General features: G+C 38.3%; 7 protein-coding genes, 7 non-coding genes and 1 pseudogene across 16 annotated transcripts; 9 read left to right on the top strand and 6 right to left on the bottom strand.

Annotated features, from left to right (window-relative positions):
• Nucleotides 1-7,077: 7,077 nt before the first annotated feature.
• Nucleotides 7,078-8,239, bottom strand: LOC111799121 (protein LIGHT-DEPENDENT SHORT HYPOCOTYLS 1 pseudogene; annotated as a pseudogene).
• A 2,259-nt stretch (nt 8,240-10,498) lies between these two features.
• Nucleotides 10,499-15,291, bottom strand: LOC111799282 (low-specificity L-threonine aldolase 1). Its single transcript, XM_087125747.1, has 11 exons — nt 15,229-15,291; nt 15,070-15,105; nt 14,444-14,890; nt 14,198-14,309; nt 13,659-13,709; nt 12,907-12,978; nt 12,702-12,834; nt 12,537-12,595; nt 11,496-11,596; nt 11,229-11,295; nt 10,499-10,755 (listed from the first exon to the last, which is right to left on the bottom strand). The coding sequence occupies exons 3-11, from the start codon at nt 14,884-14,886 to the stop codon at nt 10,714-10,716; spliced, it is 1,080 nt and encodes a 359-aa protein (XP_086981873.1). The 5' UTR covers nt 14,887-14,890; nt 15,070-15,105; nt 15,229-15,291; the 3' UTR covers nt 10,499-10,713.
• A 65-nt stretch (nt 15,292-15,356) lies between these two features.
• Nucleotides 15,357-15,429, bottom strand: TRNAR-CCG (transfer RNA arginine (anticodon CCG)). Its single transcript has one exon. It is a non-coding gene; the product is annotated as a tRNA-Arg (tRNA).
• Nucleotides 15,430-15,803: 374 nt separating this feature from the next.
• Nucleotides 15,804-15,876, bottom strand: TRNAR-CCG (transfer RNA arginine (anticodon CCG)). Its single transcript has one exon. It is a non-coding gene; the product is annotated as a tRNA-Arg (tRNA).
• A 143-nt stretch (nt 15,877-16,019) lies between these two features.
• Nucleotides 16,020-16,092, bottom strand: TRNAR-CCG (transfer RNA arginine (anticodon CCG)). Its single transcript has one exon. It is a non-coding gene; the product is annotated as a tRNA-Arg (tRNA).
• Nucleotides 16,093-17,508: 1,416 nt separating this feature from the next.
• On the top strand, nt 17,509-17,581 carry TRNAR-CCG (transfer RNA arginine (anticodon CCG)). Its single transcript has one exon. It is a non-coding gene; the product is annotated as a tRNA-Arg (tRNA).
• A 257-nt stretch (nt 17,582-17,838) lies between these two features.
• On the top strand, nt 17,839-17,911 carry TRNAR-CCG (transfer RNA arginine (anticodon CCG)). The gene has a single exon. It is a non-coding gene; the product is annotated as a tRNA-Arg (tRNA).
• Nucleotides 17,912-18,168: 257 nt separating this feature from the next.
• On the top strand, nt 18,169-18,241 carry TRNAR-CCG (transfer RNA arginine (anticodon CCG)). Its single transcript has one exon. It is a non-coding gene; the product is annotated as a tRNA-Arg (tRNA).
• A 716-nt stretch (nt 18,242-18,957) lies between these two features.
• TRNAR-CCG (transfer RNA arginine (anticodon CCG)) lies at nt 18,958-19,030 on the top strand. The gene has a single exon. It is a non-coding gene; the product is annotated as a tRNA-Arg (tRNA).
• A 397-nt stretch (nt 19,031-19,427) lies between these two features.
• LOC111798812 (c-Myc-binding protein) lies at nt 19,428-22,483 on the top strand. Its single transcript, XM_023682146.2, has 5 exons — nt 19,428-19,619; nt 19,704-19,776; nt 19,864-19,912; nt 22,042-22,165; nt 22,245-22,483. The coding sequence occupies exons 1-5, from the start codon at nt 19,473-19,475 to the stop codon at nt 22,329-22,331; spliced, it is 480 nt and encodes a 159-aa protein (XP_023537914.1). The 5' UTR covers nt 19,428-19,472; the 3' UTR covers nt 22,332-22,483.
• Nucleotides 22,484-26,722: 4,239 nt separating this feature from the next.
• On the top strand, nt 26,723-32,349 carry LOC111798679 (AT-hook motif nuclear-localized protein 14). Its single transcript, XM_087125425.1, has 6 exons — nt 26,723-27,139; nt 27,516-27,568; nt 30,919-31,050; nt 31,306-31,458; nt 31,597-31,885; nt 31,967-32,349. The coding sequence occupies exons 1-6, from the start codon at nt 26,770-26,772 to the stop codon at nt 32,020-32,022; spliced, it is 1,053 nt and encodes a 350-aa protein (XP_086981551.1). The 5' UTR covers nt 26,723-26,769; the 3' UTR covers nt 32,023-32,349.
• Nucleotides 32,350-32,489: 140 nt separating this feature from the next.
• Nucleotides 32,490-36,460, top strand: LOC111798682 (putative prolyl 4-hydroxylase 3). Of its 2 annotated transcripts, XM_087125428.1 has the most exons (10): nt 32,490-33,242; nt 33,328-33,409; nt 33,506-33,603; nt 33,699-33,796; nt 34,660-34,786; nt 34,873-35,060; nt 35,204-35,278; nt 35,873-36,025; nt 36,164-36,267; nt 36,361-36,460. In XM_087125428.1, exons 1-7 carry the CDS (start codon nt 33,043-33,045, stop codon nt 35,269-35,271), a joined length of 861 nt encoding a protein of 286 aa, XP_086981554.1. In that variant the 5' UTR covers nt 32,490-33,042; the 3' UTR covers nt 35,272-35,278; nt 35,873-36,025; nt 36,164-36,267; nt 36,361-36,460. The 2 variants fall into 2 exon arrangements, with proteins under 2 accessions (XP_086981554.1, XP_086981553.1); XM_087125427.1 differs by having other exon boundaries at nt 36,164-36,460.
• A 5,636-nt stretch (nt 36,461-42,096) lies between these two features.
• Nucleotides 42,097-45,695, top strand: LOC111798681 (putative prolyl 4-hydroxylase 3). Its single transcript, XM_023681983.2, has 8 exons — nt 42,097-42,567; nt 42,653-42,734; nt 42,830-42,927; nt 43,023-43,120; nt 44,251-44,380; nt 44,460-44,647; nt 44,791-44,865; nt 45,403-45,695. Exons 1-7 carry the CDS (start codon nt 42,368-42,370, stop codon nt 44,856-44,858), a joined length of 864 nt encoding a protein of 287 aa, XP_023537751.1. The 5' UTR covers nt 42,097-42,367; the 3' UTR covers nt 44,859-44,865; nt 45,403-45,695.
• Nucleotides 45,696-48,115: 2,420 nt separating this feature from the next.
• On the top strand, nt 48,116-52,773 carry LOC111798680 (putative prolyl 4-hydroxylase 3). 2 transcript variants are annotated; one of them, XM_087125426.1, is made up of 8 exons: nt 48,116-48,578; nt 48,645-48,726; nt 48,823-48,920; nt 49,016-49,113; nt 50,339-50,468; nt 50,551-50,738; nt 50,837-50,911; nt 52,440-52,773. In XM_087125426.1, the coding sequence occupies exons 1-7, from the start codon at nt 48,379-48,381 to the stop codon at nt 50,902-50,904; spliced, it is 864 nt and encodes a 287-aa protein (XP_086981552.1). In that variant the 5' UTR covers nt 48,116-48,378; the 3' UTR covers nt 50,905-50,911; nt 52,440-52,773. The 2 variants fall into 2 exon arrangements, with proteins under 2 accessions (XP_086981552.1, XP_023537750.1); XM_023681982.2 differs by lacking the exon at nt 52,440-52,773 and adding an exon at nt 51,864-52,072 and having other exon boundaries at nt 48,117-48,578.
• A 4,176-nt stretch (nt 52,774-56,949) lies between these two features.
• LOC111799159 (AT-hook motif nuclear-localized protein 20-like) lies at nt 56,950-58,318 on the bottom strand. Its single transcript, XM_023682578.2, has 2 exons — nt 57,661-58,318; nt 56,950-57,571 (listed from the first exon to the last, which is right to left on the bottom strand). Exons 1-2 carry the CDS (start codon nt 58,022-58,024, stop codon nt 57,060-57,062), a joined length of 876 nt encoding a protein of 291 aa, XP_023538346.1. The 5' UTR covers nt 58,025-58,318; the 3' UTR covers nt 56,950-57,059.
• Between the last annotated feature and the right edge of the window lie 3,376 nt (nt 58,319-61,694).

The raw sequence follows: 61,694 nt of genomic DNA, 5'->3' as shown, positions 1-61,694 counted from the left end.
GTCAGTAAGGACATTGGACCCACAAAGAGGTAGATGTGAGATCTCACATCGGTTGGAGAGGAGAACGAAACATTCCTTACAAGGGTGTCGAAACCTCTCCCTAATAGACGCGTTTTATGGCGATACATAACGAGCTAAAGCAGACAATATCTACTAGCAGTGGGTTTAGACTGTTACAATCTCGATAACGTTACAAGATGCAAAATGAAGTAAGTTAGGGTATGCTTGTCCGAGCATGAGAGAGAACATAAAATATATTTATCAAAACCAATGCCTATGTTGGAGCCAAGGCAGCAGGGCTAATTATCTTACTTAATTGTACTATGAAAACCCTAAAACAAGAGAATTAACAATATTAATTAATGATAAAATGCCCATTGGTGACCAAATTTACATCAAGGAAGGATGATGATTAGTTTAATATTAGAGTAAAATAGTGGTGAATTTCTTGAAGACTGTCATTGATTGGAAATTGAAACTATTATTTTTGCATAAAATAATATAAATTAATTTCTCTTCATTATTTGAAATAATTAACTATACTTTATTATAAGTACATGTGACAAAATCAATGTATAGATTAAATCATTTACTTATTAATATAACATAAGATTATGAGTTTCTATGCAAAGAACTCTACTCCCAATAATTTCCTAAACCCTAAAAAAACGTTTTTTTCTTCTCCAAATTTACGAACAAGTTGGATTTCTTATGTATGTTTTTCTACAAAATTAAGGATCGAGCGTGTTGCCTTTTATCTGGTAGACAATGAGAGAGATAACAGGAGGGCAAATAGGCAACACGATCCTACTTTTAGCTGTCATCAGGGTTTTTCAATAAATTCAAGCAGAAATGACTAAACCTCGTAGTTTTTATGGTGGACGTACATGGGGTTGAGTTACTGAAACTACCAATGACATGCATGTTGTAACGATTTAATCTTATGTTGGACGTACGTAGAGTTGTTACAAATGATATCAAAGCAGAACCCTCCTTGTAGGGTGTGGTTCGAGAACGAACCAATGTGCAAATTGGTGGACGTGTGATGCCCGAGTGAAGGAGCGGTATATCTTCCTTTTCGGTGGCTCGTCATAGGAGTTCCAAAGTTGAGTATGCTCGACTTGGAGCAATTCTATGTTAGTCTGTGAGGAATAGTCTTCACTCTTTTCTTAGAGGAATTTGTTGAGGATTGTTCGAGTCTCATATTGGCTAATATCGATGAAGTGAGAGACGTTATCTTCACTGATATGAAACTTTTTGGAAAAACCCTAAAAAACTAAGTCGGGAGAGTGTTCGGCATCTCATTGTTCTCGTCTTTTCACCCACTCTCTCCTGTCGGGTTGAGTCAAACTACAACTCACAAATTTCGTTACATTTAAATTAAATAGACACGAAATTATCCAAGTCCAATAATTGTATAGACATGAACAAACCAAAAAATTTAATGAGAGAGCAAAGTAGGATATATTTTTTTTATTTTATCATTATACTTTTTGACTTATATTCATTAGTGTTCGTACTTTTAAAACGTCTATTTTGAACCTCATATTTTTTAAAAAAAAAATTATTTAAATTTTAGCTTTTCAAAATTCTAAACGAAGACGATACTACTTTAAAAAAATTATGAGTATAGTGTCGTGAGGTCCATAAACTCTCGGGAAGGTCATAATTTGGTCCATAAACTTTAGTTTATACGTACTTAAAATTTTGTAACGACTTAATCCCAGTGGTAAAAAAATCATCAAAATTAAATAGTTGTGTTTATTATCCAACGATTGAGACTTTGAAACTCTTGTAAACGTATCACCGCGAGCAGATATTGTTCGATTTGGTCCGTTACATATTTTCATCAGTCTCACAGTTTTAGAACGTGCCTACTAGGGAGAGGTTTCCACACCCTTACAAGAAATTTTTTGTTTCTCTCGACCCACACTTAGGGATATACAAGCATCATTCTTCAGATGGATCGATGTTCAATAGTAACCTGGGATAAGCAGGCACGAACTTCTGTATAGCGCCCTAGTTTGTTAATACAAGTAGCTAAGAGGGCTGGGAAGTACGACTTGCGTCAAACTTGTGAAAGAATACTTGCATCGCACCTACTGAACAAGGCTCCTTGAAAGTCTTTCGGGGATTACGAGTTAATAACGAACTTGTAAAATGAATCTGTTTATCATAAAGAGATTCGTTTATAAACTAAAACGAGAAAGGTGGGCAATTTTTGCAAAGTAGAAGGACTAAATAGCAAAAAAATAAAATTAGTAGTTGGGAAAAGTTTAGTTTTTATTTTATTTTTAATTTAAATTAGAGGAAATTAAATCCTAAAAATAGTAAACGATACAAAGACCAAAGATGGAAAAACATCGCCTTGTCGGAAGGAAACATGTTGAGCCGTACGATTGATGAGTTGGCATTGCCAACCAAATCCACGGCTCCTTTTCTACCTACGTGGCAGAGCCGACCGAGCCGAGTCGAATCGAGCTGAGACGAGAGTAAAGCCAGCGTCCCTCGGTTGCCGACAAGGAGTACATGGATCCACGTGGGATCACGAGGAGTGTGGGGACCACAAAGAAGCGCACGTGTCAACCACCGACGTCCCATCCAGTTGACCGTAGATTGCGGGATCTTTGTACGGCCTTTATTTTTTTGCTTGTGTGTCCCCAGGTGGGGGTGCGTGTCTGCTTCACGGTTGAAAATAAATTAAATTAAAAATTAAATTTATTTATTTTTATCCAACATTATCTCTAAGTTGATATTATCTGTTTTGACCCGTTACGTATTGATATGGACTAAGAGACATCAATCATACAATATACTTCAACGAATATGTGAAGAAAATGTTGTTGAAATTATCAAAAGATATTTCAATTCATGCTACGTTGAAGAAGAATGAAGTTTCATTGTTATAAATTTTAGGTGGATTACAATTTAAAGTTATTGTATTTCGTTAATATATTTGAGGACTTTTTATTTACTTTCGGTTACATAATGGTTAATTATGGTCATAAAGTATGAATGTTACAACTCTGAGAATGTCTTTAATAGTTTCATTTTGAGACTATATATTGTCGTGTATGTTGTATTTGTAGTAAAAGAAGCATTTGTGCTTTCTTAAGCTAATGACTAAGTTTCTTTGCAGTTCTATGTAGTTTAGGTTGCATGTAGAATCATTCAAGCTCGACACGATCAATCTTGCTTGTAAAGTGATTCGAGATATTTGACCAACAATAATCATTCAAGCTAGACATGATCGATCTTGCTTGTGGAGTGATTCAAATCTCAAACAAGTTTTCTTGCCTTGAGATATTCAATCAACAAGGTAATCTGAATCTTACTTCCGTTGTAGTGATTTCCGTATCTTTTGGGGTATCAGAGCTTTCTCTTGGGCTGATACCATATCACGTATCGTCGTCAACTTTACAATTTTAAAACGTGTCTATTATGAGAGATTTTCACACACTTATAAAAAAATAATTTGTTTCGTAAGACCTCGTAAAAATTAATAATTAAATTAATATTAACGAAACGAGAATAATTCAGTAACATCATTATAAACCCTAAACCCTAAAATGCATGTATGATGTATTAGCATTAGCATATTACATGCATTAGGCTTCTTACCTTATAAACCCTAAAACATGCATTAGCATATTTAAGACTTCATGAGAATTTTTAAATTTTTTCTTCAAAAAATATTTATTATCTAAAATCACATCTCATATTAAGGTTTAAAAAAATAAATTATTTAAGATCATTGTTAAATGCAAGAGAGATAAACTATATATATATATATATATATATATATATATATATATATATATATATATATATATATATATATATATATATATAATTAAACCTAAGTATAAACACGAAAAAATGTATGTCAAAAATATTCTTAAATTTTCAAAAAAAAAAAAAAAAAAGTTAATATTTTTATTTAAAAAATTTCTGTAAACTTTTAAAAGGTTTGATTAATATTTTAAACTTTTTTTTAAAAAAACTTTAAAAATATATATTTTTTTAAATATTCCTATTAAAAAGTTTGGAGATAATTTATGGTATTTTTAATTTTTTTTTTAATATAAGGTATTAATGATTTTTAGTATTTTTAAAACAATATTAAAAATTTTCTTAAAAGTTTTAAGAGTATTATTGAAAATTTTGAAAATTCAAGAATATTTCTTTTAGACAAAGTACAGAGTTTATGCCTATTTTTATTAATTTAGTCTATTATTTTTAATTTTTTCTAAATGTTTCCCGGAGTAAAAAAAACGAAATTAGACGAAGAGTTAAGTGTTTTGAATGTTTTTCTTTCAAAGTTAATCTGAGACGGTTTTCAAAGTTAATCCAACCAAACGTCGTAATCATTGTCACGTCGTTCTAGGTAAATATTGCAATTTTTTTTAAAATATAGTTATTTTTATAATTTAGCATTTTTGTAAGCACCAAAATCATAACAAAAGTAAAAAAAAAAAAGTTAGGAACTTTTGTATTGTAGATGCCCTACAAAATCATAACACATCAAAAAATTAAAATAATAATATATATGATTAATTTAATTACGAGATAATTAGATAATTACGAGACATTACGAGATTTTAATCTATTAATATGATTAACACGTACTCTAAAAATATTCAAAAGATCTAGTGATTCAAAAAACTTAAACACTTCGTTAGGAATCACGGATCTCCACAATGGTATGGATATTGTCCACTTTGAGCCTAAGCTCTCACAACTTTGCTTTAGGTTTCCCCAAAAAGTCTCGTACCAATGAAGATAGTATTCCTGGATTATAAACCAAGGATCATTTCCTCAATTAGCCGATGTGGAACTCTCATCCAACACCTCCGTTCGAACAAAGTATGTCTCCCCTTAATCGATGCTCGACTCATTTTTTTTCTTTTGGAGTCTTCGAACAAAGTACACCCTTTGTTCGATACTTTAGTCACTTTTTTACTATACCTTCGAAGCTCACAATACTTTGTTCGACATATGAGGATTTGTCCATCTATTGGCGTGACTAAGTTTAGAGCATGACTCTGATATCAGATATATTGAAAAAGATGGTGATACAGTGACCTTGTTCAATGATGATGATCTACATGACATGATGAAGCCTTCCCGGGAAGTCTAAAACAAAGCTACGAGAGTTTATGCTCAAAGTGAACAATATCATACCATTGCGTAGATCCGTGATTCCTAACACAATTCAATCTAATTTATACCGTTTGGGTTGAATTGAGTTTAAACGAATAAAAATTTATGAATTAAGTGAGTTTAATAGTTTTTCTAAAATTAATTTTTGTGAAATAAAATCAATCCAAATTTATCGTCAAATTTTTTTAAAATTGTTATATATATTATTTTTATTAAAAACAAAATTTTGAATAAATGACTCGAACAAATCAAACTGACTCAACCTAAATATATTGTGGTCGGATCTCACTGTGTACATTATTTAATAAGAGTTCTTTAGATTAGGTTGATAGCAGGGTTAAAGAAAAGGCGGGTATGAAACGGCATATCGCGTAACCGTCCCTGTAAGCAGCTTCATTCTTTCTTATTGTAAACAAATGGATTAACCCGACCCGACCTAACCATGGTTTATTTTGAATTTGAAACTATTGAATATGATATATATATATATATATATATATATATATATATATATATAATTTTTTTTTCCAAATATTTATGCACAAAATCAGGTAGGAAAGAATAAGATGTTATAATTTGCACTTTTAATGTTCTAAACAAATAAAATGAAAAAAAAAAAAAAAAAAAAAAAAAGAAAACTTTATAAACTGTCATATCATTTGAAAGGGGAATTAAAAAAAACACATCTCATATGTCTAGTCGGAAAGAATAAACACGAGCTTCTACCGATCTCTTATTTATATCACAAAAATAAATTAAATCTCGACGATAACATGATATTGTTCACTTCAAACATAACTCTCGTGACAATAGAGATAGTGTCTCTTACTTATATACTCATGATCTTCCTCTTAATTAGCTAACGTGAGACTCCAACCATCTTGTCAATCTTAAACTCGTTTAAATATTGTACGAAAGGCTGGAAGATCACCGCACGTCACATGGTATCCAGTGCACCCCTGGAGGTCCTTGAAAATCTAGAGAACGATCGAGTGTCTCCCACGCCCGGTTGTACTCATAACCGCATCAGGTCTCCAAGATGAACAATCTCATGAAAAGTCAGCACAATGGATTAGGTTAACATATATGAACGACGTTCTTTCAAACTTCATACAAGAGAACGTCCCATTTACTGCTACGTCGTTCTAGGTCATCGTTACATCAATTTTTCATCGATTAAAAGCAAATTAATAGGGGATTGTGTTTCTTTTCATCTTTTCCTCAATAATTACAAAAAGTTTCCTTCTAATCAATGTTATGTTCAAGAATGAATGCCATAGGGAAGAGTATCAATTATTTCAAGACATGGGGGATGTGGCTGTCTCTTTTTTTTTTTTTTCTTTCTTTCTGGGATTTTCATTTCAATTCAAAACATTATGAAAAAAAAAAAAACACAACAATATTAATTAGGGTTTTGTCTTGTTGCCTAATTGTTACAAATCTTTACCAAAAAGATTGTGTTTTTAAAGCCAAAACAAGAACAACAACAACAACCTTAATGAACAGTCTTGACTGTTTTGTTCTTCAAATAACTGTTGAATTTCCCACCACAAAAACCCAATCTTCTGTTTCTTTACCTGATGAACATGAAAAAAACAACCTGAAAAGCCCTAGCTTTGAACATGTTCATCTTTATAACCCAAAAAAAACCAGAAAAAAAAGGCTTTTTACACCAATTTTGTTCATGTTCTTCATTTGGGTCATCATTAAATCATCAAAATACTCAAATTTACTTCGAATTATACATATATAAGCTTATAAAGATCAAATCTTTGATACCCAAATCACTAAATGGACAAAACCCACCAAAATTTAGCAATAATTTCCCACTAATTTATGTCAAAAACACTATTTTCTTCCTCAAAAATCCACCAAACCCATCAATTTAGTATCAATTCAAAGTGATCTTGAAGATTAAAACAAAAAAAAAACATGATCATCCTTATAGAAAGCTAACACGAGCTATGCGTAGCTCATACAGGTCGAAGGTTCAAATCTACACTTCCACGCGATTACGAATTGGACATAAAAATAAGCGATAGGTTACAAATTCTCTTAGCACATAATTCATATAGAAAACTATATCAATGTTCTTGATTGTGTATTCATTCTTGTTCTTGTTCTCGTTCTCAAGTTGCACCGTCTTGATTTGAATTTGCAATCTTTTGCTTCGGCCTTTTTCTCTTCTTCTCATAGCTAACCCCTCTTGCTTTCGCCTGAAAATCACGAACTTCCCTTAAATAAAGCCTAACAGCTCTAGCTCCAAAAGGGTTAGATTCCGGCCGGCCGCCGTTCTCTTCATAGGCAGCACGGAGGCGACCAATGAGTGCATCAAGGCTGCCCCAAGCTTGCCGGAGCGGGCAGGGACAAGGGGCAGGTGGGTTAGGAAGGCCAAAAAACGGGCAGGTTTGGTTATGGACTTTGGTCTTCCCAAACTGATCCAAGTACCGGAGAAATTCCAGCACGTGAGCACCGCTGCACATCGGTAGAGACAACGGTGGACGATGGTTGCGAAGGTACTGACAAAACGTGTTCCAATCTCGCCGTTTTTGATTCTCATAGCGGCTAGGTGTGGCGGTGGCAGTGGCGGAAGAGGAGGAAGATGGTGAAGGACATGCTGTAACAACGGCGGCGGCGGCGGCGGCGGTGTTGGTTGTGTCGTAAGGAATGGGATTTGAGGATGATTCTGAGAACAAATCCATTAAAGATGAAAACCCAAATGAAAGACAAGAAGATTGAAGAAAAAACAAGAGAAATTTAGGGAAATGAGCAAAAAAAGATTGGATTTTTAGGGTTTTAGAGAGAGAAACAAGCTCAACGATTAGGTTTTTGATGGATTTAAGGCAAAAAAACAGAAACCCAGTTGAGAAAAATGGAAAAAAAGTGAACCCAAGAAGTTGGAATTGCATGAAATGATGAGGAATGCATTGATAAAGAGGAAATGAGGTGAGTTTTTGTTGGGTTTAGAAGAAGAAGATGAGAGGGGGGAAAGAGGAGTGAGAGATGAACAGTGTAGAAAGAAGGGAGAAATGAGTAATGATCAGTGGTGGTTCAGTGGGGGGAAGTGGGTTTGTTCAGTGTTAGATTAAGAGAGAGAAGAGGAGAGAGAAGATGAACAGTAAGAGCCATACAACATAACATGACAAGTTTTTAGCAGAGAAAAAGAGTTGATGGTGACCATTGGTAAAAGGACATTTGTGCTGTCACCCATTCACTCTCCGGCGCGTGCTTTACACGCTCCACTTCATCATTTTTTGTTCTTATTGTTTACGATGTTTGAAAATATAAGATGTTTTGTTCTTATTGTTTACGATGTTTGAAAATATAAGATGTTTGAGCATAAGATAAGATTTTAGTGAATCAGAGATAACTGTGTTTGATGTTGCATGAGAATGCTATCAGGTTTTTTAATAACAATGCTAAGTCGTTCGGAAGCGAGAATGTCGGCTTGAGTAACGCAAACATTGGTGAGAATCCAATGCACCGAAAACATAAGGGTTCCTCCGCAAGGTTCGTCTACGGAGGGTGAGTCAGGGCCTAAGATCAGGTCGAAAGCGTAGTCAATGGACAACAGGTGAATATTTCTGTACTACCCCTTGTTGGTCTCGAGGGACGGAGGAGGCTAGATTAGCCGAAAGATAGTTATCGGTTCAAGGACGCAAGGTGCCCCTGTTTTTTCAAGGTAAGAAGGGTAGAGAAAACGAAAATCACTTACGTGTAAACTATATTATGGTCAATTCAAACATAGTTTAATGAATAAATCACTGATTACCATACAAAAATCGATGTTTTAATCTTCTGTTAAACTTTTTTAAAAACTTGTCAATTTATTATTGTTGTTTAAGCTCGTATAATAATAAAGTGACTGACACTTAATTTCAATCTTTTTGTTTTGATTTCTAAATTTGTAGAAGTTTTGGATTTAATTGTAACTTTTAGTATAATTCAATTGTTAAAATATACTTGTTCTCGAGAGACGAGATTCAAAAACCTTAAAAAGAACAAAAAGTAAAATAATAATATTTATCGATCATAATTTTAAATATTCTCTTAACAACTCACTTTCGCTCCATTTCAACTCTATAACTCGATTCCAAAACAAAATTAGGGGTAACGAAAAAATTAGTGAAGAAAATGTGAAAATACGTTGATGTTTAACTTCACCCATCTCAAACAGGTCGAGACGGGTGCAGATACCCATTCTTCCTTTTTCACTTCATCCCAGTATAACACCGCTCAAACGATTAAAAGTTATGTAGAAAGCTCTCGAGAACTAAACCAGACGGGGTTAAAATAGTAATAAGTCGAGATTCAAATCTCCGACCTAGAAGAACCAAAGAAGTAGGTAAAGGATTTGAAAGGGGTATAGTCCAACATTAATCACAAAGTGGCTGCATTTGATATCTCTATTCACAGTCAACAGGTAACCTTCATATCATATCAGGCATTAATTACAAACTACAAGGCATGACATTCCAAAAGGACACAAAGAAAACTAAAAAAAGGGTTCCAAAAGCTTTTCCATGTTTGATCAAATGAAGAGGAAACAGGCTATTCTACACACACACCTGGGAATGTAAACCCTACATTCTAGGGCTGCCCTAAACATCAGAGGGATACCCTAAATGAATAGATCAGATTGGCATCTTCTATCACCAAAACTTTGCCATTAAAGAACCTGTTTAGGTTGGTAGGTTTGTTCAAATCAGGACAGCTAGACCTACCACATATATATATATATATACCTACATGCTCAAAAACTTATCAGCTCAAGCCCACCGCTAGTCGATATTGTCTTTTTTGGGCTATTTCTTTCGGGCTTCCCCTCAAGGTTTTAAAACGTGTGTGCTAAGAAGAGGTTTCCACACCCTTACAAGGAATGTCTCGTCCTCTCTCCAACCGATGTGGGATCTCACAATCCACTCCCCTTGGCCCAGCGTCCTCGCTAACACACTGTTCGGTGTCTGGTACTAATACCATTTATAACAGCCTAAGCCCACCGCTAGCAAATATTGTTCTCTTTGAGCTTTCCTTTCTAGGCTTCCCCTCAAGGTTTTAAAACGTGTGTGCTAAGAAGAGGTTTCCACACCCTTACAAGGAATGTCTCGTCCTCTCTCCAACCGATGTGGGATCTCATAATCCACTCCCCTTGGCCCAGCGTCCTCGCTAACACACTGTTCGGTTTCTGGCTCTAATACCATTTATAATAGCCTAAGCCCACCGCTAGCAAATATTGTTCTCTTTGAGCTTTCCCTTCTAGGCTTCCCCTCAAGGTTTTTAATAAGCGTTTACTAAGGAGATGTTTCCACACTCTTATAAAAAATGTCAATCGACGTGGGGTTTCACAGAATATCTCCGCATTATCCACAAATTCTATGAATATTTTCCAAGTATACTCTTAACAAATCCACAAAGAAATTACTGATTGTCATGATGTTTCAGAGATTGATATGTATTAGTGTTGCATAAACAGACTACTTACAGATCACAGAGAAGGTACATCTAAAGAGAAACGGAGAAAAGGCTCGAGTCGAGCACCTTGTTGTCTATTTACACGCCGGTTTCATCTGTAAATGTTCCAGCCATTGCTTGCTGTGACAATAGAATGAGAGGAATTATGTACATTGGCTTTAAAAAGAAGTTTAAATTCTATTTTAGTTCTCTTACTTCTAAACGTTCTCGCTTTAGTGTTTAACTTTGCATGGAAAGTCATTTTAACACCTACTAGTCAAATAAATGATTATCCTACTAAACGTAACTTTGAACTCTTGTTTCATGCAGATATCCGCCTATTAGATAAATGAATGAACGACGTGTTATATTTCGATATCATTAAATAGTTTAAGAAAGATAGCCATGAGAACCAAAATGTGAGATCCCACGTCGGTTGGAGAGGAGAACGAAGCATTCTTTATAAGGGTACAGAAACCTCTCCCTAGCAGACGCGAGAGGAAGTACGAACAAGATTTGATGGTGTGTTGTAATGGTAAAAATGAAATAAACATAGAACTTAAACAAAAAGAAAACACAAACAAGATTTGATGGTGTGTTGTAATGGTGATCACCTGGAAGCAGGATAAGGTGTATTGTACGTCAGATGTTGAAATTTGGTGGTGGAGCACAATTCTAATCCTGAACACAAACAAACACACACAGAGTTCAGACAAAGTGGTAAACCAAGAAATTTCTATCATGCAAAGGAGTTTGTCTTTGTGTTTCTTTGTGAGTGTTCATCATACGCTTCTAAAATGGACGTTTATGGATCTTAACAATCGTGAGAACAACGAGACGAGGCAGAAAAGTTACGGGACATCGAAAGACTGAAAACAAACCTCGATGAACTTTCTGGCAATACAAGTATGCCATGTTCTTCCAAGATCTTGCATAGTTTCTCCCCTGTAATTGTTGTGTTTTCTTTTATATCTACGAATATCTGGATTGAAAGCAATTATAATTTCAATGTCAATATAGATTGAAAAATCATGGACCAGAAAAGAAGGAAATCTGGAACATGGACAAGAAAACAAAACAGCTTCGGTTTAATTTTTCACTCTTTTGAGATCCCACATCAGTTGGGGAGGAGAATGAAGCATTCTTTTATAAGAGTGGAAACCTCTTCTTAGTAAACGCGTTTTAAAAACTTTGAGGGGAATCCCAAAAGAAAAAGCCCAAAGAGGACAATATCTACTAACAGTGGGTTTGGGGTCGTTACAAATGGTATCAGAGCTAGACACTGGGCGATGTGCTAGCAAGGAGACTGAGCCCCGAAGGAGGGTGGACACGAGGCAGTGTGCCAACAAGGATGCTGGGCCCCTAAGGGGGGTGGATTAGGGGGTCTCACATCGATTGGAGAAGGGAATGAGTGTCAGCGAGGACGCTGGACCCTGAAGGGGGGTGGATTGTGAGATTCCACATCGATTGGAGAAGGGAATGAGTGCCAGCGTCGCTGGGCCCCAAACGGGGGTGAATTGTGAGATCCCACATCGGTTGGGGAGGAGAACGAAGCATTCTTTTACAAAAGTGTGGAAACCTCTTTCTAGCAGACGCGTTTTAAAAACCTTGAGAGGAAGCCCAAAAGGGAAAGCTTAAAGAGGACAATATCTACTAGCGGTGGGATTGGGGCCGTTACACATCAAATCTTAGTCAAATTTCAAAAACCAAAGTACAGGCTGAAGAGAACTAGTAAATCAGCATCGTTTTCGAAAGCAGAAAATAAAAAACAAAATCAGTGTCGAACAAATTTGTAATGTTTCGTTAATGTTATCAAACGGGTCGGTAATTTTGAATCCTCTAATTCGAATTGATATCCAAGTTGTTGAGATATCAAAGCAATATTTCATATCTAATTATATAAACAATGAACAGAAGCATACTATGTTTGTTTCAACCAAATGGCTTTCCACATGCAATCCTTTGGTTCCATTTATTCCATCTGTATCATTCACAAATGCAATATCCATTAGCTTTCTCATTGCTGGGAAGAATCGAGAAATAAGAGAGCGAGAACGAAACCTAATTATGAACGGAGTAGGTTTTACCAGCCAAAATCTTAGCATTCTCATGGTCTCCCTCAAGCTTTACAATGTTCTCTTGAATTGCAACCAATGCTGCAGCACAAAGAACACCGACCTGTCTCATCCCGCCACCCAACGTTTTCCTCAACCGTCTCGCCTAGAATGAAAGCACGACAAGTTGTTAGAAAGTGTTGGCAGTCAAATTTAAGAGCGGAATGTGAATATATACCTTGGTAATGAAGGCTTTTGAACCAACAATAACCGAGCCAACCGGAGCTCCCAGACCCTTAGATAGGCATACCTGGTTCAAAAATTCAGTAAAACAATAGCTGAGCAAACGAATCTAAGGCATGTTCGACAAACAAAAGCATGTATTAGCAATGCTTCTTACTTCGGTCAGAGACGAGGAGTGATAATTTGAAGAATATCTTTAAAAGAATAAATGTACTGTAACGACCCAAGCCCACCGCTAGCAGACATTGTCCTCTCTGGGCTTTCCCTTTCAGGCTTACCCTCAAGGTTTTTAAAACGCATGGAGAGGTTTCTACACACTTATAAAAAATGTTTCGTTCTCCTCCCCAACCGATGTGGGATCTCACAATCCACCCTCCTTCGGGCCCAGCGTCCTCGCTGCCACTCATTCCCTTCTCCAATCGATGTGGGACCCCCATATCCACTCCCCTTCGAAGTCCAACGTCCTTGCTGGCACACCGCCTCGTGTCCACCCCCTTTGGGACTAAGTCTCCTCATTGGCACATCATCCCTGTGTCTAGCTCTAATACCAATTGTAACGACCCGAGATTAAGTAAAAAATTTAGGGTCATTACATGTACTCAAATTTCTCGGCTCAAACTTTTGGATTTAACGATAATTTAAAAGATAGCTTCCTTGAAACTTTCTAGACTGGACGAACAAAACAGGGGATAGAGTTTTTAAGAATGAAATTGATTAAGGATAACAAAGCTGGGTGAATAATTATACCGATACAGAATCAGCCGCTTGCACGAGCCTGTTAACAGGAACACCAAGTGCCTGGAAACACAAAAACAATGGATTGATGATTATTGTCAAACGAAACGCCTGCGAAAATAAAATATAGACGATCCAGTTCTCAAACACGTGAACTTCGAAGCCTAAAGATTCGCTAAATGATGACAAATGGAGGAAAAACGTACGAAGCAATACACAGATTTCACATCGAAAACCATTGCTAGAACAAGGACAAACAAAAAACTACATCAAATGGAGAGTTTTCAATGATAGCAGCTCAAAAACCTCTGTTTTTCTCAAGGATTCTGGTCAGTGATCAGTGATCACCTATGTTTAACACACACCATTCTAAACAGATGCAGAACAAATGTGTTCATCTTTAGCCAAAATGCACATCTCTACTATTTATCAATTCAAGAGCGACTCGAATTTAGGTTTCCAAGTTCGGACACAATTAAACAAAACAAGAAGATTAAGGTTCGAATACGATTGGCGTTATTACTATTAAGGAGTTCAGTCATTCTACATACAACTGAGGCGTTAAAAATACGAGCACCATCAATGTGAAGCTTCAAACCATGCTTCTTAGCTAATTCGCCGACCCCGTCTGTATATTCCGCAGTGAGACATCTACCTCCACAGCTGCATTTTAGAAAAGTACTATAATAATTAAGCCCTGCACTTTCAAAGCAGTTCAAAATCAAGTTATATTATAGATTTTGTCCTTTAAATTCTCCAATTTGTATCTAATAAGCCTCTAAAAGACAAATCCTTACTTAGCATGTGAGTTTTCCAAGCAAATAAGCCTTGTAGTTGGGAACACAAGCTCTCCTCGAGGGTCTCTAATGGCAGCTTCAATCAAATCCAAGTTCATAGTTCCATCTCCATTGTTCCTAACAGTCCTCGGATGAACCCCTCCAATGGTTGCAATACCTCCATTTTCATAAATATGGATATGAGAATTATCCCCAAGAATGACCTCAGAACCCCTAATTTCACAATGAACAAGAACACTTATGAGGTTCCCCATAGTGCCTGAAGGCACGAAAAGAGCCGCCTCCTTCCCCATGATCTTCGCCATTTCTGTTTCCAATCGGAACGCAGTTGGGTCGTTTTTCAATACATCATCATCAACCTCCGCGCTCGCCATTGCAGCCCTCATCGCCTCTGTTGGCTTCGTGACGGTGTCTGAACGAAGATCCACAGTTCTCGACACCATTTTACTAAATGAAACAAAGGGTAACAAGAAAAATCAGTTCAGACAAAAGGGGTTCCTCAGTTTCTATCGATTATTCAAGAAACCCATCTCTTGAAATGATATGCAGAAATTGGAAATCAAAATCAAAACCCCAAAAGAAATCAAAATTCTTCGGAGGAGGAAGAACAGGGGAAGAATTCTTACAGTTCTTGAGCAGCAGAGGAATGACGAGGAGTTCACCTACATACAGATTCCACGTGAAATTATGAGTAAAGGGTTTGTGAAGGAATCAAAAGGATCAAAACCCCATGAAAGAAGCTGACGAGATATGATCAAAAGTAGTGACGATTCAAAGAAACTGACCTGTCCCAACAAGAATTATTCAGTGTGCATATCATTATTACAACTTTTTTTCCCCTTTTTTTGTATAGTGTTCACATTTTCAAATAAGATTTAAATTTTTTCAATATTTGGTGTAATTTCTAAAAAATCGTTCACGATGGGACTCGAACCCATAATCTCTCGCTCCGGAGGCAAGCACCTTATCCATTAAGCCACGCGAACCCTCTATTTCTATATAATTTTGGTAAGAAAATGGCATATTAAAAAACCATAGAAAATTTAAAAAAAAAAAATTAAAAAGAATAGCAAAATTATAATATTAAAAAAATTAATATTAAGAAAACAAAACTCATAATATCAATAAAAAGAAAAAGAAAACACAAAACTCTTTTAATTTCTAAAAAATCGTTCACGATTGGATTCGAACCCACAATCTTTCGCTCCGGAGGTGAGCACCTTGTCCATTAGGACACGCGAACCCTTTGTTCATAGGAAAAAAACATTGTATTTGTTTAAATTTTTTTATAATAAACAATTGAAATTCTACTTTAAAAAAAATGTAAAACATCCTATTTCTTTATAAAAAAAAAAAAAATCGTTCACGATGGGACTCGAACCCACAATCTCCCGCTCCGGAGGCGAGCGCCTTATCCATTAGGCCACGCAAACCCTCTATTTTTGTAAAAAAATTAGCATATATTAAAAAACCATAGAAAAAAATTCAAATTAAAAATAATACCAAAATTATAATATTAACAAATAAAGAAAACAAAACTCATGATATCAACAAAAAAGAGAAAAAAAAAATTGATCGTTCACGATGGGATTCGAACCCACAATCTCCCGCTCCGGAGGCGAGCACCTTATCCATTAGGCCACGCGAACCCTCTATTTTTGTATAATTTTTGTAAAAAAATTACGTTATATTAAAAAACCATAAAAAAAAATTAATTCAAATTAAAAATAATACCAAAATTATAATATAAAAAAATTAAAATAAAGAAAACAAAACTCATGATATCAACAAAAAAGAAAAAAAAATGAAAAATTTGATCGTTCACAATGGGACTCGAACCCACAATCTCCCGCTCCGGAGGCGTGGCCTCTATTTTTGTAAAAAAATTACCTCATATTAAAAAACCATAAAAAAAAAAAAATTAATTCAAATTAAAAATAATACCAAAATAAAAATTAAAAAAAAAAAACAAAACTCATAATATCAACAAAAAGAAAAAAAAAAACGGGACTCAAACCCACCATCTCCCGCTCCGGAGGCGAGCGCCTTACCTATTAGGCCACGCGAACCCTCTACTTTTGTAAAAAAAAATTAGCTTATTTTAAAAAACCATAAAAAAAAAAAAAATCAAATTAAAAAGAATACCAAAATTATAATATAAAAAAAAAAAAAACAAAACAAAACTCACAATATCAACAAAAAGAAAAAAAAGATAAGGAAACGATTGGTCGTTCACGATGGGACTCGAACCCACAATCTCCCGCTCCCTTATCCATTAGGCCACGCAAACCAATTTAATGATTGGCTGCTAATATTATTAATAATTAATTAATTTCAAAACCATTTTGAATAATTTGTTTTTTAGGTTATCTACATGTTGTTTTCTTATATGAACTTTTTAATCAAAACTAACTTATAGATAATTTAAAATTTCAATGAGAACGTATATAACGGGAGGAGGGAAGGTTACCGTGTGCAGATAGAATTAAAAAAGATGTTGACAATGACAGACATGAAAACGGTTAAGGGAGGTTAGTGTTGTCATTGAACCATCTGAGAATGAAGTTTCTTACCGTGATGAAAGGGGTATTTATAATGTGACAACACGGTAGAGAATGGACTGAACTATGTAGATGCATTCAGTGTAAGATCGAATCTAGTAGAGAGCTCGATTTAGTTAAGGAAGTGGCTAATTATCATCCTAAAAGTTAATGATTTGATCATCACCACGAAAAAAAATATATAAATTTTTTAAAATCATATTTATAAAATTTCATAGCGGAAATTATTAAATTTATTACCAATTGAATTAATATCGTATAAGGTAGGTTTATTATCAGCCAAATTATATTGAGAACTTAATTACAAAAAAAACGTTAAAAATATAAAAATATTAAATCTCACTAGAGACTAAGACATATATTTAAGAAAATATTTTTGCTAATGATTTTATATATTAAAATAATGTATTTATTCAAATTTAATATGAAGATTGGAACATTTATCATTGGAAAAAAGATATTATATTTTAATAAATATAAATGTAAAGATTCGGCAAACAAAGAGTTCGCGTGGCCTAATGGATAAGGCGCTCGCCTCCGGAGCGGGAGATTGTGGGTTCGAGTCCCATCGTGAACGATTTTTTTTATTTTTTTTTAATTTTTTTAATTTTCACTTTGTTATATTTAATAATTTTAATTTTTACGGCCTAGTTTTCTTATCACCAAAGAGTTTGCGTGGCCTAATGGATAAGGCGCTCGCCTCCGGAGCGGGAGATTGTGGGTTCGAGTTCCATCGTGAATGATTTTTTTTATTTTTTTTTAATTTTTTTAATTTTCACTTTGTTATATTTAATAATTTTAATTTTTACGGCCTAGTTTTCTTATCACTAAAGAGTTTGCGTGGCCTAATGGATAAGGCGCTCGCCTCCGGAGCGGGAGATTGTGGGTTCGAATCCCATCGTGAACGATTTTTTTTATTTTTTTTTAATTTTTTTAATTTTCACTTTGTTATATTTAATAATTTTAATTTTTACGGCCTAGTTTTCTTATCACCAAAGAGTTTGCGTGGCCTAATGGATAAGGCGCTCGCCTCCGGAGCGGGAGATTGTGGGTTCGAGTTCCATCGTGAATGATTTTTTTTATTTTTTTTTAATTTTTTTAATTTTCACTTTGTTATATTTAATAATTTTAATTTTTACGGCCTAGTTTTCTTATCACTAAAGAGTTTGCGTGGCCTAATGGATAAGGCGCTCGCCTCCGGAGCGGGAGATTGTGGGTTCGAATCCCATCGTGAACGATTTTTTTTATTTTTTTTTTAATTTTTTTAATTTTCACTTTGTTATATTTAATAATTTTAATTTTTACGGCCTAGTTTTTTTATCACCAAAGAGTTTGCGTGGCCTAATGGATAAGGCACTCACCTCCGGAGCGGAAGATTGTGGGTTCGAGTCCCATCGTGAACGATTTTTTTAATTTTTTTTTAATTTTTTTAATTTTCACTTTGTTATATTTAATAATTTTAATTTTTACGGCCTAGTTTTCTTATTACCAAAGAGTTTGCGTGGCCTAATGGATAAGGCGCTCGCCTCCAGAGCGGGAGATTGTGGGTTCGAGTTCCATTGTGAACGATTTTTTTTATTTTTTTTTAATTTTTTAAATTTTCACTTTGTTATATTTAATAATTTTAATTTTACGGCCTAGTTTTCTTATCACCAAAAGAGTTTACGTGGCCTAATAGATAAGGCGCTCGCCTCTGGAGTGGGAGATTGTGGGTTCGAGTCCCATTGTGAATGTTTCTTTTTTTTCACTTTGTTATATTTAATAAGTCTAATTTTTAGGGCCTAGTTTTGGCCTAATGGATAAGGCGCTCGCCTTCGGAGCGGGAAATTGTGGGTTCGAGTCCCATCATGAACGATACTTTTAAAATATTACACTTTGATATATTTAAAAAATTATTACTTTGATATATTTAAAGTGTCTAATTTTAAGGCTTAGTTTTTCTATCACCAGTTGGTTCGTGTGGCCTAATGGATAAGGCACTTGCCTCCGGAGCAGGAGATTGTGGGTTCGAGTCCCATCATGAATGATCAATTTTTTCCTTTTTGTAAAACAATATTAAAACATTTGTAGATAATTTATGAGGTATCGATAAACAGACCGTTTTCATTCATGTATTGATGGTAATAATGACAATGAATCGGTAAATGGATCGAGAGAGGAAAGGTTCCTTTCAGACCGTTTTCATTCATGTATTGATGGTAATAATGACAATGAATCGGTAAATGGATCGAGAGAGGAAAGGTTCCTTTTTAGAGTACTTTGGGAACGGATCGAGTGAAGATAGCTCGACCTTGTAGCTCAGAGGATATGACTAGCAACTACTGTTTGAATTTTTCAACTACTGTTTGAATTTTTCTCGAAACATAAAAGAAAATTCTAGGCATTTCCATGCTTTGTATAATCCAGTCATGTTGGGCTATGGCGAAACTCACGATCATGGGCCACGGTAATCAAAGGCTCAAGTCGCTATGCGGGGCAAAAGCTCAGACACCTGCAGGCCCCTAAGCCAATATTCTTGCGAAAATGGGGACGGATTCCATCAAACAATCGCACACCCAACCTGCAAGCAACTGTGGAGGAGGAACCTCCATTTCTTCCCCATGGGACACATCCAGGTCAGATCTAGCGAAATCGACACACCCAATTTCTTGAATCGCTCTATCTTGTTCATAATTCGAACCCCTTTTTCTGCGATTTAGGAAAAAGAAGCGAAGAAGGAAGCATTTAGGAAGTATTTGGAGTCTAATGGCGTTGTTGATGCTCTCACCAAAGGTTGATTCTCACCATTTCTATGCTTCAGTCCGTATTTCGTTTGAATTTTGATACATTTTCTTTTCTGCGTTCTTTTGCTGGTTGAAGTTCTGGTTGCGTTGTTTGAGCAAAACGATAAGCCTTCCTCTGCTCTCGAGTAAGTTCTTGCTTTGAGCTTTTGTTAGGTGAAGTTAACCATTGTTCTGGCTATTAATTTCGCACCTAATATCTCGTTTGACTGTTAGACGAACACGACTCTCCACAATGGTATGATATTGTACACTTTGAGCATAAGCTCTCATGGCGTTGCTTTGGGCTTCCCCCAAAGGCCTCATACCAGTGGAGAGAGTATTCGTTGATTATAAACCCACGATCATTCCCTAAATTAGCCGATGTGTGACTTTCATCATCCAACACCTCCCCTCGCCTCCCCTCGCCTCCCCTTAATCGAGGCTCAACTCCTTTTTCTTTTGGAGTCTTAGTCATTTTTTGAATATGCCTTGGAGGAGGCTCGACTCCTTTTCTTTTGGAGTCCTTTGTTCGACATTTGAGAATTTACCAATCTATTGACACGACTAAGTTTAATGGCTCTGATAACATGTTAGACAAACACGACTCTCCACAATGGTATGATATTGTCCACTTTGAGCATAAGCTCTCATGGCTTTGCTTTGGGCTTCCCCAAAAGGCCTCATATCAATGGAGAGAGTATTCGTTGATTATAAACTCATGATCATTCACTAAATTAGCCGATGTGTGACTTTCATCATCGAACATTGACATTATCAAATCTCATAATGTTCTACTAATATTGTCCAATCAATAGTTGATCTTAGTTACAAGCTGTCTAAACAATGTTTTTATCTTATTTTGATTCCTAAACTTTCGTATCGGTACATTTTCGAACCCTTTAATCACTTTCTGATTGAAACTAATGGCATGATTCATTCGAATTCTGGTCTGTTTGAGCTTGAGGAGGCTGGATTAGTTTCGTTTTTCTGAATTATTTGAAAGTTGTGAGGAGAATCCAAATCTTTCTCCGTCTGAATCCTGTCAAGCATTCAACCAAAGCATGTTTTATGTTTAGAAAGTTAAACAATAAACTACAAGGTGTTTGCCTCTGTGAGATCCCACATCGGTTGAGGAGGAGAACGAAGCATTCTTTATAAGGGTGTGGAAACCTCTCCCTAGTAGACGTGTTTTAAAAACCTTGAGGGGAAGCCCAAAAAAGACAATATCTGTTAGCGGTGAGCTTGAGTTGGTATCAGAGCCAGACACTAGGCGATATGCAAGTGAGATCCCACATCGGTTAGGGAGGAGAATGAATCATTTTTTATAAAGGTGTGAAAACCTCTCCCTAGCAGACATATTTTAAAAATCTTGAGGGGGAGCCCAAAGAGGACAATATCTACTAGCGGTGGGCATGGGCTGGTATTAGAGCCAGACACCGGGTGATATGCTAGTGAGATCCCACATCGGTTGGGGAGGAGAACGAATCATTCTTTATAAGGGTGTGAAATCTTGAGGGGAAGCCCAAAGAGGACAATATCTACCAGCGGTGGGCTTGGGCTTGGGCTGCTATCAAAGCCTAACACCAGGCAATATGCTAGTGAGAAGGCTGAGCTCCGAAGGGAGGTGGTGGACACAAGGCGGTGTGCCAGCAAGGACGCTGGGCACCGAAGGGGGGTGAATTGGGGGGGGGGGGGGTCTCACATCGATTGGAGAAAGAAGCATTCTTTATAAGGGTTGTGAGATCCCACATCTATTGGGGAGGAGAACAAAGCATTCTTTATAAGAGTGTGAAAACTTCTCCATAGCAGACGCGTTTTAAAAACCTTGAGGGGAAACTCGAAAGGGAAAGCCCAAAGAGGACAATATCTGCTATGGTGGGCTTGGGTCATTACAGAATGAGTGTCAACGAGGACACTGGGTCTCGAAAAGGGTGGATTGTGAGATCCCACATCGGTTGGGGAGGAGAACGAAACATTCTTTATAAGGGTGTGGAAACCTCTCCCTAACAGACGCGTTTGAAAAACTTTGAGGGGAAGCTCGAAAGGAAAAGTCCAAAGAGGACTATCTGCTAGCGGTGAGCTTGGGCCGTGGGCTGTTACATATTCTCAACTAGATTTTTCTTGTGAAAGTTATCATTTACTGTTGCTTGTAATTTGAAATGCTCAAGAAGTGTAGTTTTCTTCTTCCTTTCTAAAAGTAAATGAATGATTTTATTGAAGAGAACATTTCGATAGGAAGCACTATTGATAGACTTTTTTTCTTTTACTCTCACAGATTTATTCAACAACGACTAGGCGGTCCATCTATAGCTGAATACGAGAAGTTACAATCCGAGATGGCGGATTTGCAAGTCAAGTATGACGAGCTTTTAGCTACCCACAAGGAAACCTGTAAAGAGGTAGCGTTGAAATTATCCGACTCGATACTATTGCACGTTGTTAAGAATATATGTAATGAATAAGTATATCGTGTTGCAGTTGGAAGGACTTAAAAGTTCGCATAACGTCACGGCAACGTCTACCAAGGATACCACTGATGACGAGGAGGAAAACGATAAGGTATGAAGGACTAATTGAGTTGCACATAGGAGGTTGATGGATTTTCTATATGATAGCCAAGAAAAAGAAAGTGATATCTATTTCCTTTTAAGGTATGTGAAGATCTTACGCTATGAACGTTAAAAAGTTGAATTGTAGGAGGATCATCTATCTTTTTAGCTTTGATTCTTTGACATTGTTTGCTTTTGATAACTCTCACTTTAGTTCTAGTTTTGGTGTGATGTTTTTAGTGTACATTCGAAAATGAAACCGAAAACGTACATGTGCCATGGAAATAACATAACTATAATCTCCTTTGTTGAAACCCCCGTATAATAGCTCAAGCCCACCGCTGGCAAATATTGTCCTCGTTGGGCTTTTCCTTTCTGGTTTCCTCTAAAGATTTTTAAAACGTGTCTATTAGGGAGATGTTTCCACACCCTTATAAAAAATGTTTCGTTCTCCTCCCCAACCGATGTGGGATCTCACAATCCACCCCCCTTCGGGGTCCAGCGTCTTTGTTGGCACTCGTTGTGTAATGACCCAAGCCCACCGTAGTAGATATTGTTCTCCTTGGGCTCTCTCTTTCGGGTTTTCCCTCAAGGTTTTTAAAACGCGTCTGCTATGGAGAAGTTTCCACATCTTTATAAATAATGTTTCGTTCTTTCCCCAACCGATATGGGATCTTACAATCCGCCCCCCTTTAGTGCCCAGCGTCCTCGTTGACACTTGTTCCCATCTCCAACCAATGTGAGATCTCACAATCCACCCCCCTTCGGGACCCAATGTCCTCGCTGACACTTGTTCCCCTCTCCAACCGTTGTGGGATCTCACAATCCACCTCCTTTGGGGCCCAGCGTCCTCACTGGCATGCCGCCTGGTGTTTGGCTCTGATACCATTTGTAACAGCTCAAGCCTATCGCTAGTAGATATTGTCTTCTTTGAGCTTTCCCTTCAAGATTTTTAAAACGCGTCTGGTAGGGAAAAGTTTCCACACTCTTATAAAGAATGTTTCGTTCTCCTCCTCAACCGTTATGGGATCTCACACCCCATGTGCCATCTTTTTCTGAAGTTGCCATATTCTTCGTAAGTTGACTTCAAATGCAAAAACCCCCCGAATCAATTTAATTTCATATCAAATAATTGCAACTCTGGAGAATTTGATCTAACAACCTTATTGAAGAATAATATCTTTAGATCTGAATATATCCAAGAACCTCAAAACGATAAGGAATTACCTTAAGGGAAAGTAAGATATGGATTACCTTGTTGACTGAATATCTCACGGTATGAACACTTGTTTAAGATTCGAATCACTCCCCAAACAAGATTGATCATATCAAGCTTGAATGATTCTAAACATGCAACCTAAACTATATAGAACTGAAAAGAACCTTAGCCCTTGACTAAAAGAAAGCACAAACGCTCTTATTACTACATTTTTCAAGTCTCCTTCACAGAGACAACATACATGTGACCTTCCCTGAGACATTTTAGAGTTGTAACCCTTTATACTTTATGTAACGGCCCAAGCCCACTGCTAGCAGATATTGTCCTCTTTGGGTTTTCCCTTTCGGGTTTCCCTTCAAGGTTTTTAAAACGCATCTGCTATGGAGAGGTTTCAGGTCTTTTTTCCGAGCTTCCCCTCAAGGTTTCTAAAACGCATCTGCTAGGGAGAGGTTTCTACACCCTTACAAAGAATGCTTCGTTCTCCTCCCCAACCAATGTGGGATCTTCCAAAGAACTATTCACTTGGCCAAGACTCACTACTAAAGCCTCGAGAACATAGCAAAAGACCTTTAGATAAAACCATTCTCGAACATATCCCGTTATTCTCAAAATCCTTCTCAAACTCATCGTTCGGGAGTGCTATCATCTTGTAAACTAACCATAGGTCTACTATCCCATTGAATTCATGTTCAGAAAAACGAAAAAAGTTCAATATTCCTCCTTTCATTTCGCACTTTTTGACCAAATTATTGCTAGATTTGCAGCTGGCCCCAGGGACAATGGTTCCAACCTAACCTTGAACTTTTTTTTGTTGGCTTTTGAAAAGGTGAAGCTTTTGACACAACCCTCCAAATTACACTTTATGGCTACTCACATTTGCATTCCTAGCTCCCCAAAAGTTTTAGATATCTAAAAGTTGGCAACTAAGTTCGGTTGGAGTTCAATCAAACCTCCACCGCTCCTGTAACCGCTAAAGTTCACAGTTAGTAGATATTGTTGGATGATGAAAGTCCCACATCGGCTAATTTAAGGAATGATCATGGGTTATAATCAAGGAATACTATCTTCATTGGTGTGAGGCCTTTTGGGGAAACCCAAAGCAAAGTCATGAGAGTTTATGTTCAAAGTGGACAATATCATACCATTGTGGAGAGTCGTGTTCGTCTAACATGGTATTAGAGCCATGCTCTAAACTTAGTCGTGCCAATAGATTGGTAAATCCTCAAATGTCGAACAAAGGACTCCAAAAGAAAAAGGAGTCGAGTCTCGATTAAGGGGAGGTGTACTTTGTTCGAGGGGAGGTGTTGGATGATGACAGTCCCACATAGGCTAATTTTGGGAATGATCATGGGTTATAATCAAGGAATACTATCTTCATTGGTGTGAGACCTTTGGGAGAAACCCAAAGCAAAGCCATGAGAGCTTATGCTCAAAGTGGACAATATCATACCATTGTGGAAAGTCGTGTTCGTCTAACAGATATTATCCATTTTGGTCCATTACTTATCGCTGTTAGCCTCACGGTTTTATAACTCTTCTAGGGAGAGGTTTCTACACCCTTATAAGGATTGTTTTGTTCCCTTCTCCAACCGATGTGGGGTCTCACAGCACAAATTATTGACCTAACTTTAAGCTAAAGCAATGGAGATTCAGTTTTGAATATCTTTTTCTTTGTAGGGGAAGGTTTTTGTATTGACAAACATTTACTTGTGATAAAATATCGACCGAAAAGGCAATGCGAGCAGTCTATGAGAGAGTTCTTAGGCAGGCGCTGATTGAGTCGTCTAAGAAGTTATATTTTGCTAGTTTCCTATGATTTTAAAATTATCATTTAAACATAACTTTTAACAGCTTGACGTGTGTGTATAACCGTGTAAAAAAAATCTTACCATAAGTTATTTAGTATCAATGTTTAAATGTTGATGTCGATGAAAATATCAAACTCTTGATAAAATGTCGTTGAAATCACGAGTTTTGTTTTTGTATCAGGAGATATATTCGAGATTGAGTTATATTTGGGTTGGAGATATCTTTTAGATCAACTCAAAATTTAGGGTTGGTTAGGTTGGTGACCCGAACAACTTGAAAAGAATTCACAACCCAACCCAACCTTCTATTTTTAAGTTGGGTTGTCGGGTTGTCATGCTTATTCACCTTACATGTTATGTTAATAACTAAAATCATGTAAGACTCAAATATCAAACATTTACAGGTTATGACGTATCACTAACATTGGTTACAAACGTCAAATATTCTTAATTTTCGCAATAACCTTAAAAGTAGGACAAAATTAGGTAGCGATGTGATGTAACTTCATTTTCGAGTCGGTCGGATTGACCCGGTGGGTTCCCTTAACCAAACCACCGCCTATGAGTCGCCGACTCATTCTTCAACAGGCACGCGGTCAGAGTCCTGGTCTCCTCCCACTGCTTGGAAGCTTACGGTTTCATGTTCTATTTCACTCTCCGATGGGGGTTCTTTTCACCCTTCCCTCATGGTACTACTTCACTATCGGTCACCCAGGAGTATTTAGCCTTGCAAGGTGGTCCTTGCTGATTCACACGGGATTCCACGTGCCCCATGCTACTCGGGTCAGAGCGTAAGCTACTGATGCTTTCGGCTACTGGACTCTCGCCATCTAGGGTGCAGCACTCCACCGTTTTGCCTAGCAGCACGACGCTTATATCGCTCTCCCACAACCTGGACAATAAAACATAAACAATATAACCCAATTAAACTTTTATAGTTTAAGTTAAGTAGTCCAAATTAGTCGAATTATCGGGTCATTTGAAAATTCCTAATGCTAAATTAACGTTGTAGGACTTAGAAAACGATTATTTGCATAAATTATATAATTTAATAAATATAATTCAGTAGATAAAATATATGTAACAAATCACACTTTTGATGGCCTGCAGCACGCAGCACTCACTTTCCAACAACGAGTGAGTTAAGCTAATTCGTTCTTGCAACGAGTGAGTTGAGCTAATTCGTTCTTGCATCGTCTACGATCAAACGACATATGCTCGAGCCTCTTGGCCCCATAAGTTTTAGAAATAAATAAATATATAAATAAATAAAAGGAATTATTTATTTATTTATTTATGAGAGAGAGAGAGGAATATTATGGATAAATGATAATATGTACACAAAAAATGGAAGAAAAAAAAGTCATATTTATTTAATTTATTTATTTTAATTTTCCAAAACATACGCTCTCTCTCTCATCTCAAAAATGGAACCCAATGACAACCAGCTCAGCTCCTACTTCCACCACCATCAACACCACCATCAAAGTCCCACCACATCGCCGACCAATGGCCTTCTACCCTCCACCCACCACCTCTCCTCCGCCGACGCCACCACCCATGTCCTTTACCCTCACTCGGTTCCCTCCGCCGCTATTTCCTCCTCTCCTCTCGAGCCCGGTCGCCGGAAGAGAGGTCGCCCGCGGAAGTACGGCACGCCGGAGGAGGCTTTAGCGGCTAAGAAAGCTGCTACGGCGTCGTCTCACTCTTCCTCCAAGGCCAAGAAGGACCTCGTTTCTTCCTCTTCTCTTAATGCCGTTTCCGCTTCTTCGAAGAAATCTCAGTTGGCTGCTCTTGGTGGGTTGTCGTGTTATTTCGTGTTTGTTTTGAAGGAATTTGTTGTTAATTTCTTTTCTCTTGTTGGGATTTCTAGGGATTTTTCTAGGGTTCTGGAATTCGTTGTGGTTTTGGGGATTTCTGGGTTTTAACCCCTAATCTCAAAAGCCCTTAATTCCCTTTTGGTCTTTTAGCAAAAGATTTAAAGAGATGCTTTACCCTAATTATTCAATTTTGTATGTATGCTTGTAATGGTTTCATGTTCTAAAATAACATGTTTCCAGTCTTGGCAATTGTTTCTTTCTTTTTTATTTTCATTTACTTTTCGTTTTTGTTTCACTTTTGACTATGTGCTCGAATACTTACTTGGAGTTTATTCTTCTCACTGGACATGTAGGTAATGCAGGCCAAGGTTTTGCGCCACAGGTTATTGATGTGGCAGCTGGTGAGGTAATGCATTCTCCATAGTTTTCCAAAGATTTGATTCCATTTATACTGATGTACTTGGAAGTGCATGTGATGACGTGCAGGCATTTGCATAAACGCATACAATGATATAGCTAGAAATTGTGGGTCATATACAATTAATGCATTTGAAATGCTAGCTTTAAAGAATTAGCAAACTAAGTCACCACTTCTCAATATGGGGCATTAACCTATGCTGTCCTGGTATTGATATATCATTTAGTATGATGGTGCTGCGATAGGACAGCAAGACCATTAAGGATCTCATAAAAATTTCTATGATCTTGAATGCCCTTTTCTGTTGAATTCTAGTTTGTATCTGGGTTCCGAGTTTTTAAAACGTATGGTTACAGTCGATAGCTTCTTAGTTTAATTTCTTGGGTCTTTTCCTTCAAAACAGTTTATGTTCCGGTAAACTACAGACCTTGTGAGATCCCACGTTGGTTGGGGAGGAGAATGAAGCATTCTTTATAAGGGTGTGGAAACCTCTCCCTAGTAGACGCGTTTTAGAAACCTTGAGGGAAAGCCCGAAAGGGAAAGCCCAAAGTGGACAATATCTGCTAGCGGTGGGCTTGGGCTATTACAAATGGTATAAGAGCCGGACACCGGGTGTTATCACAACGGGAGGTTGAGTCCGCCTCGAAGGGGAAGGACATGAAGCGGTGTGCTAGCAAGGATGTTGGGCCTCGAAGGGGGTGGATTGGAGGGTCCCACATCGATTGGAGAAGTGAACGAGTGCCAGCAAGGACGTTGGACCCTGAAGAGGGGTGAATTGTGAGATCCCACATTGGTTGGGGAGGAGTACGAAACATTCTTTATAAGGGTGTGGAAACCTCTCCCATGCAGACGCGTTTGAAAAACCATGAGGGAAAGCCTGAAAAGGAAAGTCCAAAGTGGACAATATCTACTAGTGGTGGACTTGGGCTATTATGGACCTATTGACTCTGCATATGATGTTTTTATGTTCTTTGAAGTATTAAATATTTAATGCGTTTAATTAAAAGGAACATGTCAGCCTGAAGCACTAGTTGGTTAAGTTTTCATACCGTGAATGGGGCATAGTGTCCACTTATAGAGGTTCTGCAGATGGTTTTCTGTTTTTTCTTTCTCTGTTTCTTTTTTCTCCTCTTTTTATTTTGTCTTTTTATTTACTACTTACGATCCAGTGGCGACGCACTTGAATTTAAATCCATGACAATCATTCTTGAGATTTCTTTCTCTTGATAAGGAACATAATATTTCATTGATAAGACGAAATTACAAAAAAAGTGAAATTCCTCTTCCGAATAAAGAGACAAAAATTGTTGAGACTTTGGTATCGAGAATCTTCGAGCTACCGCTTGGTCCCATGAATTTTCTCATCCTAATAATGAAATGGAACTAGTTCTAATTTTGGTTCTATTGTACATAAAATGATTGGGGTGTTTTAGAGTGCAGAAAAAGTAAGAAGAATAAGATAATACTCTTGGTGCAGGTTATTCTTTAACTTCTTGTCAGGGAGTAACATAAAACAAGATTATCTCTTGGCTTCTTAATAGACATGGTAATTTGGAATATTGGAGGGATTGAAAAAATAATTACTCAGGTACATTATTAAAAAAATATATTTCTTCTCTCGTTCCGTTTCTTTTATGCCAAGTCTCAATTAAAAGGTGTCTTGCAGATGAGGACGGTTTCTTAGTACCCCTCTCACATACTGGCACACATGTTCGTGTACTTATGCACACACGAAGGAAGTAATAGATTTATGTTCTTGAACATGTGTAAGGTATGTGTATCACATGGTTTTTGGTAGAATTCACATATATGAGTAAGAGAGTGCCAGGCTAATCTGCAACATCCACTGTGGTTATTTTCGTTTTCTGACAGAATAATATGCTGCATACAAACAGGGAAACTTGAAAGTCCGAATTGATATAAGGGATAAAAATCAAATTTTAAAAGATTATATTTACGATGTCGGTTCGTTTACAGTCTTCTCCTGAAAGGAAGGTCTTCGTATTTGTTTTGTGGTTATCTACTTTGGTCCTATTGTGGAGATTTTTTTCTGCGTATTGATGTGATGATCTCTATGTGATTATAGCTACTTTTTTTGTATCAACTACTCATTCTTTTGTTTCTCTGTGGATTTGTATTAATTTAGCTGGTTGAGAAGCCCGTTTTAAAAAAGCATCTCTTGTTTTCCCCCTCGTTCGTGTCGATAAGTTTTCTGTCCAGTAACAAGGAGAAGAGGGTTCAGGCAGGTTTCTGATTTGGTTTTAGGAAAGTGGAGCTGTGGTGGGCTGGCGGCTTAAGTTCATGGGAAACCTTAATGATAGAGAGATTGAAGGGTGTATGGCTATCTGGAGCAAGGTCAAGGTCCTTTACTCCGAGCGATTCTAGGACGTAGTTATACTTAAAGGTTGGAACATTTTTTTCGTCAAGTCATTGTTCAACAACCTGGCTGCTAATGATTTTATCATCTCCCAAAGTTCTTCTGCCAAACAATCTTGAATTTTGAAGGTCAGGAGAAGGTTTATTAGGTGTTGTGACTCTTTTTCTTGGAGGCATCAATAACGGATCTATTCCGAAAGAGGAATCATTATACTCTGTTTCGGGTTGCAATCCTAGTGCAAATTTGAGCAGAGATGCAAATCACTTGTTTCAGTATATCGCTTGTATTTGGTGAACAGTGTATTTCTATTGCTCGTAGGTAGAACCTCTTCAGTGAGTTTGGTAGGCGGGTTGTGAGATCCCACATCGGTTGGAGAGGGGAACCAAACATTCCTTATAAGAATGTGGAAACCTCTCCCTAATAGACGTGTTTTAAAACCTTGAGAGGAAGCTCAGAAGGGAAAGCCCAAAGAGGATAATATCTGCTAGCGGTGGGCTTGGGCTGTCACACGGGTGGTCCTTCCTAGAGATGCCCAAGACTTCATTCTCAACATGTCATGTAGCTATCCTTTTCGGGGCAAGGCGAGAGAAATATGAGAATCTCCAAGGAGATGATATGGGCTGTTTCTTGATCGACTATTTGTCATTGGTGTGTTCTTCATGAAGTTTTTGTTTTTGTTTTTGTGAGTAGCAAACCTTTTGTTGAGTAAGTGAAGGAATAGTAAGGATGATAAGAAACCCACCCAAATCAAAGGATATTACAGAAACCACATGCACAGGAATTTCTTAATTCTATCCCGACTTTCATAGCTGATTGTCACATTGTGTACAAAAATCACATGGTTGATTTCTGCTTCGTACTGGTTTACTTATGTATACACTATATTATATGCTTGATGAGCTATGGTTGTATCCCTTGTCCTCCTTACCCTCCTAATGCACACTCCGGTCATATTGAATAGGACGTGGGCCAGAAAATTATGCTGTTTATGCAACAATGTAAGCGGGAAATCTGTATCCTTTCCGCATCTGGTTCGATCTCCAATGCATCTCTCCGTCAGCCGGCCTCATCCGGTGGCAATGTTACATATGAGGTATTTTTGTTCTCCCTATTTGATATCGTAGCTCTTCCTCCTTGGTGTGTGGAAGAAACGATAACAAGAATGATGCTTTGTAGTAGCAATCGTGGATGATTTTATCGAGTTGTTGATATATTTTGTGGGCTGTTTCGGAAAATGGACAAAAGATAACTGGCTACTCATTTGGATGATGATTTCTGTTTTTTTCCTTCCAGAAGTTTGCTTATGAATGCATTAATATAACTATTTGCATTGTAATGTTACTATTAGGGCCGTTTCGAGATTGTTTCGTTATGTGGATCTTATGTACGAACTGACATTGGAGGAAAGACTGGTGGTCTTAGCGTATGTTTGTCGAGTGCTGATGGCCATATCATAGGAGGGGGAGTTGGTGGACCGTTGATGGCTGCTGGACCCGTGCAGGTACCGTAACCAACATATTGTTTTTCTCGTCTTTTCCCTAAGAAGTTCATTCAATGTTTGAATGTTTTATTGCATAAAGAGTTTTAGATGTATTATTCTTTTGCTTAGTTCATTCTTGTACGGATCTGTCCATTTCAGGTTATTGTTGGTACTTTCATAATCGACCCGACAAAGGAAGCTGGTGGTGGGATTAAAGGCGATACATCTGCCGGCAAGTTGTCCTCACCCACTGGTGGGACATCGATGTCAGGTCTACGCTATGGTTCGAACATCGACTTGGGAGGTAATCAAGTCAGGGGAAACAATGAGCACCAAGGTATCGGGGAGAGTCATTTCTTGCTTCAACCCCGGGGAGTGAACCTGACATCTCCTCGATCCAACTGGAGAACAGGTCTGGATGGCACCACCACTGCTTATGATTTTACAGGTACACAGGCACACTGAATCCGTTCATCGTTTCCTTTTTCCGAACTCGTGTTTTTATGAGGTTGGGAACTTCTTTGTGCAGGAAGAACAGACCATCATTCTCCCGAAAACAGAGATTACGATCAGATTCCTGAATGAGAGTTAACATACGAGACGAGACAAGATGTGACTGCAAAGTATGTTGTAGATAAATGTACAATATCAACCGCTGCAACGCCAGCAATCTTCGCTTCACTGTGTTAGCTAATTCTGTGGTTGTAGTATGCACCATACTGTAAAGGTGATAGCAAACTCTTCAGAAGTTTTTATCCTTCCATCCATCCACACCTTTCATGGTGTACTTGAATGTCTAATTCTAATTCTCCTGTTTTTCCCCTTTAGATGAACAAGTTTGGTGTAGTTGTTACAGTTTGCAATCTGCAATTTGATCATATAAACAAACCCCTAGGGTGATTTAGAATCAAATCTCACTTTTCTATCGCATTATATTTGGATTGAACATTTCATGGGAGTGTTTGGCCGACCATCTTGAAGTTTGTTGGTCGTTGGTCGGTGGGGTTTGATCTATATACGTTATAACATGGTGAGTAAATAACTTCACCCTATCAGCTTTAATAGTATTCAGTGTTCCACCCAACCAATTTCATTAGAGTCCATGGTTGCAAGTTTCCATCTTGCAAAGGTGTGGAAGCTGGTTGAAGAGAGGGACGAAACATTATAAAGGTGTGGAAGCTTCTTTTTAGTAGACGCGGTTTAAAACTGTGAGGTTGATGACGATATGTGACGGTGTAAAGTGGACAATATCTCTTATATCAGTTATTTCGGTTAGATTTCTGTTAGATGTGACATGGGTTCACATCATCTTTATCTTTATCTTCTTATTTACATAAAGAGCATGTTAGCTGTCGTTACCATAACAGTTATGTCTACATCTTCCAAAACCAGAAAAATCCGAAACCCATTAATTCAGTTCCTCGTTCTTCGATCTCCCTGTGGGCGCGCACAAATCCGGATTACCCACCAAAAATTTCCCCCCAATTTCCTGCATGGCCAAGCCTCGCCCAAACCCAGTTATATATATTAATCTTTGTTTCAATTTCAGAAGTAGCAGCTTATGGGAATCGGGGTTTGATTCTTCTGAAGCTTCTTCGTTCTTTAATGGCGGTGTTGAAAGGGAAATACATCAAGTTTCCGGGCCGGACATGGTCCACATTCAAGCTTTCCAAGATAGTCATGGCCTTCCTTTTGGCACTTGGGATTTCCATGTTCATCGCTTTCCGATTCTTCTCTCCTACTGAAAGTTCTCATAGCAATCTACTCCACCGGCTCGCTTCCGTCCAGCATAGAGCCGTTCATAGGTACTTGGCAATGCTTATTAGCGGAATCAAATGATTTTGATTTTGATTTTTGATCTTGGAGCCCAACCCCCATTTTTTGTTGCAGTGATGGATTGGGGAAGAGAGAGGATCAATGGGTTGAGTTCATTTCATGGGAGCCTAGGGCTTTTGTTTATCACAATTTCTTGGTAAGTTCTCAGAATTTTGGATTCCTTTTGGCTTTTTGTTTGGTTTTTGTCATGTTTTTGGTTGAAATGCTTGCTGATATGAATGATTTTGGACAGTCCAAGGAAGAATGCTTGTATTTGATTAGTCTTGCAAAACCTTACATGAAAAAATCAACTGTGGTTGATATAAAAACTGGCAAGATTAAAGATAGCAGGTCTGTATGTGTCATTTTCATTTTTGTCATCAATAGAATTTGTCAATCCTGACTATGAACTAACGTTGGTGGGGCTTACAATGTCATGTCCGCAGGACGCGCACCAGTTCCGGGATGTTTCTGAATAGAGGGCATAACAAAATTGTCAGCAACATAGAGAAAAGAATAGCAGATTTTACATTCATTCCCGTAGGTAATGATATCCAAATTTGCATGTTACCTTGGTCAATTTCTCATGCTTCTTGTGATGATTCTTATCTATGAGGGCTTCAAAACATGTTTGAATCATTGTTTTTGAAATCTTGTTTCTATGTGTTAGTCTTGTCTGGTGGAACATGATAGTGATTTGGTTGACGACCTTACTTAAACAAGTGTCAATAACATCACGTATAGTTAGACTAGCCAAATTGTGAGATCCCACCTCGGTTGTAGAGGGAAACAAAACATTCCTTATAAGAGTGTGGAAACATATTCCTAGTAAGCACGTTTTAAAACTGTGAGGCTAACGATGATATGTAATGGGCCAAAGCAAACAACATCTACTAGCGGTGGACTTAGGTTGTTACAAATGGTATCAGAGCCAGTTATTGGACGGTTTGAAGCATTGTTTGGAATAAGGCTAGACCTTCTCCATCGTAGATGCATTTTTAAACCGTGAGGATGATTGTGATGTGCAACCGGCCAAAGCGGACAATATCAGCTAGCGGTGGACTTGGGTTGTTACAAATGGTATCAGAGCCACATATCGGGCGATGTGCTAGCGAGGAGGTTGGGTCCCAAGGGGTGGAAACTCCTCCCTAGTAGACATGTTTTAAAACTGTGAGGCTGACGGCGATATGTAACGAGCCAAAGCAGACAATATAGCAGTGGGCTTGGGCCGATGAAAAATGAGCTAATTTTCTCGTGGGTTTGTTCTCCATTCTAGTTTTGAGGCCCAAACCAAGCAGGGCTTTGGTGAACACTATTCATTTGCTTACTGATGCTTTGTAGACATCACTGACATTCTTGGTCTCAATACATTTTGGTATTAATGTTGATATTCACTATTCCAAACAGAGAATGGAGAAGCACTTCAAATTCTGCACTATGAAGTCGGGCAGAAGTATGATGCTCACTATGATTTCATTTCTGAGGAGTTCATCCGAAAAGGAGGCCAAAGAATAGCCACCCTTCTCATGTATCTGTAAGATTCAAATTTTACATCTCTCAAACTCATCTGCCCCTCTCTACCTCTCTCTCTCTCTAAAACCGTGACCGATACGAATGCAGGTCAGACGTCGAAGAAGGGGGCGAGACAGTGTTCCCAGCAGCCGAAGGGAACTTCAGCTCTTTGCCTGGGTGGAATGAACGGTCTGAATGTGGTAAAGGTGGTCTCTCTGTAAAACCAAAGATGGGAGATGCATTATTGTTCTGGACCCTGAGGCCTAATAATACCTTAGATCCTACAAGTTTGCATGGTTAGTGATATCTCCTGCACCAAAATCTTAAATATTTCCATGTAGTTGATTCTAAAGAACAAGATATATGCCTTTGCTCAGGGTTGTGGGATCATTTTAATGATTGTGAAGTAGAATTAATTTGACATTCTTGTGATATGTAGGTGCTTGCCCTGTCATAAGAGGGAACAAATGGTCATGTACAAAGTGGATGCATGTTAATGAATACTAATTCAAAGGTAAGTTATCGACTAATTTTAGTACACAATGTTCCTACATTATATATATACCCACATATTCGAATCAAGATTTAAGATTTTGATTTAGTACCTGATGGCCTCGATATTTTCTTGTGTCTCCTGTGCGACATCACATTACCTACTTGTTGTCGTTGACTAATTCTTACAAACCAACACGGGCTTTTTCAACATATTTTGTTTTCACTCGTATGCTTTCATCATCCAACTTAGAATTGTTCCAAGATAAGAACGCTTAATTTAGAAGATTTTTTTTATTAAGCCACTGAAAAGGAACGGAACGTGCGCCTTGTTGGTATAGATAGTAACTTCTATTCTTTTTTAGTCTGTCTCAATCACTTTTATACGAATATGGTCTTGTCTTGTCATTCGTGTGCTTTTTTGTTACTTGGGTGTCTTAATTTTTAGAGGTGGGTTTGAAATAATAGCTACAAATCTAGTGTTTTATTAGCAATATATGAAGGTATACATTTTAACTGGCTACTCATTTGGATGATGATGTCTGTTTTTTTCCCTTCCCGAAGTTTGCTTATGAATGCATTATTATAACTATTTGCAATGTAATGTTACTATTAGGGCCGTTTCGAGATTGTTTCGTTATGTGGATCTTATGTACGAGCTGACATTGGAGGAAAGACTGGTGGTCTTAGCATATGTTTGTCGAGTGCTGATGGCCATATCATAGGAGGGGGAGTTGGTGGACCGTTGATGGCTGCTGGACCCATGCAGGTACCGTAACCAACAGATTGTTTTTCTCGTCTTTTCCCTAAGAAGTTCAGTCAATGTCTGAATGTTTTATTGCATAAAGAGTTTTAGATGTATTATTCTTTTGCTTAGTTCATTCTTGTATGGACCCATCCACATCAGGTTAACATACAGGACGAGACGAGACAAAACCGCTGCAACGGCAGCAATCTTCGCTTCACTGTGTTAGCTAATTCAGTCGTTGTAGTATGCTCCATACTGTACAGGTGATAGCAAACTCATCAGAAGTTATTATCCATCGACCTTTCATGGTGTATTTGCATGTTCTAATTCTAATTATCCTGTTTTTCTTCGTTTAGATGAACAAGTTTGGTGTTGTTGTTACAGTTTGCAATCTGCAATTTGATCATATCAACAAAAACCTCTGGTGATTTAGTATCAAATCTCACTTTTTTATCACATTATATTTGGTTTGAACGTTTTGGCCGACCATCTTGAAGTTCGGTGGTCGGTGGGGTGAGCTAAAATACTTTACTCTCGGTTTGATCTACATACATTATAAAATAGCGAGTAAATAACTTCATTGTATCAACTTTAACCGTATTCAGTATTGTATCACAATAGAGTCCATTGTTAAAGTTTGCCAATTATGCTAAATAACTTGCTTGGAAGTTTCAAAATCTTCCGAAATATGACATTTTGGTGAGAACTATTGTGAGATCCCACATTGGTTGGAGAAGGAATGAAACATTCCTTATAAAGGTATGAAAACCTCTTCTTAGTAGACGCGTTTTAAAACAGTAAGGCTAACGACGATGCGTAATGGGCCATAGTGGATAAAATCCGCTAGCATGGTTTTGGGCTGTTACAAATGATATTGGCAGACACAAGAAAGTGTGTCAAGACGTTGAGTCCCAAAGAACTAGGGAGAGTCCCAAAGAACTAGGGAGAGTCCTACGTTGAGTCCCAACGAACTAGGGAGAACTAGGGAGAGTCCCAAAGAACTAGGGAGAACTAGGGAGAGTCCCAAAGAGCTAGGGGGAGTGGTGAAGATCCACATTAATTAGTGACCGACAATAGACCATAAATATGCAATAAAGATGCTCCAAGGTCAAAGTGTATATACATAGGGAAACCTTGTCCAATCCACCATATTACTCATTATCTCTCCCTCTTAAACTTTTATACATTATTTAACAAAAATATCATATAAACTACCTTTGTTAATTTACTCGATGGATCGAAGGATGTTTATATAAAGATTTTGATCAATCTGAGTGAAACTCGATAGATAAATCCCTAATTACTATTTTAAACGTCGATGATTCAATGTCTGATCATCGTAATTGTTCTAATAGCTCAAACCCACTACTAACAAATATTGTCATAGTGGCTCGTTTCGTATCGTCGTCAGTCTCACGGTTTTGAAACGCGTTTGATAGGGAGAGGTTTCCACACCCTTATAAGGAATGCTTCGTTTCTCTCTCCAACCAATGTGAGATCTCACAATCTACTCCCTTTGAGGTCCAACATCTCCGCTCGGTATTTGGCTATGATCCCATTTGTAACAACCTAAGTCCACTGCTAACAGACATTGTCCGTTTTAGCACGTTATATATCGTCGTAAGCTTCACAATTTTATAACACATCAACTAGAGAGTTTTCACAATTTTAGAAGGAATGATTCGTTCCTTTCTCTAACTGATCTCAAGATTTCACAATTATGGTATTCAAACCATATAATTAAATTAGGCTTTTAATGACACATGAGATTCCAAATTTGAATTTCATGAACTAAAAAAAATCAAATAAATTAAGTTTTGAGATCCAAAGGATTATTTATTTATTTATTTATTTTTGTTTCCAAACAAAAAGGAATTGATATTTTAGGAATAGAATGTCTTTATCTTATTTTTGTAGTTCAACGTTTTATAGGGTGAGAATTCGAACATCAATCCATTTCGTAGATGCCACGAGATTCAAACAAAAATTTGAAATCCATACTCAATAAACGATCATCTCGATATCACTGTTGACTTCTGGCAACTGAGAAGAAAACGTCGACGGAGTAAAAAATGGGAAACTTCGAAGAAGAACTCTTACACTCTGTGTACTTCCCACTTCAATTGTGCTGGTTTAACATAAAAATAGTTGTCTAACAAAAAATAGTTAATTAAAAATTACGGATCACATTCACTTGGTAGGGATTTATCTAACAATCTCCTCCTAAAGCTCTATCGTATATCTATCTTATTTTGTTTGAACTCCGATTCGAGCCCTATGGCTCAGTGTCCCTGGCAGCATGTCCTTCAAACTCCATGTCTTGTTCGACCACCTCTTCTTCGAGCTAGCGTGTCGTCAGTCTAGGTGGTTCATCTCTTCCCAGTAGGTCTTCCATCCTCCGGTACCTAGCCACCAGACCATCATCGTAATTGGCATCTAGCGTCGAATCTACAATACGTGGTGTTGCGAACTCCATTGGTTTAGGGGGGTGCAGCTGGAGTTATGGTTGGGGTTGGCATAGGCGTGTCCGGTGCAGCTGTTGGCAGCGGTGACGATTCCCGATGCTATGCTCCTCCTTCTCCCGGTTCAGTGACGAGGTACTCCACCGTGAATTGATTTGGATTTTGGTCTGCCTCGGTCACGTTGTTCTACTGCCAGAAGGTGGTCTCGTCAAAGATGACGTCGCACGACACGTGAGCTCGCCCCTCCACAGGATCATAGAACATGTACGCCTTGTTTCTGGGTTCGTAGCCGATGAAGACGACCTTCAGCCCTCTGGGATCAAGCTTGGCGAGGTGGGGACGCGCGTCCTTCATGTATGCGACGCAGCCGAACGCTCGGAGATGATGTACCGCTGGCTTCTTGTTGTACCAGGCCTCGTGTGGCGTCTTCCTGTCGAGGCTTCGCGTTGGCAACCGATTGAGGACGTAGACGACCGTCATTACCGCCTCTCCCCAGAACCTCCCAGGCATCCCGGTCGTCATCAGCAATGACCTTACTGTCCCGATGATGGTCTAATTTCGGCGTTCCACCACCTCGTTTTGCTGGGGGGAGTAGCGCGTCCTGAGTTGCCGTTGCATGCTGAGCTTGTCGCAGTACTTACCGAAGCTCGCCGAGGTGAGTTCTCCGCCTCGGTCCATGCGCAACACTTGCATCTTCTTCCTGCATTCGGCCTCTGCTCGCGCTTGAATGCGCTTAATCGCCTCTGTCGCCTCACTTTTCGCTTGCAGCAGGATCAACCACATGAAGCGACTTTTGTCATCGACCAGTAGGAGGAAGAGGGTCTTGCCGCCTGGGGTCGCTGGCTTGATGGACCCGCAGATATCGTCGTGCACGAGCTCCAACGGCTCACCGGCGCGGTAGGCTGCTTGAGAAGGAAAGGGGTGCTTGCCGATGAGACACCCGTCGCACAGCCTGTTCACGTCTTTGATTGCCGGCAAACCGTGCACCATCTCCTCCTTGTGTATTTTTTGTAGGGCAGGAAAGTTTAGGTGCCCGTACTTTGCGTGCCACCTCCAAGATACTTCTTCGGTCCTGGCCGAGAGGCTAATTGGTTGCTCTATCTCCAACTCCAGGATGTAAAGACGGTTTGTCGTGCACCGAACTTGTGTGAGCAGTCGTCCTCGATCATCGTGGATCTTGAGTAGCCCGCGCTCGATGGAAATGTGGCAGCCCGCTCATCGAGTTGACCCAGGCTCACAAGGTTAGCCTTTAGCCTCGGGATGAAGTAGACGCCGGTCAGCTTATGGTGCTCGCCTCCCTTGTTGACGAACAGGATGGTGCCGCGCCCTTCGATCTCGACGATGGAGCCGTCGCCAAACTTGACCGTCCCGCGAATCCCTGAGTCAAGCTCGGAGAACGCAGACTTGGCCCCGGTCATATGGTTTGTCGCCCCTGTGTCGAGGACCCATCGCCGGTGCTCTTGCTACTCGCCTCTTTCACGATTTGAGCGAACACTCGCTCCTCCTTCAATTGAATTGGCTCCTCAGCCGATGCCTTTGTTACGCCCAGCTGGAGCTCTTCCTCAGGTTTGAGGCTCAATGGAGCAGCTACGCCATCGTCGATTACCTCTATGGACCCGGAATTGGAGACGTTGGGTAGGACTGATGCACTCACCATGAAAAGAGTCGGCTCGTCCTCCTCGGATTGGGCCACGTGGACTTTTTTCTAGAGCTTACTCCAACAATTCTTGCTCAGGTGGCATTTTTTCCCGCAGTTCAAGCACTGGATCGGCCCACCATCAGTCGACTCCTTCTTTCTCGCGCGTGTGCTTGCGAGATTTTCATGACTTCTTACCGCCTTTGCGGCTGGAGGACCCGCTGCTCTCGCCGGTGTTGTCGCGGAGCTTTAGGCGTGCAAGTCATTCCCCTCCTCAGTGAGGAGTAGACGACCCTCCTTGTCGACAGCTGAAGTGGCATTCTTCTTCCGCTGCTCGACGTTACGCAGTCCTCCGGTCACCTCTTCCATCGTTAGGTCGTTCACGTCAAGTAATGTCTTTTTCCTTGAGCTTGCTCCAACAATTCTTGCTCAGGTGGCGTGTTTTTTCCCGCAGTTCGAGCACTAGATCGGCCCGCCATCATTCGACTCCTTTTGATTCCCTTCTTTCTCGCGCGTGTGCTTGTGAGATTTCCATGGCTTATTTCCGCCTTTGCGGCTGGAGGACCCGTTTCTCTCGCCGGTGTTGTCGCAGAGCTTTAGGCGTGCAAGTCATTCCTCCTCAGTGAGGAGTAGACGACCCTCCTTGTCGACAACTGAAGCGAACATTCTTCTTTTGGAGTAGAGCTACGCCGTCGTCAATTACCTCCATGGATCCGGAATTGGGGACGTCGGGTAGGACTGATGCACTCACCATGAAAAGTGCGAGATTTGCCTTTGCGGCTGGAGGACCCGTTGCTCTCACTGGTGTTGTCGCGGAGCTTTAGGCATGCAAGTCATTCCTCCTCAGTGAGGAATAGACGACCCTCCTTGTCGACAGCTGAAGCGGACATTCTTCTTTGCGGACATTCTTCTTTTGGAGTAGAGCTACGCCGTCGTCGATTACCTCCATGGATCCGGAATTGGGGATGGCGGGTAGGACTGATGCACTCACCATGAAAAGAGTCGGCTCGTCCTCCTCAGATTGGGCCACGTGGACTTTTTCCTTGAGCTTGCTCCAACAATTCTTGCTCAGGTGGCCTTTTTTCCCAGTTCGAGCACGGGATCGACCCGCCATCAGTCGACTCCTTATTTTGATCCCCTTCTTTTCCGCGCCACCTCTTCCACCGTTAGGTCGTTCACGTCAAGTAATGTCTCGAGATTCACCATCCTCAAAACGAATCTTTGAGAGCTCCTTCCGTAGCTGCTCGATGTTGGATTCTCGCACTCGCTGCACACCAACCGACAGGATTTGATACCCTCCTAGGCCGATTGTGCGGTGTGCTTTGTGAAGAGAGACGCATAGAGGCGTCGGATATACTACACAGAGGCGGTCGTCTCCCTGATCACCCACTTGACGTCCGTCTTCGCAATGTCAGCCTCTCTTAATGGCGGCGTGGAGGAGTGAGTGAGTCTGCCCAAGATGGACCCCACGATGTGTGTATTTTCGCGCTTTGCATTTTCTTCTACTTGAACCTAAGACATGTGTGTTATTAGGTCAACGCTTTAACTACTTGAGCTATTCAACTTGACTTTTGATAAAGTCGGCTCCTGGCAATGCTCTAATACCACTTGTTGACTTCCGGCAATTGAGAGGAAAACTTCGAGTAAAAACTACCAAAAGAAAACTTCTTCCGACAAGAAAATAACTAAAAAAAAAAAGAAAAATTTACACTCAAAACCAGATTCTCATTTGTCATTATATTTAAATAACAAATTATCCTACAAATCGAAAAGTAAATAGCAACTTAATAATGCTCTCCTATGAACGTGTACTTAACGTACAAATAGTTACCTAACAAAAAAAAAAAAAAAAAAAACTTAACTAAAAATTAGGAATCATTCATTATCTGAGGATCACAAAATTAAATATTTCATATCTTTTTATTTAGACCCAATATCAGTTCATATCATCTAATCTTTACCTTAATTTACAAAAAGAGAAAGGTTTGCTGTCGTTACCATAAAAAACCAAGTCATCTCGGAACAGTTACGTATACATCGCCCAAAATCCAGAAAAATCCGAAACTCATAAATCCAGTGCCTCGTTCTTCAATCTCCCTGTGGGCGCACACAAATCCGGATTACCCACCAAAAATTCCCCCCCAATTTCCTGCATGGCTAAGTCTCGCCCAAACCCAGTTATATATATTAATCTTTGTTTCAATTTCAGAAGTAGCAGCTTATCGGAATCGGGGTTTGATTCTTCTGAAGCTTCTTCGTTCTTTAATGGCGGTGTTGAAAGGGAAATACATCAAGTTTCAGGCCCGGAAATGGTCCACATTCAAGCTTTCCAAGATAATCATGGTCTTCCTTTTGGCACTTGGGGTTTCCATGTTCATCGCCTTCCGATTCTTCTCTCCTCCTGAAAGTTCTCATAGCGAGCTACTCCACCGTCTCGCTTCTGTCCAGCATAGTGCCGTTCATAGGTACTTGGCAATGCTTATTAGCGGAATCAAATGATTTTGATTTTGATTTTTGATCTTGGAGCCCAACCCTCTTTTTTTGTTGCAGTGATGGGTTGGGGAAGAGAGAGGATCAGTGGGTTGAGATCATTTCATGGGAGCCTAGGGCTTTCGTTTATCACAATTTCTTGGTAAGTTCCAGAATTTTGAATTCCTTTTGGCTTTTTGTTTGGTTTTTGTCATGTTTTTGGTTGAAATGCTTGCTGATATGAATGATTTTGGACAGTCCAAGGAAGAATGCTTGTATTTGATTGGTCTTGCAAAACCTTACATGGAAAAATCAACTGTGGTGGATATTAAAACTGGGAAGAATATAGATAGCAGGTCTGTATTTGTCATTTTCATGTTTGTTATCAATAGAATTTGTCAATCCTGAATATGAACTAACGTTGGTGGGGCTTGCAATGTCATGTCCACAGGGCGCGCACCAGTTCCGGGATGTTTCTGCATAGAGGGCAGAACAAAATCGTCAGCAACATAGAGAAAAGAATAGCAGAGTTTACATTCATTCCCATAGGTAATGTTATCCAAATTTGCATGTTACCTTGGCCAATTTCTCATGCTTCTTGTGATGATTCTTATCTATAAGATGTTTGGATCATTGTTTTGGAATTTTGTTTCTGTGTTAGTCTTGTCTGGTGGGACAAGATAGTGATTTGATTGACGACCTTACTTAACCAAGATTTGTTTTATACGTTGTACAATAGTGTCGTTGAGTTGTGAAGATAGTTATTTCACTGTATTCAACATCATTAAGCTGTTCAATTATAGTTCAGAGACATGGTTAGACTAGCCAAACCTCGATGAAAAATGAGCTCATTTTCATGTGGGTTTGTTCTCCATTCTAGTTGGCTTTGGTGAACAAATCATTCATTTTTATCTAAGCCCACCGCTAGCAGATATTGTCCTATTTGGGTTTCTCTTTCGGGTTTCTTCTCAAAGGTTTTTAAAACATGTCTGCTAGGGAGAGGTGTCCACACCCTTGTATAGAATGTTTCGTTCCTCTCTTCAACCGATATGGGATCTCGCAATTCATGCCCCTTTGGGGCCCAACATTCTCACTGGCACACTGTCTAGTGTCCACCTCCCTTCGGGACTCAGCGTCCTCGTTGACACGCCGCCCAATGTCCACCTCCCTTTGGGGCTCGACGTCCTCCCTAGCACACCGCCCGGTGTCCACTCCCTTTGGGGTTCAGCGTCCTTGCACACCAACCGTGTTTGGCTTTGATACCATTTGTAACCACCCAAGCCTACCGCTAGCTGATACTGTTCTCTTTGGGTCTTCCTTTTCAAGCTTCCCCTCAAGGTTTTTAAAACGCGTCTACTAGGGGAGGTTTACACACTTTTATAAAGAATGTTTCGTTCTCTCCTCCAATTGATGTGGGATCTCACACATTTTCTTTTTGATGCTTCGTTGATATTAGTAACATTCTTGGTCTTAGTTCATTTTGGTATTACTGTCAATATTCACAAATTGAACAGAGCATAGAGAATGTGGGTTTGTTTTCCGTTCTAGTTTTGAGGCCCAAACCAAGCAAGGCTTTGGTGAACACTACTCATTTGCTTGTTGATACTTTGTTGACATCACTGACATTCTTGGTCTCAATACATTTTGGTATTAATGTTGATATTCACTATTCCAAACAGAGAATGGAGAAGCACTTCAAATTCTGCACTATGAAGTCGGGCAGAAGTATGATGCTCACTATGATTTCTTTGCCGATGAGTTCAACATCAAACATGGTGGCCAAAGAATAGCCACTCTTCTCATGTATCTGTAAGATTCAACTTAGACATCTCTTGAACTTATCTTCCCCTCTCTACTCTCTCTAAAACCGTGACCGATACGAATGCAGGTCAGACGTCGAAGAAGGGGGCGAGACAGTGTTCCCAGTAGCCGAAGGGAACTTCAGCTCTTTGCCTGGGTGGAATGAACGGTCTGAATGTGGTAAAGGTGGACTATCTGTAAAACCAAAGATGGGAGATGCATTATTGTTCTGGAGCATGAGGCCTGATAATACCTTAGATCCTACAAGTATGCATGGTTAGTGATATTTCCTTCACCAAAATCTTCAATATTTCCATCTAGTTGATTCTAATGAACAATATACATGCCTTTTATCAGGGCTGTGGGATCATTTTAATGATTGTGAAGTAGAATTAATTTGACATTCTTGTGATATTTAGGTTCTTGCCCTGTCATAAGAGGGAACAAATGGTCATGTACAAAGTGGATGCATGTTAATGAATACTAATTCAAAGGTAAGTTTTCCACTAATTTTAGTACACAATAGTCTTATATCATATATACACTTATATACTTAGGTCTCAGATTAGGATTTAAGATTCTAGTACCTGATGGTCTCAATATTTTCTTGGGTCTCTTGTGCGGCATACCACACCACCTACTTGTTGTCGTAGACTAATTCTTACAAACCAACACGACCTACTTGTTGTCGTAGACTAATTCTTACAAACCAACACGGGCATTTTCAGCATATTTTGTTTTCACTCGTATGCTTTCATCATCCAACATAATTTGAGAGTTTTATTATTAAGCCACTGAAAAGGAACGTGCACCTTGTTGGTATAGGCAGTAACTTCGATTCATTTTTTAGTCTGTCTCAATCACTCTAATACGAATATGGTCTCGTCTCGTCATTTGTGTGCTCTTTTTTTTTACTTGGGTGTCATAATATATAGAAGCGGGTTTTTAGCCACAAATCTTGTTTTATTAGCAATAAATGATATATTTGAGTATATGACATGATTTTAAGTGAGACTATTTCCAAATTGCAGGGTGGAATGAAGGTATACATTTGTTGAGAAGAAGACTAACTCTTATGTTGTTCTTAGTTTATTACTCACCTTTCTTAAAAATTACCTCTTTTTTTTTTTTTTTTTTTTTTTTTTTTTTTTTTTTTTTTTTTTTTTTTTTTTGGTTTTGTTTTGTTTTTTGTTGTTGTTGTTTGGAAACAAAAGAAGTAGTTCATAGAACAGTTGAGTTTTAGTGTACTTCTTGTTCCAAGCCTTGCTTGAACTTTAAATTTTTTGCTACTTTTTTTACCTTGTTCTAAGATATGTTAAATCAATCCGGTCCTTTTGTCGTTTTGTTTTTATTTCGATTTGCTCGGTTGTCAATTTGAACATAGCACAGTTCCTTGTTTAACCTTTCGAGCCAAAAATGTTTCATAAACTATCAATTTCTTTTTTAAGTCTAATAGTTTGAGCTTGGTTTCAAACTTTTAAGTGGTTCTTAGATGGGTTTGGATCATGTCGTGCAAGACGATTCTACATATCGAAGTATTGTAGTACTCAATTTATCTTGATTTTCGATAGTTGAAAAAGAGGATTTTTGACTTGCTTTGGCTACGTATCCTTTGAACCCTTGACCTCTCACTGGTGGAATTCTCAGTTTATCTTGATTTTCGATGAATGAAAAAGAGGATTTGACTTGTTTCGACTACGTATCCTTCAAAACCTTGACGCACCACCGGTGGAATGCTCAGTTTATCTAGATTTTTGATGGATGAAAAAGAGGATTGTTTACTTGCTTCGGTTACGTATCCTTGACCTACCACCGATCAATGTCTGAATGTTTTACTGCATGAAGAGTTTTAGATGTATTATTCTTTTTCTTAGTTTATTCTTGTACGAACCCATCCATATTAGGTTATTGTTGGTACTTTTGTAATCGACCCGACAAAGGAAGCTAGTAGAGGTATTAAAGGCGATACATCTGTTGGCAAGTTGTCCTCACCCACGGGTGGGACATCGATGTCAGGTCTACGCTATGGTTCGAACATTGACTTGGGAGGTAATCAAGTCAGGGAAATGATGAGCACCAAGGTATTGGGGAGAGTCATTTCTTGCTTCAACCCCGGGGAGTGAACCTAATATCTCCTCGAGTCGACTGGAGAATAGGTCTGGATGGCACGACCAATGCTTATGATTTTACGGAGTACATTGGCACACTCAATCTTCCCTTTTCCGAACTCGGGTTTTTATGAGGTTGGCAACTTCTTTGTGCAAGAAGAACAGACCATCATTCTCCCAAAAACAGAGATTGTGATTAGATTCTTGAATGAGAGTTAACATACGAGACAAGACGTGACTACAAATATCAACAGCTACAATGCCAACAATTTTCGCTTCATTGTGTTAGCTAATTCTATGGTTGTAGTATGGCCAACCGGCTTAAAGTTCGATGGTTGGTGGGGTGAGCTAAAGTACTTTATTCTCAATTTGATCTACATACATTATAACATAGCGAGTGAGCTAAAATACTTCATTCTCAGTTTGATCTACATACATTATAACATAGTGAGTAAATATCTTCACCGTATCAACTTTAACTGCATTCAGTGTTCCAATCGACCAACTTCAATAGAGTTTAGTGTTGCATTGATGCCAAATAACTTGCTTCAAAATTTCAAAATCTAACATGATGTGAGATCTCACATTGGTTGAGAGGGGAACAAAACATTTCCTAGTTGTGAAAACCTCTTCTTAATAGACGTGTTTTAAAACAGTGAAGCTGATCAAAGTTGACAATATTTGCTAGCTGTACCTTTAGACTATTACAAATGGTATCAGAGCTAAACACCGGGCAGTATCCCAGTGAGGACGTTGAGCGCCTAAGGGGGTGAATTGTGAGGTCCCACATTGGTTGGACGGGGAACAGAGCATTCCTTATAAAGGGTGTGGAAACTCTTTCTAATAGACGCGTCTTAAAACAGTGAAGCCGACCAAAGAGAACAATATCTACTAGCGGTGACCTTGGGCCATTACAAATGGTATCAGAGTCAGACACCGGGCGGTGTACCAATGAGGACGTTGGGCCCCCAAAGAGGTGGATTGTGAGATCCCACATTGGTTAGAGATGGGAACAAATCATTCCTTATAAGGGTGTAAAAACCTCTTCCTAGTAAACACGTTTTAAAATCGTGAGGCTGATGGCGATACGTAACAGGCCAAAACGGACAATATATACTAGTGGTGGCTTTTGGGCTATTACAAATGGTATCAAAGCCAGACACTGGGCGGTGTGCCAACGAAGACATTGGGCCTCCAAGGAGGCGGATTGTGAGATCCCACGTTGGTTAGAGAAGGGAACAGAGCATTCCTTACAAGGGTCTGAAAATCTCTTCCTAGCAAACCCGTTTTAAAATCGTGAGACTAATGGCGATAGACGATATGTATTACAAATGATATCATAGTTAGACACCCGACGATGTGTTGTTGAGGATATTCGGCCCCTAAAAGGGGAAGGAGTAAATAATAAACAACAAAATTCATTTAAACTTGGTTACATTTCAAAAATCATCCATAAAAGAGGGAGGTGTAATACAATAAATATAAAATACTAATCAAAATTATAGACCAAGGGAAAACCTCGTGCAGTCCACCATATTTAATTATTCTATCATATTTTTTAAGTTCTTGAGAATTCGAACATCAAGAACATTTGAAATCTATATTCGATAAACGATTAAATATATCATATGTTCATGTTAAGATAAGTCATTCGGAACAGTTACGCCTACATCTCCCAAAATCCAGAAAAGTCCGAAACCCATAAATCCAGTTCCTCAGTCTTCCATCTCCCTGTGGGCGCACACAAATCCGGAATACCCACCAAAAATTTCCCCCCAGTTTCCTCTATGGCCAAGTCTCCCCCAACCCCAGTTCTATATATTGATCTTTGCTTCAATTTCAGATGTAGCAGCTTATCGGAATCGGGGTTTGATTCTTCTGAAGCTTCTTCGTTCTTTAATGGCGGTGTCGAAAGGGAAATACATCAAGTTTCAGGCCCGGAAATGGTCCACATTCAAGCTTTCCAAGATAATCATGGTCTTCCTTTTGGCACTTGGGGTTTCCATGCTCATCGCTTTCCGATTCTTCTCTCCTCCTGAAAGTTCTCATAGCGAGCTACTCCACCGTCTCGCTTCCGTCCAGCATAGAGCCGTTCATAGGTACTTTGGCAATGATTTTGATTTTGATTTTTGATTTTCGAGCCCAACCCTCTTTTTTTGTTGCAGTGATGGGTTGGGGAAGAGAGGGGATCAGTGGGTTGAGTTCATTTCATGGGAGCCTAGGGCTTTTGTTTATCACAATTTCTTGGTAAGTTCTCAGAATTTTGGATTTCTTTTGGCTTTTTGTTTGGGTTTTGTCATGTTTTTGGTTGAAATGCTTGCTGATATGAATGATTTTGGACAGTCCAAGGAAGAATGCTTGTATTTGATTAGTCTTGCAAAACCTCACATGGCTAAATCAACTGTGGTGGATAATAAAACTGGGAAGAGTATAGATAGCAGGTCTGTGTTTGTCATTTTCATGTTTGTCATCAAGAGAGTTTGTCAATCCTGACAATGAGCTAACGTTGGTGGGGCTTACAATGTCATGTCCACAGGGTGCGCACCAGTTCAGGGATGTTTCTGAGAAGAGGGCAGAACAAAATTGTCAGCAACATAGAGAAAAGAATAGCAGATTTTACATTCATTCCTGTAGGTAATGATATCCAAATTTCTCATGCTTCTTGTGATGATTCTTATCTATAAGAGCTTCAAAACATGTTTGAATCATTGTTTTGGAAATTTTGTTTCTATGTGTTAGTCTTGTCAGGTGGGACACTTCAACAAGATTTGTTCTATACGTTGTACAGTAGTGTAGTTATTTCACTGTATTCAATAACATCAACCTGTTCAATGATAGTTCAAAAACATGGTTAGACTAGCCAAACGAGGCAGGGGTTTGGTGAACAAGTCATCTATTTTGTAACTGCCCTAAACTCTTCGTCAATAGACATTGTTCTCTTTAGGCTTTTCCTTTCCGGCTTCTCATCAAAGTTCTATGAGTCTGCTGGTGAAATGTTTCTATACCCTTCTAAAGAATGTTTCGTTCTCTTCTCCGATCGATGTGGGATTTCTCAATATACTCCCCTTCAGGGCCCAACATCCTCGCTGGCATACCGCCTAGTGTCCACCTTCCTTCAAGGCTTAGTGTCCTAGCTGGCACACTGTCTGGTGTCCACTTTCCTTCGAGGCTTAGCGTCCTCACTGGCACACCATCCGGTGTCCACCCCCTTCGAGGTCCAGCGTCCTCGCTGGCACGCCGTCTGGTGTCTACCCCCTTCCAGGTCTAGCGTCCTCGCTGGCACACCGTCCGGTGTCCACCCCCTTCCAGGTCAGTGTCCTTGCTGGCAACCGCCCGGTGTCCACCCCTTTGAGGTCAGCATCCTTGCTGGCACACCGCTCGGTGTCCACCCCTTCGGGGTCCATCGTCCTCGCTGGCACACCGCCCGGTGTCTGTCTCTAATACCATTTATAACATTGCAAGCTCACCGCTAGTAGATATTGTCCCTTCTAAGTTTTTCTTTCAGACTTTTCCTCAAGATTTTTAAAATGCGTCTGCTATGGGGAGGTTTCCACACCCTTATAAAGAATGTTTTGTTCCCCTCTCCAATCGATGTGTGATTCACACATTTGCTTGTTGATGCTTGGTTGATGTTAGTAACATTCTTTGTCTTAGTTCATTTTGGTATTACTATCGATATTCACGAATTCAACCGAGCATAGAGAATGTGGGTTTGTTTTCCATTCTAGTTTTGAGGCCCAAACCAATCAGGGCTTTGGTGAACACTATTCATTTGCTTGTTGATACTTTGTAGACATCACTGACATTCTTGGTCTCAATACATTTTGGTATTAATGTTGATATTCACTATTCCAAACAGAGCATGGAGAAGCACTTCAAATTCTGCACTATGAAGTCGGGCAGAAGTATGATGCTCACCATGATTACTTTGCTGATGAGTTCAACATCAAACAAGGAGGCCAAAGAATGGCCACCCTTCTCATGTATCTGTAAGATTCAACTTAGACATCTCTCAAACTCATCTTCCCTTCTCTACTTCTCTCTCTAAAACTATAACCGATACGAATGCAGGTCAGACGTCGAAGAAGGGGGCGAGACGGTGTTCCCAGCAGCCGAAGGCAACTTCAGCTCGTTGCCTGGGTGGAATGAACTGTCTGAATGTGGTAAAGGTGGACTCTCTGTAAAACCAAAGATGGGTGATGCATTATTGTTCTGGAGCATGAGGCCTGATAATACCGTAGATCCTACAAGTTTGCATGGTTAGTGATATCTCCTGCACCAATTCTAATGAACAATATATATGCCTTTGCTCAAGGATGGTGAAGTAGAATTAATTTGACATTCTTGTGATATGTAGGTGCTTGCCCTGTCATAAGAGGGAACAAATGGTCATGTACAAAGTGGATGCGTGTTAATGAATACTAATTCAAAGGTAACTGCTGTATATCTTCTTAATAATTGTGTATAGATTATTCACACGTGCACGCGCACACACATATACTTAGGACTCAGATTAAGATTTGGCACCTGCTGGTTTCGATATTTTCCTGCGTCCCCTATGACATGATCACTTTACCTACTTGTTATCGTTTCTAAGAGTGAAAGAGTGAAAGACTATCCTCATAAACCCACATGGGTTCTTTCAACGTATTTTGTTTTCACTCGTATGCTTCTTCAGAAAAATCCTAAGAGGTCATCATCCAACGTAGAATTGTTCTAAACTAAGCATGCTTAATTTTGGAGTTTTTACGATTGAGTCATTGACATAGGATGTAACTTCAATTCTTTTTCAGCTAATGGCCTTGATATTTTCCTGCGTCCTTTGTGACATGATCACTTTACCTACTTATTGTAACGGCCCAGATCCACCTCTAGCAGATATTGTCCTCTTTGGGCTTTTCCTTTCGGGCTTCCCCTCAAGGCTTTAAAACGTGTCTGCTAGGGGAAGGTTTCCACACCCTTATAAATGGTGGTTTGTTCTCCTCCCCAACCAATAGGGACATCACACTTATTATCGTTTCTAAGAGTGAAGACTATCCTCATAAACCTACACGGGTCCTTTCAACATATTTTATTTTCACTCATATGCTTGTTAAAGAGGTCATCATCCAACGTAAAATTGTTCTAAACTAAGCACGTTTAGTTTTGAAGTTTTTATGATTGAGTCATTGACATAGACAGGAAGTAATTTCAATTCTTTTTCAGTCTGTCTCAATCACCTTCATACGAATATGATCTCGTCTCGTCGTTCATGTGCTCTTTCTTTACTTGGGCTTCATAATTTTCAAAGACGGTTTGAAATAATAGCTCAAAATAGCTACGAATCTAGTGTTTTATTAGCGATATATGACATGATTTTAAGTGATACCATTTCCAAATTGCAGGGTGGAATGAAGGTATACATTTGTTAGGGGAGAAGAGAAGAAGACTTGATTCTTATGTTTCAATATTTTTTGTTCTTAGTTCATTATTCACCTTTCTTAAAAATTACATTTTTTCTTTTTTGAGGAATTACATATTTGGTTGTATAGTTACTTATACTCAAAACAGTTTTTAGTGTACTTGTTCCAAGCCTTGCTTGATTTTGTTTCGATATGGTCGGTTGCCAATTTGAGCACAACGTTTCCAATACATTTGTTTGAACTTTCGAGCCAAAAACGTTTCGTAAACTATTGATCGTTTATAGTTTGAGCGTTTCTAATAGGTTTCAAACTTTCAAGTGGTTCTTCGTTGGGTTTGGACTATATTGTGTAAGATGATTCTCATCATAGTGTTCAGTGTATCCTGATTTGCGATAGATTAAAAAGATGATTTTTTACTTGCTTCAGTTACGTATCCGTATGTGAGATCTCACATCGGTTGGAGAGGGGAACAAAACATTTTTTATAAGGGTGTAGAAACCTCTCCTTAATAGACGTGTATTAAAATAAAATTGTGAAACTAATAACGATGTGTAACAGGTCAAAGCAAACATTGAGCGGTGTGTCAGCGAGGACGATGGGCCTCCAAGGGGGATATATTGTGAGATTCAAGGGAAACGAAACATTTCTCATCAGAGTGGAAATCTCTCTCTAACAAATGCGTCTTAAAACTGTGAGACAGGCAGATAATATCTACTAGCGATGGAGTTGGGGGTTGTTACACCTTCAAACGCTCGCCACCCGTGGTGGAAGTAAGCTGGGCTCTTATACTGGTTGTCCTTTACCCGATCCCGATTAAATAATATAAACCTAAAAATAGTTATAATATTAAAGGATTAGAGTAGTGAATTGTTGAGTGGAAAGGTTTGTGAATGAAGGTGTAATGTGGATTATAATATATGGTTTAGGGTTGATTTAGGTTAAGACCTCACCTTTTCATTTCCTAATGCTTAAAAGGAAATTCTTTAGACAATAATAAAACATTAATAATTAATGGACAAAGAAAGGAATAACTTCATTTTATTTTATTTTATTTTATTTTTAAATCTTTTCGCCACATAAAACCCCAATTACACGCCATATTCTTTGTCCTATGCTTTAGTTGAATCGGGTTAAAAACATTTTTTTTCGAACTTTACGAGGGCTTGATATGCTGCGAATCCTCTTGAAAAAGAGGGGTGCCTTCGGGAACACGGACACAGGTGGTGCATGGCTGTCATCAGCTCGTGTCATAAGGTGTTGGGTTAAGTCCCACAACGAGCGCAACCCTCGTGTTTAGTTGGAACCCTGAGCAGACTGTCGGTGATAAGCTGGAGGAAGGTGAGGATGACGTCAAGTCATCATACCCTTTATGCCCTGGGCAACACACGTGCTACAATGACCAGAACAAAAGGTCGTGATCTCGCAAGGGTGAGCTAACTCCAAAAACCCGTCCTCAGTTCGGATTGTAGGTTGCAACTCGCCTGCATGAAGCCAGAATCATAATAATCGTCGGTGAATTCGTTCCCGAGCCTTGTACACACCGCCCGTCATACTATGGGAGCCGTTACCTTAACTGCAAGGAGGGGGTTGCCGAAGGCAAGGCTAGTGACTAGAGTGAAGTCGTAACAAGATAGCCGTACTAGAAGGTGTAGCGGGATCATCTCCTTTTATAGAAATTAATTAAATAGTAATAATAATTCTTATAAATAAATTTTTAAAATTTCTATATAAAAAAAAAAAAAAAAAAAAAAGTGACTAATTTTAAATAATTTTTAATTACTACAAATATAAAATACATTTTTTAATAATAACTTTTAATTATTTAATATTACTTTATTTGGTAAAATTATTGCACATTAAAAAAATTACTAGGTTATCATTTTAGCTATAGTTTTATTTTATTGTTTAATTATACTTTTCAGTAATATTTTATTTTAACCAACGTGTCTTTTTCTTATTATTATAATTATTAAAAAAAATGTCAATTAATAATATTATATTCTTTTACTAAAAATTTAAAATGCATAAACTATTCTTAAATTATAATAATCATTTAATTAAAGTTTTTTTTAATAATAAATTTATTATTTTCTACTTATAATTATTTTCAATTTATTTTATTTAAAATCAATTTCAACCTTGGATCCGATCCATACCCATGATTCGAAATCTTGATTAGACACCTGATAGTCCCGACATTCTCCTATACCCATGGTCACGTTACTTACTATCTGTTTATTAAGAATAAAAATTATTCCCACAAATTAACGTATCATTTCAGCATGCTGTGTCTTTACTCACAGAATTGCTTCAAATAAAATATATTTAACGACCGAGTTGAGTTATCAAAAAAGTAAGTGCACTTTATTGGTATAAGTAGTAACTTTATTTAACATTTGTTCGTAAATTAAATAAAATAATTATGAAAAATCTATAAAGAATATTAATTAATTAATAACTAACAAAAGTGATTCCCCATTAACAATACAAAATTTAATCAAACTTGACTTTATCAAGTGGTCCATATTTCCTTAATGGATCCTTTTTTTTAAATTATTAATTTAATTAATATTATTATTTAATTCCAAGATTATTTTAATTAAATTGATTTAATTTTTGGTGGGGTCCTTAGGGTATTGCAAGTAATTAAAAAATATTTTTTTAGGGTTTTTTTTTTTTTTTTTTTCTTAGGCAATGACATGTGATTCCATGTGAAGAGGGTCCTCTCTTGTTGCCTCAAGAACCCTAAGATTCTTTTTTACATAATGTTACATTTGTATTAACTCGTTTAATTAAATTAATATAACCTAATGTTTTTATATTCGTTTCATTAAATTTAGCTTCGCTAAGAAACTATAGTGGTCGAATTATTCGTTTTAGGGTCTTGTTCAATAATATATGTGTAACAGCCCAGATCCACTTCTAGCAGATATTATCTCTTTGGGCTTTCCCTTTCGGAATTCCCCTCAAGGCTTAAAACGTGCGTCTAATCGATGTGAGACTGCCCCCAAATCCACCCCATTTTTTGTCCAACGTCCTTACTGGCACACCGCCTTGTGTCTACCCTCCTTTGAGAAACAGCGAGAAGGCTGGCACATCGTCCAGTGTCTAGCTCTGATATCATTTGTGATGTGCCAGTGTCTGGCTCTGATATCATTTGTGATGTGCCAGTGTCTGGCTCTGATATCATTTGTGATGTGCCAGTGTCTGGCTCTGATATCATTTGTAACAGCCTAGATCCACCATTAGCAGATATTGTCCTCTTTGGGCTTTCCCTTTCGAGATTTCCCTCAAGACGTTACTTTAAAACGCGTCTACTAGGGGAAGGTTTCCATACCCTTATAAACTGTGGTTTGTTCTCCTCTCCAACCAATGTGGGACATCACAATATGCCTTTATACGTTTTAGAAACCACGATTTGTTCGGACATCATTAACTTCAAAATTAAAGTTTATATATATATATATATATATATATATATATATATATATATATATATATATATATTGTTTTTCAAAAAATTGAAAACTATTTTTTTTTTAATTTTGGAAATTTGGGTTTAATTTAAAAATAATAATTTTGAAAGTAGATTCAACAACAAAAATAAAAAGGTTAATAAATTATTTATTCCTAAAAATTTTAAAAATTATGATTATAAATTTTAAAAGCAATCTTAATTTTAAAAAAATTTAAAATAAAATTATTATAGACGAGAATATTTCTGGTCAATATAATTTCAAAATTATTATTAAAATCAGAGTGAAATAAAATATACAAAAATTAATTTTTAAAAAACTATTAGGTAAGATTTCACATTTATTAATTTTAATAATAATAATAAAATATTATTTTTGAAATAAACATCCTTTTTCTATTTTAAAAATTGCACTTCTATAAAATAAATAAATTAAATAATTTAATTAATTAATTAATTAATTACTACCTTCCCCAGACCTCTCTCCCACTAAATTAAATTATATTATATACGTGGCCTTACTTTTCTTAAAGTCTTACACCAAACAAAAATATAAATATTAATTTTTTTATTTTTATTTTTCTCTTCAATTATTATTATTATTTGTTTATTAACTCATGACCCACATATCTTTTTTTCTTTTTGACCTTAAAAAAATTGTATTTTTTTTATTTTGTCAAATAATTTTTAATTCATATAATGAAATTAAAATTTTACTTATTTATCACATGTTAAGATAATTAATGGTGGAATTATTGGTTGCATTAATTGGTAAACGACAAAAATTATAATTGTCTTTATTTTTTTTATTTTTATTAATATATTAATATATAAAGATTTTGTTTAAATTATATATAAAAGTACAAAACATAGCCTTGGGAGTTTCACCCATTTTCTACTTTTTCTTAGTTTAATTTATATAATATATAATTTTAAATTATTAAAACATTTAATTAAAAATAAAGAAAGTTTAATAAAATCTAAAGAGTTATTATTTAATTAGAGGTTGCTTATGATTGATAGTTATTTTTAAATAATTCTTTATTTTATAGAAATAAAAAAAATTATGTTTTATTGTAAAATATTTTTTTATTTAGATTTATTATATTTTTAATCAATATTTAAAAATAAAAACAAAATAAGAAAACCCCAAAAAAAAAAAAAATATATATATATATATGGCTGCTAGCCCTAAGCTAAAACCCTAATTTCTCGAGCCCTAAGCTCAAACCCTAATTTCTCGTGAATTCAATAACAGTTGACTTTGATTTTTGCTCTTACTTACTTGACCTATCGTTCGTAACAGAGAATCGGAGAGACATATCTGATCGTTTGAGCTATTCTCAATACCCTAATTTCTGATTTTCTCGAGTTTTCGCTCCTCAAATGGAATGAGGAAAAGATGCTAATACTGATCGCTTGAACTATGTCGGTGTTCTGATCTCCGTTTTCATATAATAAAGAAAATGTTTATAATTAAGCTCGAGTTTCGAAATATATATGTATTTTTAACTAATGGGCCAGAGTTTTTATTTTATGTTATCAATTTAATGTATATTATATAGTTTAAAGATGATGAATTTTCTTGAAGAAATTGAATATAAAGATAACTCCTTATATTTGCATAGAACAATTCAAGTATTTTTCACACACTTTATATATTTGCATAAATCTTAAACACTTCCTAACCTTTATCCACCGCCTTAGAACGGCGGCCGGCCGCCGTGAGCCCAAGAATAAGCCTCCTGATTCATCTGCCCACCACCACCATTCGGCAGCAAGTTCGGCGGTAAATTGTACAACGGCGGCATAGCTGATGGATCTCCCACTCCGCCACCAATGCCTTGTGGTGAACTATCCCCTCCACCACCACCTCCGGTTGATGCCAGCCCTTGTCCTCCTCCTCCTCCACCGTCTTCCTCCTCTTCCAACGGTAATCGCTCGTATGTCGCGTTGGAAAACGTCGCAGCTATCACCATCACCGGCCCGGCAGCGGTGAGTGGCCCGACAACACTACCACCCACCACCTGCCCTTGACCACCAGCTAAGTAGATCGTTAGGCCCGCCGAGCCGGGCGGAGCTGGTCCAGGGAGGAAAGTTCCGGTCAACGAAAGGATCTCGAATCGACCATGGAGTGTCAAGACTGCACCGGGGGCCGACGGTTGTCGAAGGGTCACGTTCGTTACCGTCCCACTACCACTAAGCACAGACACACCTAAATCCACAATAACACGATATTGTCCACCTTAAGCATAATTTCCAAAAATCTCGTATTTATAAATTCACGATCAATTTAAATTTCACCTTTCTGACGTCGACGGGAGAATTGAGCGACACACTCAACAATATCACCGCCATTAGAAATCTCCATGACATGGCTTTTTAGGGCATTAGGGCTATCTCTAGTAACAAAGATAGGTGGCTTAGGCTTATTCTTGGACCCGGGCGGACGGCCACGAGGGCGGCGAGAGGGAACGTCGACAGCTCCTTCCTTAGGCTCATCGCTGCCACCGTTGTCTCTATCGTCATCGTCATCGCCACCACCGCCACCGCCGTTGTTGTTCATGGAGATCCCGAGATCTGGTTTTCTCAAGGCAGAGGAGGTTGTGGATGTATGATCAACTCCGGGAAGACCCATCTGGCCGGAGGTCCACCACCGGTTAGCCATCTTCAAAGGGTGCTTTAAAAATCAAATCTTTGGTTCAGATCTTGAAGAATTTGAGGGTTTTTATTGTGAAGAAATTAAAAAAGGGGGAAAAGATGAAGAAATTAATATGATAATTAGAGGAAAAAGGATTAAATTAATTGGGATTAGGAGAATTAAAGGAAGATTAAGGCAAAGGGGAAAGTACTAGAGAGGATGAAGTGATGATAAGAGGAAGGAGGAGACAAGGAAAAGAGATGCCTAGAGAGTTAAGATGGACAAGAAAGTATGTGAGGAGAGAGAGAGAGAGTAAGAGAGAGAAAGTGTTTTTTTTTTTTAAAATAAAAAATTATTCGTTCTTCGCGTGAAAAATATTATTCGCGTCTCTGTATTTTGAGTTTCATCTTATTTTAGGTAAATGAAAGAGAAACTCGAGAATGATCATGGGTTTATAGTCAAGGAATACTATCTCTATTAGTACAAGACGTTTTGAGGGAGCCCAAAGTAAAGTCATGAGAGCTTATGCTCAAAGTGGACAATATCATACAATTGTGGAGAGTCGTGTTCGTCTAACATGGTATTAGAGTCATGCTCTAAAGTTAGTCATGCTAATAGATTGGTAAATTCTCAAATGTCGAACAAATGACTCAAAAGAAAAAGGAATCGAGCCTCTCTTAAGGGGAGACGTACTTTGTTCGAGGGGAGATGTTTGATGAAAGTCCCACATAAGCTAATTTAGGGAATAATCACCCTTTTAGGGTAGCCCAAAGCAAAGCCGTGAGAGCTTATGCTCAAAGTAGACAATATCATACCATTGTGGAGAGTCATGTTCATCTAACATGGTATCAGAGTCATGCCCTAAACTTAGTCATGCTAATAGATTGGTAAATCCTCAAATATCGAACAAAGGACTCAAAAGAAAAAGGAGTCGAGCCTCTATTAAGGGGAGACGTACTTTGTTCGAGGGGAGATGTTGGATGAAAGTCCCACATCGACTAATTTAGGGAATAATCAACCTTTTGGGGAAGCCCAAAGCAAAGTCGTGAGAGCTTATGCTCAAAGTGGACAATATCATACCATTGTGGAGAGTTGTGTTCGTCTAACAGGTTGTTCGTCTTTTGAATGAAGCAAAGTCAAAAGTTGAGAGTTCTCTTTTCTTTTTAGATTGGACTCTTTTTTAGGGTGTCTCCTGGAACACTTGCTTATTCCCGTCCTTTCCTTCTCCTCGAATCCACTTCAGGCTCGGTCGATCTATGACGTGATGGCAAGCTAGCTAGGAGATATCATAAGTTGCAGTCCTACTTTGGTTGTCCAAGCAAGTCAATCCCCAAGTCATACATAGGATGGACAATTGGGTTAACCTTCCTCTCCAAAGGGGCCAATTTGTCCTAGTTTTAGTTAAAGACTCAGAGCGAGTTATGAATCTATACCAAGTGAGATTAGAGATGTCTATTTAATATGTGAGGACTTGTCTTGATGGGAACGATACGTAATGGATCAAAACAGATAATATTGATTAGCGGTGGGCTTAGGTTGTTACAAATGGTATCAGAGCCAGACACCGACAATGTGCCAGTGAGGATGCTAGACTCCGAGGGGTGGATTGTGAGATCCCCATTAGTTGGGAGGGGAACGAGGCATTCCTTATAAGGATGTGGAAACTTCTCTTAATAGACACATTTTAAAACTGTGAGGTTAATGACAATATGTAACAGCCAAAATGGACATATCTATTAACAATGAGCTTAGGTTTTTTACCGATGAGAAATCCTTCTTTAAATATGGAGGGAGTGAAGATAAATTTCTCTCTGTTACTTAAATGGGGTCGAAATGGAGATTATATTCAGCTTTTCGTTACCTAAATGGGTCCGGGGATGAAGATTATATTCATCTCTCTGTTCCCTAAATGGGGCCCGAGAATGGAAATTATACTCTTTATCCTCGGGCTGTTGTAGATGAGAAATCCTTATTCAAATATGGAGAGAGTGGGGAGAAATTTCTCTCGGTTACCTAAACGGGATCGAAGATGGATATTATATTCATTTCTTCGTTACCTAAATCGGGTTAGAGACAAAGATTATATTCCTTATCCCATTTCCGCTCCGAGGAGGGGGATGTGGGGATGGTGATTAAGAATTCTAGGGTTTGTGTGAGTGGGGTGGCATGCGCTTATGATGGTGGGATTACGTCCTTGTCTACTGGCCCCACTCCCACACAAAAGGACAACCTTCAAACCCTATCCATAAAATATTATTTATTTATTATTATTATTATTATTATATTTCCCAAATTCAATTATTTTGTTATCATTATAATATATATGTTAATAAAAGGCTTAACATAGTCATTAATATTATTAATAATCATCTTCTTTAATTTTCATATACGTAGGTCCCTATTAAATTATGTCACATAAATCGTATATATTCGAACATTTTTAATGGATAAAACTTAGGTTAAAAACGAATAATTCATCTTTAATTCATTTGGAATATAGTTATTGCTTATATGACCAAACAAGAGAAACGAACATTTTAATAAAAGACTAAAATACCCTTATATTTTACTATAACAAGGAGTTGCTATTACAATTTCGAGATTTCGTGAGATTGAAGAACGGGCATGCATAATTAATCCTAGGGTAAGGAGTAATAATGATCTTGATCGTAATTCAATTCCTTTGAGTTTCAGTCTTGTAAATGAAGCAAAGATTCTCGAACAAGACTTTTAATTAAATTGTGTTCAAATGGGTTCTGAGTGTTTGGATATCTCGACATATTGAAGTTGGTAGTAGGAGAAAGTTACTATTATTGCACGAGGAAAAAGTTCTGTCATATCTGCTAGGAAGAGCATCTTACACCGTTGAACTGATAATCATCTTTCCAGATGAAATTTTGTTAAGACAATGAGACACCGACTCGTTTATGGATGAAGAAGAAGGGGAGACATCGGTTGTTGAGATAATTTTGTTATAACGAGCATTTTTAGATGAATTTGTACATATATTTTAGTCTATGATAATTTAAGAGCTCGAAATATTATGAACTTTATCTCCTTGGACTACACCTACTGTTACCGATCCTTACCCTAGAAGTTAAACCATGCAAAATATATTATGAAGGTGGATACTTTTACGGATCTCCCTCAACAACTGCAGACAGGGAACGAGTGGGCGAGATCCCACACTGATTGGAGAGGGGAACAAAGAGTGTAGAAACCTCTCCGTAACAGACATGTTTTAAAACATTGAGATGACGCTACACCTCTTCGTAACAGACATGTTTTAAAACATTGAGATGACGCTACACCTCTCCGTAACAGACATGTTTTAAAACATCGAGAGGACGCGACACCTCTCCGTAACAGACATGTTTTAAAACATTGAGATGACGCTATACCTCTCCGTAACAGACATGTTTTAAAACATTGAGAGGACGCGACACCTCTTCGTAACAAACATGTTTTAAAACATTGAGAGGACGCGACACCTCTCTGTAACAAACATGTTTTAAAACATTGAGAGGACGCTCGAAAGCGAAAGCCTAAAGAGGATAATATTTGTTAGCAGTGCTCTTAAGCTCTTTCATAATTAATAGTTTTCTAATCACGAGTGAATCAACACCAATTAATAATTTATATCGAAAAATAAAAGCTATACGCTAAAAAGTTTTTTTAAAATGACTATTTCAAGAGT

Source organism: Cucurbita pepo, chromosome 7 (assembly GCF_057944985.1).
Source record: "Cucurbita pepo subsp. pepo isolate OVF chromosome 7, ASM5794498v1, whole genome shotgun sequence".
Classification (NCBI taxonomy): Eukaryota; Viridiplantae; Streptophyta; class Magnoliopsida; order Cucurbitales; family Cucurbitaceae; genus Cucurbita; species Cucurbita pepo.
Note: the sequence above shows the minus strand (reverse complement) of the source record. Positions and strands in the feature narration are given on the sequence as shown.

Excerpts from the sequence above, each read along its gene's own strand:
- LOC111799282 (XM_087125747.1), bottom strand. The coding sequence starts at position 14,886 with ATGGTGTCGAGAACTGTGGATCTTCGTTCAGACACCGTCACGAAGCCA. Across the intron at positions 11,597-12,536 it reads ATTTGGTTGAAACAAACATA|ATATTCGTAGATATAAAAGA; the intron begins GTATGCTTCTGT and ends CTTTCAATCCAG. Across the intron at positions 10,756-11,228 it reads ACACCTTATCCTGCTTCCAG|CAAGCAATGGCTGGAACATT; the intron begins GTGATCACCATT and ends CTATTGTCACAG.
- LOC111798812 (XM_023682146.2), top strand. The coding sequence starts at position 19,473 with ATGCGGGGCAAAAGCTCAGACACCTGCAGGCCCCTAAGCCAATATTCT. Across the intron at positions 19,777-19,863 it reads TGTTGATGCTCTCACCAAAG|TTCTGGTTGCGTTGTTTGAG; the intron begins GTTGATTCTCAC and ends TGCTGGTTGAAG. Across the intron at positions 22,166-22,244 it reads ACAAGGAAACCTGTAAAGAG|TTGGAAGGACTTAAAAGTTC; the intron begins GTAGCGTTGAAA and ends ATCGTGTTGCAG.
- LOC111799159 (XM_023682578.2), bottom strand. The coding sequence starts at position 58,024 with ATGGCTAACCGGTGGTGGACCTCCGGCCAGATGGGTCTTCCCGGAGTT. Across the intron at positions 57,572-57,660 it reads CTCCCGTCGACGTCAGAAAG|GTGTGTCTGTGCTTAGTGGT; the intron begins GTGAAATTTAAA and ends TTGTGGATTTAG.
- LOC111798682 (XM_087125428.1), top strand. The coding sequence starts at position 33,043 with ATGGCGGTGTTGAAAGGGAAATACATCAAGTTTCCGGGCCGGACATGG. Across the intron at positions 33,410-33,505 it reads TTGTTTATCACAATTTCTTG|TCCAAGGAAGAATGCTTGTA; the intron begins GTAAGTTCTCAG and ends GATTTTGGACAG. Across the intron at positions 33,604-33,698 it reads GGCAAGATTAAAGATAGCAG|GACGCGCACCAGTTCCGGGA; the intron begins GTCTGTATGTGT and ends TCATGTCCGCAG.
- LOC111798680 (XM_087125426.1), top strand. The coding sequence starts at position 48,379 with ATGGCGGTGTCGAAAGGGAAATACATCAAGTTTCAGGCCCGGAAATGG. Across the intron at positions 49,114-50,338 it reads TTTTACATTCATTCCTGTAG|AGCATGGAGAAGCACTTCAA; the intron begins GTAATGATATCC and ends TATTCCAAACAG. Across the intron at positions 50,739-50,836 it reads AGATCCTACAAGTTTGCATG|GTGCTTGCCCTGTCATAAGA; the intron begins GTTAGTGATATC and ends TGTGATATGTAG.
- LOC111798679 (XM_087125425.1), top strand. The coding sequence starts at position 26,770 with ATGGAACCCAATGACAACCAGCTCAGCTCCTACTTCCACCACCATCAA. Across the intron at positions 27,140-27,515 it reads ATCTCAGTTGGCTGCTCTTG|GTAATGCAGGCCAAGGTTTT; the intron begins GTGGGTTGTCGT and ends CTGGACATGTAG. Across the intron at positions 31,051-31,305 it reads GTGGCAATGTTACATATGAG|GGCCGTTTCGAGATTGTTTC; the intron begins GTATTTTTGTTC and ends TGTTACTATTAG.
- LOC111798681 (XM_023681983.2), top strand. The coding sequence starts at position 42,368 with ATGGCGGTGTTGAAAGGGAAATACATCAAGTTTCAGGCCCGGAAATGG. Across the intron at positions 43,121-44,250 it reads GTTTACATTCATTCCCATAG|AGAATGGAGAAGCACTTCAA; the intron begins GTAATGTTATCC and ends TATTCCAAACAG. Across the intron at positions 44,381-44,459 it reads GCCACTCTTCTCATGTATCT|GTCAGACGTCGAAGAAGGGG; the intron begins GTAAGATTCAAC and ends ATACGAATGCAG.